Below are 72,089 nucleotides of genomic sequence, written 5' to 3' on the forward strand. Positions count from 1 at the left end.
TGTGGATGATAGGATGAAGTATAACCTGATGAATTTTGCCAATGATACCAAACTGAGTGGGCAAGTGGACACTTCAGAAGGGAGATTGATGCAGGAAGACCTGTGTAGGCTGGAAGGGTAGGCTAAGAAGAACCTTATGAAGTTCGTCAAGGACAAGTGTAAGTTTCTGCATCTGGGAAAACATAATCCAGGAGTGCAGCACAGCCTAGGATCTACCTGGCTGTGGAGTAGCTCTGTGGAAAGGGACTTTGGGGTACTAGTTGGCAGCAAGCTCAATATGAGTGAAGAGTGTGCTGCTGTGGCAAAGCAGGATGCTGGGTTGCATCAACAAGGGCATTGCCAGCAGAGATAAAGAAGTCATTATTCCACTCAGTGCTTGTCAAGCCACCCCTGGAATATTGTGTTCAGTTTTGGTCCCTGCTATGCAAAACAGATGTGGACAGGATGGAGAGGGTCCAGAGAAGGGCCACAAAGGTGATCAAAGGACTGGGAAGCCTGCCATATGCGGAAAGACTGAGAGAACTGGGTTTGTCAGCCTTGAGAAAAGAAGGCTTAGGGCACACCTTACCACCATGTTCTAGCATTTAAATAGTGGTTACAAAGACAAAAGAGACTCCCTTTTCACAAGGAGTCACATGGAAAAAAAGAGGGGTAGTGGGTAGAAGTTACTCCTGAGGAGATTCTGACTGGACATAAGAGGAAAATTTTTCACAATGAGAACAATCAGACATTGGAATAATCTCCTCAGTGAAGTGGTGGATTCCCCAGCATTGGACACTTTTAAGATGCAGCTGGACAGGGTGCTGGGCCATCTGGTCTAGACTGTGCTTTTACCCAGAAAGGTATGATTCTATGGTTCTAATCCAATGTCCTTTATAGCCAGTGAGAATCTTTCACTGATTTATTATGATTCTTATAGCACCCCTTGGCTTTCTCCCTGAGGATTTTGAGGGCTGAAAGCAAGAGATGCAATACATTGAACTGCATAGCATTGTGGTGGAGCTGGTGAGGTCTAAAAGTTCATATCCTCTAATTATGCATGCAGAAAGGAGGTGTAAGAAACTCCCGCTTGACTTACTCAAGAAAAGATACTTTTTCCATAGAAACAAATAATGGTTGCTTTTCTTTTGATGGACTTTCTTGTGAAAGATTGACTTTTGGTGACAATTCCTCTGTGTTGACCACTTCTAGAAATTAGTCAGGTTGACTGAGTGACAAAATATGAGTCTTCTACCTTAAAGTTAGTTGTTGTTTCTTGAAATAAAAAAAAAAAAGAAAACCAAACCAACCACAAAAACAAGCAAAAGAGCACCCTTCTCCACTACTTTCCCTTCCCGATCTGATTCCTGCTCCTGCTTCTGTTCACAAGCTCAAGGTAATGACGCACTGTTATGGCAACACGAAGAAGCTACAGTCTACCAGGAGATTTGAGCCTTGGTATTCATGTATTTAAGACGTGAAAAACCCTAATAGCAATGTGTATTTTTTCTTATAGAAAAGAAAAAAAAACCACCACACAATGCTCTTTAGTAACTTACATTGCTTTCTTAACTTGATTTAAATCAATGGGAGTTGTCACTGAATTTCAGGCTGAGTAGGACTTTAACATCCAATCTTAAATGCAATAACAATAATGTAGGGAATAAGTATTTGCATGTGAAGAGTATTTCTTCATGTAATATCTGTCCCGCACAGGGAAAAGTAATTATATTCACAGCACAGAAGTCTAACTGATAAGTGGTCTTTATACAAAGATGTCATTATTAAACTTTCTGTAAAGGATGCTACTTGTGGTGGGATACATCTCAACAACATCTATGGTAGTGAATTCATGTATCTGACCATAGCCAATAACAGAAAAAGGCATAGCTGTGGTATGTGATTTGGCTTACTTGTTTTAGACACCTAACTGTAGAATGAGATCCATTGCACATATTTCTCTTGAAATATTGTAGAAAGAGCCTGAGGTTATAGACAACTACATTTAGTCAGATTAATATTAATCTTTCTTGTAGATTAGTATCATCTAACTTCAGCACCTAAAACAGCGATATTTGGTCCTCTCTGTTCTAGGAAAGAAAAGGGATGTCTCAGAAAGGGATGAAACCCACTTTAGAGATGCCTAAATTTCATTTGACTGTAGCGGGAACCAATATTGCAGTCTAGACTAAGCATCAGACTTTCAGAAGCTTAAGGTTAGGTGATATTAATACTACCTTTAACGGATGTCTATTATTTTACAAAACAGCATATCCTGCATATAATAAAAGAGTCACATGCAAATATTAGTACATTTTACAAAGAACATGTTGTATTTGGGATAGCAGATGGGCATCAGGTAACAACTGATTAGGAAGTTACTCCCCTGTGTGTTCAAATATATCTGGACAGAAGGTGCACAAATAGTATTGCAGAACACATGTGAACTCAGTGAAAAATTCTTGTCACACTCAGTGTTGCTGCCCAGTCTCTGGTATTCCTCTCTCCACATTCCTTTATGCCCAACACTGAATTCATGATTACTAACATCTGCACATTATACCGGCAGTGTATCGTCGTATTCTGGCAGCTATGGAAAGTGAAAGACTGTAACACTTTGCTTAAGCCATGGGCAGTTGGGTGTAGTGAGGTCCATGCAGTTTATTCTGAGAATTTGCTGGGTTCTTGGCTAGTACAGATACAAATAACTTTAAAACCACCACCACCAACAACAACAAAAAAACAAGCTCTAGCCAGGTACCTTAAAATTATATTGTGTTTCACAGATTTTTCTTACAACTATTCAGAGAGCAGTATGCAGCACTGGAGAGTTTAAAAGCCAAACCAAATACTACCGGTAATAAAGAAACCAAGCAGCAAAATTTGTGCAAACTATAATTGCTAACCATTCTGTGCAGCTGCTTTTTCTGTAGCATTTTCTGCTTAGTTTCCAGGGGAGAGATCAAAAACAAGTTTTGGTGATACAATTCAGCTGCCTTCAACCTCACCAGCACAAAGGCAGCAATAAATCTGCCTTATTTGACTACAATCTCATGCTAATGCTTTATCATTAGGAGGACATAAAGAAGGCATTGTCTATCAGTAGACATAAAGCTTGATCTTCATACATTTAAGGTGCAATGAACCCCAGCACCAACAGGTAAAGCAAGGACGTTTAAGGAATCACTGATTTAAGAATGCTCAAATAACCCTTTGAATCAAATGTTAATGTAATGAACACAGCCTCCTGTCTTGTTGGGGAGTCTAAATGCTCTGAGTTATAAGAATACTCTGCAATGTTTCTTGGTATTTTCTATTGACTCAAAATTGAGTTTCGATTGATGAATGCTTCCGTAACAACAACAGCAACAACAAGAGTGTGTCTTATCAAACTGACTCACCAGGGGTTCTGGGGTTTTGTGTATTTTTAAGTAAAACTTGGGGGGGAGTTTCCACCAAAAAAAAAAAAAAATTAACACTGAAAATTTTAAAAAGATAATAAAAACCTTTTTTTCCATGAAAAGCAGGGAGAAAAATTTCTGAACAGAAACTGTATGTCTAATTTTGACTCTTCATTTGCAGTCTAGTATAGAATTTTCACTCAACAACACTGAGGTGGAGGCACTGCTGCAGTGTGAAGTTCTGGGGCTGCTAACTGCTGAGGTCATCTTCATTTCTGAGTGGAGACCACAGGGAGGGAACAAGGAAATGAGGAAGTCTTAGGAAATTCTCTGACCTGAATTTTCTGTGAAAGTGATTTATATGTCTATTGTTACCTTTATTTGTTGAAACAAGATTTGTGCCACTGACACTCCAGAAACTGGTATATCATTGATTTCTGCTTTCAGTTGAACACTGATTATTACAGCACAATGAGAGATGTTGTTATATTTTTAAATGGTCAACAGTGTATGTTATGTAGTTCAGGCATGACTAATTTTTTCTTGCAAGGATCTTGATACTGAAAAATCTTCCCATAGCCTAATGTCTCACATATGCTGTGTCAAGGAGTCAAGAGCAGTCCACAGACAGAAGATATCTGTGCTCCTTAGACAGTTATTTATGCAACATTTTATTGTGGACCAAGATTGGGATGAGCAGACAGCTGAGTCCTGAGAGACCTGCTGATGTTGGTTTAAACAGCCAGTGTTGGCTCATTTCCTCACTTCTGGTACAAATCCAGAAGGTTTTCCACCAGGAGAGCTTGCCTGCAGCCATTCGCATCACAGTTTCTGCAATGGATCCACAATTGAACAGTTCAGGTGCCACAGGTTTGCCCATCTGGTACAGTAAAACCTATGGCTGTCACTCCCACACTAAAACACAGCAATGACTTTCTCCACCCTTGATGTCTTGCTGAGCTGGCTGTATCTGATAATGTAATATCTGCTCATAGCAGGGGAATATGAGTTCTGGCGAAAATACTGGAACTCTTCATGAATCTGACTCTGCTTGAGTCTCATTATTCATCTTTATCTCAATGCTGATCGCTGGATTGCATTGCTACTGATGTTTATTTCCTAACCTGTCAGAACTAGTATCACTTGCCAATTCTGGTATTGCACACTTGCCATTGGTACCTCTGTCTTGTGGATCACAAAATCACAGGATAAACAGCCTCTTTGTGATTCAGCTGCATTAACAGAAAAGTTTAGTTACCAGTTTAGCTCTGCTGCCTCTTTTGTTTCTGCCTGAAATTATTCTCACCATTAGATCTCCTTACAGAAGTGCTGTTACAAGTACTCTGTAATTTGCATCAGTCAAAATGACCTGGAATAAAGACTTGCTATTCGCACATTTTAAAGTAACCCAATTTGCTTTGATTAAAGTGTCTTCAGAATCAGGGGCTGAGAGGAGGCAGCCTCTAACAACCGAATGATGGTGGTCAGCTACAAGTGAACTGTGGGTGGTAGCCTAGACACAAATTTTATGCAGACTGCCTGTTCACTGTTAGCTTTAAAGCAAACCCTGCATGTCATTTCATGCCCCCCAACACTTTTCCTTGCATAAGCCTCACAGATACATCTCCACTCATATACTTTTATTTAGGACATGTACTGATTCAGACAGTAGCTTGTTATCTATGGGAGATCAATGCTGCATCTGCACAAAACTACGTTGTCCACCTTGGAATCCATTTCTCATTGGCAGTTGACACATTTTTTGTCTCTGCTGTATAAAGCCTGGAATATGTTGACACACAGGATCCAGCAATATCTCCACATAGATTTGAATACAGATGCCATGAACACAAGTATAATTCTACAGGAGCATTCTCTGATTATCTGATTTGCTCACGGGAACAAATATTTATGTTACCTCTGCAACATGTTTACATCACGTGTCAGGTTGGCTATTCACAGTAAAGTTTTTTAATTGCTGTTTAAAAAACTTATGACTGCAGAACTCGCTTGCCAATACCAAGGGTACTCTGTCTCCCTCCTGTCAGGAATAACAGGAATGGCACAATTGACTCAGATGAAAGAAGACATAATTTCCTACCTTTATAACACAACAAAAAATATTTTTGCCTTTTTGACAATTTCTTTGTATAATAATAAGACATAAAATGTTTCTGGTACATGAATTTGTGGTAGTTTGATAGTTTGTATCCTCTTACTTGTAGTTTCTCTCATTTTTGTGGTTTAAAGGCAGCCAGGAACTAAGCACCACACAGCCGGTCACTCACTCCCCCCATAGAGGGATGGGGAAAGAATTGGAAAAGCAGAAGTGAGAAAACTCATGGGTTAAGATAAAGACAGTTTAATAGGTAAAGCAAAAGCTGCACATGCAAGCAGAGCAAAACAAGGAATTCTTTCACCTAGCAGGCAGGACTTCAGCCATCTCCAGGGAAGCAGGGCTCTATCATGTGTAATGGTTACTCAGGAAGACAAATGCCATCAATCTGAATGTTCTCTCCTTCTTTCTTCTTCACACAGCTTTATATGCTAAGCATGACATCTTACAGTATGGAATATCCCTTTGGTTAGTTGGGGTCAGCTGTACCAGCTGTGTCCCCTCCCAACTTCTCATGCACTCCCAGCCTACATGCTGGTAGGATCATGTGAGAAGCAGAAAAGGCCTTGACTCTATGTAAGCACTGCTCAGCAATAAGGAAAACGTGCCTGTATTATCTACCCTGTTTCCAGCACAAATCCAAAACATAGCCCCATACTAGCTACTATGAAGAAAATTAACTTTATCCATCCCAGCCAAAACCAGCACATTTTCCACTCCATATTCCATACCATTTACGTCATGCTGAGGTCCCACACTATCCAAAACATCCTCATTACCTACCAACCACCCTTCCATCCTTTGATATAATACACAGATATAACTCCCTTAGTCTATGGACCACCTCTGGGAAATGTTTTTAAAAAGCTTACAAATGTCCATTGAGTTAATTTAGTCCATGACTTTGGGCTTCATTTGTTATGGTGGTCACTCAGGACAGGTGAGGTGGTGTGCTGTGTGGAGTTACTGGGCACCAAATCCAGCTCAAGTCAGGTCACTGCTGCACTTGCACTGCTTGTAAGGCTTCTCCTCCGTTGGCTCAGGTCGTTCTTGCTGTAGTAATTCCTGTAACATGCAACTCAAATCATGCATTACAACATTTGAAAGATATTTCCATTACAGTCTCCACCCCTGACCCCTTTGGACCAGACAATCAGGTTTAACATTATAATGAACTCCTCCCCTTGTCCCTGCTCTGGCTTGGACTTATGCACAGACTGCAGTCCCTTAGGGGAGTACCTGCTCTAAGCGAGGCCTTATCTATGAGCCACAGTCTCTCCAGGCGTATACCTGCTGCAGCATAGGTTTATTTACAGCCACAGTTGCTTTGAGGTGTACCTTCTCCAGTGTGGACTTATCCTTGGGCCACAATCCCTTCAGAGGTATACCTGATGCAGCACAGACATAACCACAGCCACAGACACTTTGAGATGTACCTGCTCTGGCATGGGCTTATCCATGCCCATAGACGCCTCAGGGTGTCCTGCTCCTGCGCGCTGACTCACCCACAGGTCACAGTCCCTTCAACTCAAGTTGACACTGGAGTTCCAGCCTGTCCAGTACAGCAGCACAGAAAGAGCAGCGATGCCCTGCACATCTGCTACCCCAGGTGCAAGGCCATTGCTGTTAGCAAAATGTTCCCAGGTACAGAAGAATCAGATGATAAGCAGTACAGCAGCACAGCAAGCAGCAGAACCAAAAGCAGCCACTAATGGGCACTAGACTCTAATACATAGTAAGGAAAGGAAAGCAAACCCACGGCAAGCACAGGAGCCTGATGATTAACCGCTAAACAACAATAACAGCTATAAATTTTATCATCTAGAACATTCCAATCAAACCTGTTATCTCGAACCCTTTGAGCCCCATGTTAGGCACCAAAAAGGACTGTGGTTTAACCGCAACTGGCAACTAAACACCATGCAGCCACTGGCTTATTCCCCCCAAGGCGAGGTGGGGGAGAGAAACAGAAGATTAGAAGTGAAGAAACTTGTCGGTTGAGATAAAAACAGTTTAATAGATAAAGAAAAGCTGTGCATGCAAGCCAAGCAAAACAAGGAATTCATTCACCACTTCCTATTGGCAGGCAGGTATTCAGCCATCTTCAGGAAAGTAGGTCTCCATCACATGTAGTGGTCACTTGGGAAGACAAACACCATCACTCCAAACTTCCCCCCTTTCCTTCTTCTTCCTCCAGCTTTATATGCTGAGCATGACATCATATGGTATGGAATATCCCTTTGGTCAACTGGGGTCAGCTGTCCCAGATACTATGAAGATAATATCTATTCCATCCAAAACCAGCACAGTCATCTTCACCAACCCAAGAATTTAGCTGTCAGTCTCACACTGTTATTGTCATTATGCTAAGCTTTTCTGTATTTACCCAGATTAATGAATACTCTACTCACTGTTAGTGTAGGCAAACACTAACATACAGTTGTGTTTATTACAGAAATTTCCATATAATACTATTAGGTTGTTGAGATTACTGTAATATTAGGTTTTAGACACATATTTTTTGAATGAATAAAAATACTATTCAGCAAGTCTTTTCACTTCCCTAGATTACCAGTCAGTTTGAGAAACTACCAATGAAAACAAACCTTGATATCTTCTTAATAATAAAGAGTAATTTAAAGGTGCAACCAGCAATACAAAGGCCACTGACACTGAGCGGTTATTTGCTCAGTAAAATGAGTGTATGTGTTTCTTATTCAGTCTAAAAATAATTGGTTCATATATATTGTTAACGTGATCACATTGTTAAGGTCAAATGTAAAAACAGATAAGTTTTTTTGGTTTTATATTAGTTGTTGCATAGGTACGTGCACATTCACATTTAGCACTCTTGAGTATACAATGGGATTACACATTCTGCAGAAATCAGAAGACTTTAGAGGGTGAGCAGCGACAACAAAACCTGAGGACAGGACAACTGAAACAATTTTGTTTTCCCTATATTGGGGAATCTTAGTATTCATTAAAAATCAAATACCAATAGAAAGCTTAATAAATCCTGTGAGAAAGCTTTTATCACTGTGATTTGGCTGATTTGATCCTTTGTGAACTAGAAGTAAAACTATGGAGTTAAAATATTAGAGAAAACAATGTTTATGTTAGTAGATATTTAAGCAGTATTATTCTAGCCCTCCTCCATAACTCTTAAATACCACCAAATGTTTACTCTTGTTGAGGAGACACCAAGACAATAGTTGGAGAGAGCTTGCTCTATGGATTCATTTGAGTTACTCTGCCATGGAATAATCCAGATGGAAGAAATAAAGGAAATCCTTGTCTTCATAGGAGGAACTTTGATTGGGTGATTATTTTGGCTAGTCTATTCCCCAGCACTTGAGGGAGTATAAGTTCAATTAGAAACTTCTTTGGAAAAAGTTAGTGCCTTTCCTTGAGTAAGTAACACTGTGGCATGTTTTGCAGATAACCTTCATATAGATGAAACAGAGACAACTTTCCTAAGGGCAGGTTGAATTAGGACTCATAGACCCAGGATATTCCTCCCTTCAGTCTGTTTGTTCTTGTTCTCATTTCCAGGTCCAGCCAGTAGCAAGGTGGTACATGGGTCCCAAAAATACAAGCAGAACTGGCATGTGGCTGGCCACACATGCCAACATAGGCAGCATGGTCTTTTCCAGCACCCATGTAAACACCAGCAATGCTCACATTCACCTGAACACAGACAACCCAGGTTTCGTCCTCCCCTGTGTCTCATCAGGTTTGAAAACAATGAAACATGTACCTACCCTCACTGTCTTGATTCACAAACCCCCTCAAACACTAGCATGGACTGTAAGTCTGACACCCATGCCCAGACCTTGGGACGCTGACCCAATCATTGACTCATATCTCGGGTCCTGGCCAGATGCAAGTTACCTCCTACTCAATGGCTAGCCCAGCCTGAAGCTCACTAACCCACATGGAGAACAGTTGGCAAGACAACACAGAAAATAGTAAAGAATAGGATTTAAAAGTAAGACAAGTGATCAGATGCAGGGTTTGGCCAAGAGTAGCATTGATCACTGTTCCTCCTCTCCATCTTTCCATGCTTGTAGATATCACACTTTGATCCTTCCTTTTCCCCAACCTTAGCCCTTTTCCTAAACATCCTGGAATAATTTAGAATCATAGAATCATTTAGATTAGAAAAGATCCTTAAGGTCATTGAGTCCAACCCTTAACTTAGCACTGCCAAGTCCACCAGTAAACCATGACCTAAAGTGCCACATCTACACTTCTTTTAAATACCTCCAGGGATGGTGACTCAACCACTTCCCTGGGCAGCCTGTTCCAAAGCTTGACAACCCTTTCAGTGAAGAAATTTTTCCTAATATTCTGTTTAAACCTCCCCTGGTGCAACTTGAGGACATTTCCTCTTGTCCTATCAGTTGTTACTTGGGAAAAGAGACCAACACCCACCTCATGACAACCTCCTTTCAGGTAGTTGTAGAGAGCAATAAGGTCTCCTCAGCTTCCTCTTCTCCAGTCTAAACAACCCCAGTTCCCTGAGCTGTTCCTCATGAGACTTGTGCTCCAGAGCCTTCATCTGCTTTGTTGCTCTTCTTTGGATACATTCCAGGACCTCAATGTCTTCCTTGTAGTGAGGAGCCCAAAACCAAACACAGTATTTGAGGTGCAGCCTCACCAGTGCTGAGTACAAGGAAATAATCACTTCCCTACTCGTACTGGCCACACTATTTCTGATACAGGCCAGGATGCTGTTGGCCTTCTTGGCCACCTGGGCACACTGCTGGCTCATGTTCAGCCGGCTGTTAACCAGCACCACCAAGTCTTTTTCTGCCAGGCAGCTCTCCAGCCACTCCTCCCCAAGCCTGTAACATTGCATGGGGTTGTTATGACCCAAGAGTACTGGCACTTAACCTTGTTCAATCTACTCCCATGATCCTCTTAAAACATTCCATAAGTTTTACACAATCCCATAAACCCCATCAAATACACTTTGGTAGGTTTGTTCTTTCCCATGAGTCTCATGATGGTCCTGTTACCCTCCCACATTTCAGTTACAAAGTTCTAATTGAACAACTCAGTAGCCTGTCAATCAGTGGCTCAAGAATCCTAGTCCTCGTTATTTTCTCCATTATCGTTAGGGTTTGTGTATCTGGGTGGTTAATTCTTTACTGTTCCTGTCTTTTGGGTTTTTTTTGTATTTTTTTTAATGTTGAATAGCTGTTCATTGTATATCCTCACAAACCGAATGTTCTTACATTCCAGGTATCCATACATCCTTATGAGCCACATATACTTACAGACATCAAGCTTGAGTTTGTTCCCAAGTTTCTAAAAATTATTTCTGCAATCATGGAAATAAGAACTTGAAGAGACATTAAGGAATGCATGAAAATATCACCACAAATGGAAATGATTCTCTAGTTGCATCAGTGTAGGCTAACATCACTTGGTCTGCATTGGAAGAAGACAGGACTGCACAAACTTAGTAGCTGGTATGGCCCTCCAAGATATTTACAATAGAGAAACTGTCTATGGAATAATTCACATTGTGAATATGTGGCTTCCAGCAAGCCACAAATGCAACTGAATCAAGACAGTAAGGAAACATTTGCCATGGGTGAAGACCAAAAAAAATCCAAAAAACCCTGTCAAGCTATGGTGGGCCTGGGGAAACAGGAAGAAGGGTAGCCACTTTCATAATGACTTCTCCGTAGGGAGGCCATCTAGGGATTCATCCAGGCATCTAGAGGTTCAATTTAAGGAGGGCTTGCTAAAACACATCTTCTGGAGTGATGCCAGGAGAGAAGGTAGCTGTGAGAGGGAGCATTGCTTTCTTCTAATTTGATAGAAATCTGAATGGGAAGCAATTCTACCTGAAATATTCAGTTCTAGGAAACCTGCAGTGTAGATGTGTTGAAAGCTGAAAGCTGCAACTAGCCAGTTCTTCTCATAACTAGTTTGAAGACTGGTGCACAAGCTTTTTCATTTAATTTAAGACTCCAGGACTGACTGTCCTTTGTAGAGACTTCATGGCAGAACAAGGTGTCATTGGCTTCTCTGAAACAAATTTTATGTTAAATTACAAAAATGGCAGGTCACAGTCACTCTCAAATTCTGGTCAGTGTAACAGAAGTGTGAAGTTGGATGATGACTGGTGAATTAGTCTCCTCCAATCAGTGACTGATAAAATAACTGATCAGACATAACATAATGCAATTAATTAATTAATTAATTAATTAAAATAAAAATAATGTAATAGAATGTCTCCTTTTTACATTAAATCATTTTTGTGCACAGCTAACTATTATGCATGCAGCTTCTCTCTTCAACTTTGTTTTGAAGAGTAAGTTATTTAGAATAAAAGTCATAGAATCATAGAATCATAGAATCATAGAATGGTTTGGGTTGGAAGACAGTTTTAAAGATCATCTAGTCCAACCCCCCTGCAAGGACCAGGGACATCTTCAACACAATCAGGTTGCTCAGAGCCCCATCCAACCTGACCTGGAATGTTACCAGGGATGGGGCATCTACCACCTCTCTAGAAATCCTCTTCCAGTGTTTCACCACCCTTACTGTGAAAAATTTCTTCCTTCTATCTAGTCTAAATCTACCTTCTGTTAGTTTAAAACAATTACCCCTTGTCCTATTGCAACAGATCCTGCTAAAAAAGTCTGTCCCCATCTTCCTTATAAGCCCCCTTGAAGCACTGAAAGGCTACAATAAGGTGTCCCTAGAGCCTTCTCTTCTCCAGGTCGAACAACCGAAACCAGGACACAACTTCAACTCTTTCAGCATGTCCTCATAAAAGAGGTGTTCCACCCCTCAGATCATTTTGGTGGCCCTCCTCTGGACCCGCTCCAACAGGTCCATGCCTTTCTTGTGCTGAAGGCTGCAGAGCTGGATGCAGGACTCCAGGTGGGGTCTCACCAGAGCAGAGTAGAGGAGCAGAATCACCGCCCTTGACCTGCTGGCCACGCTTCTTTGGATGCTGCCCAGGATACGGTTGGCCTTCTGGGCTATGAGCACACATTGCTGGCTCATGTCCAGCTTTTCATTCATCAGGACCCCCAAGTCCTTCTTGGCAGGACTGCTCTCAGTCCCTTCATCCTCCAGTCTGTACTGATACTGGGGACTGCCATGACCCAGGTGCAGGACCCTGCACTTGGCCTTGTTGAACCTCTTGAGGTTCACACGGGCCTATTCCTTGAGTGTGTCCAGGTCCCTCTGGAAGGCATCCCATCCCTCAGGACTATCAACCACACCACTCAGCTTGGTGTCATCTGCAAATTTGCTGAGGGTGCACTCGATCCCACTGTCTATGTCACTGATGAAGATAATTAAAGAGTACTTGTCCCAGGACAGACCCCTGAGGAGGGACACCACTTGACACCTATCTCCATCTGGACATTGAGCCATTGACCACTAACCTCTGGATACAACCATCTCTTTATGAAAATTTTTAAAGGAAAGGTATATTTTAATATCATCTTTGCCTTGAAGCTGTGTATAAGGATGCCAGGAATAATTAAGAAGAAATACGTGGCAGAAATAACTGAGAGTGGCCTTTTTTGATCTTTCACAAGCATGGACAAGAAAAATCTATGTACAAAATGCACTACAAGGAATTTTGGAATCGGCATGGAAATCTTTTGTGAAGTATTTAATTTTTATACTTTCTTTGTATTCATTGGTAACTTGTCTAAAACTCTGATAAAATACCATAGTTTGTGCCAACATAAGAGAGTAAGACTTCTATGTAGTATCTGGTGCTGGTACTCTTTTTCCTATCAGCTAACTATCTCTGGATCTGTGTGCCAACAGCACTGGGATGTTTCTTGCCACAGTCTACATTTTCCTTTGCGCTTATTACAGTCAATATATTTTTTAATTTTTTTCTGTATCTTTTCTGAGACACTGAATCACTACATCTTATTCCAAACATGCCTTTACTAAAATATTTGTGTGTTCCCTATGTTATACCCTTTTTTATACCTTCGGGGTGGTGCGTTGGTGGAACATGTAAAGGTGAAGAAATGTTCTGTGAAGGTAAAAAAGAATTAATCGCAACACCATGAGGAGTCAAAAGCTTGAATAGACTTGAAGGAGGGAAGTGAGATGTGCAACATCTGTGTATCTTTATACATCTCTGCTGTGTATAAACTGCCTGAAAAACTGTCAGGCACTATGTACTGAATGTAAAAACTAGTATAGAAAACAGATGGGACACAAATATTTAAAATTCGTATTTCTAGCTTTCAAATCTCTTTTGATTATAATCTCCTTGGAAAGGGTAAGATTTATTCCACATTAGTTATTAAAAAAAAAACAAAACCACACAGCAGGAAAGCTGTAGACTTAGGTTCCTGAGTATACAACCCCCAGTTGTAGGTGATGAAATTGTGAAATTAACTTTCATTATTTAGTTCCGGTATTGAATCTTATGAACCTTCAAAGCCACATGGTGCAGAACAAAAGGTAAATTTGCATCAGTTAATTGTTCTATGAAAACCTGCTAAAGAAACACTCTCCTTGAACCACTTAGATTAATGAACCCAAATATAACACATGCATGTATCTGTGTGTATAGTTCAATGTTAGAGGATACTAATGGCTGCCATCAATCACAAACCTGGTTACAGTTAATATGTGAACTACCTTCACTGAGTTTAAATGAAAGAACAATATAATGTTTCTTTTGTGTAGGAATAGCTAAAAACATAGAAGCCTGAGATAAAAATTAATTTACAGATAACATCATTGCAACGTCTAGCAGCTGAGCATCTTGCCTAAACTAGTTGTTCAGATTTTTCTATAAATAAGAATATAAAATAGATAGCTCATCCCAGCTTTCTCACATAAGCTAGATAAGAAAAGCTTCATTCTGGAAGTACCTGTTTATCGTCTACAAAGTTGGGGTTCCCAGCCACGGGTAGGATTCATTTACCCCAACTTATAGATGTCTAGAAGCTGTCTAATTTAAGACACTTTTATGAATAGTTAGGTCAGTTAAGTCACTGTGAGCTAGGAGATTTCAGCAGAGATAACAATGATATAATGAACTATCTTTTTAATTAAAATAATCTTACAATGACATAGTACTACTACTTCTGTGATGGTTACTAGGATAACCCAGGAACTAATAGTCTTTGTCTATTGCATGAGCCAATATATGTAAAATTTTTTGAAACTGGTTTTCCTCCCCAATACTCCTCTTTCTCCTCCTCATTTCCCAATAAAAACTGAAGAAGGCTTCATCAGAAGGGGATACAGTGAAGCAGGTGCTACCTAGTCACCTTGTAATAAGTACTGCCTTCTCCCCTTTCCTTCAGTCCTGCAGTACAAGACTCATGGCTTAAGTTTAGATGGTATCAGGAAACGTTTGGCCAAATCCCACTTTTTTGTTACCTGCTCTAAAAATAGCTACTAGAGGAAGATCTCTACTTTAAAAAATATTCATGTGTGTATATATGTGCATGTATGTGTATACATGTCTGACATTATCATACACATGCACATGTGTATATACACATATATTTGTGTTAAAACAATCTTTTACTTTCTTTACAGCAAAGCACAAGCAGTGTGGTAAATGAAGTGGTCAGGGCACTAAAGCAGGACACTAAATTCCTGACTTCAGAGACTTCTGTCATACTCTTGACTCCAAGATTAAGTTGTTTACACTGTTTCACCCCTCATAGTGCTGTTTATTCTGTTTATTCATAACATAACTCTTTGGGTACCAAGGACTAAATCTTACTCTAAGTTTAGAAGTCCAAGTACCTACACCTCTGCCTGAGTTAGTCATTCTGACAGGGAGAAAGAAGCAGCTCAAAGGTAGATGTTCACTTAGCAAACAGCTACATCTGATTATATGACCTTGATTTCAGTTGGTAATTCTCGATCTTCAATTGTTTATCAAAATAGACAAACATGAGTTAACTGTCATTCTAGCAAACAGCCCTTTTAAGATGGGAATAAACAGAGAGTGCTGTTATGCACAGTACTCCTCAGATGTTGGAAAAAACCACGCACCAGAGCTGAGAGGCAACAGCAGAGAATCAGCAAAAGGTGCCCAGTGGTTTATCAATAAACAGATGTATATTTTGTTATGTGAAAGAATATTTGCTGGGATTTCAGAGAGAGTTTGTTAATGCTGTATGAATAATAACCTGGACATTCATAACGAAATATCAGAGACACAGTTATTCCTAAACCAGTGTCTTGAACTAACCAAATTGGGAACAATATCACAATAACTTTGTTCCAGGTATTCATTCTGTCTAGTTGATCATTTTCCAGAAACTGCAATAAAATACTGCTCTATTAGTCACACTGTCCAGGAGTCAGTCCCATCACCTGTCATTAGACATCTTTCTATGTTATTTTTCTCTCTTGCATGCAATAAAAGGAATTTTGGTTGGTCAGTGAATTAATGCAGATTTACAGTGGGAGTTATTTGCCTTATTTTTGCCTGTACCAGAAAAGTTGGTACACTTCTACAGAATCTTATACAATCATCTCCTGGTAAATTATTAGTTTCTTACTTTTTTTTTTTTTTTTACACATTTAAGAATTAGATTGTTATTGAAGTGATAGAGCTCCTATATGACTGTCAATATTTATTCTTTATTCTAGGTAAATTAATATTTTCTTGGAGTTTCCTGTATGTTTGCAGATGTCTTCTTTTTCAGAGAGCAATTATTCTATGTAAAAATGCATGAGATATATCAGTAGTTGTGACCTCTCTGTCATTGGCTCTTCTTGATAAATTTCTTGAAGGAACTCTGTCAACGGATTGGGACTAAGAGAGGCTAGACTTTGTGGAAGAAAATCTATCACACAGTGAACTGAGCTTAGAGCTTGCTTATTACAAGACATGAAAAATAAATGGTTTGAGTATGAAGCATATTTTTTCACCCAGAGAATGACTTGGGGCATAATGGACTGCATTCAGGAATCTTCAGTTATTTTAGTCAATGTTTTATGTACTTGCTTTCATTTTCTGCCAAAATATAGTCCCATTTTTTCAGGCATTTGTTTTTACTTTTAGTCAGAAAATAACATTTAGAAATGCAGTATATTTCACACCTTCTAACTTAAGCTCTAGAACTTGTATTGCATCTTTGTCCACAATAGAAACTAAATTTTAAACTACAAAGAAGCCCACTTGATGTATTGGCAAAGCATCCCATCATAGTTCAGTATAATATTCATTGGGCTCAGCCTCAGAAGATTCAGTGATTGAAATACTAAGAGAATGGAATTATTACTTACGAAGAGTAGAAATAATGAATAAGTACAGGAAACACTGGAACCGATATTCTTCATCTCTGCACAGTCCAAAATGTATTGCAGAGGAGAATAAAGGGGATACAACAGTCTTTTAATACCCAAAAAATCCCCCAAAATAAATAAAATAGTATCCATGGTAAAACTAAGTAAAGTGATATATTGCCTCTACCTAATCAGACCACTAAAGTGAGTTTATACTGGCACTGAAGACTCAAAATGAAGATTAAAATATAATATAGCTTTTCCATACATAAATTAAGAATACCAACAACTGGGTATTGGGAAACTGAAATACCAACCATTTCAGATCAGAATTTTTATTGGGGGAAAAGGAACAAAAATAAAAAGCAGTAAAACATTCTACAGTTAATCAGAACAGCAATTTTAGTCATCCTGTTTCAAACAACTTTTGCCATTTATTGAAAATTCATTAATCATTCCATATAATTTTTACCAGGACCTGTAGTGATAGGACAAGGAGTAATGGTTTTAAACTGAAAGGAGGTAGATTTAGATTACATATAAGAAAGAAATTACTATGAGTGTGGTGAGACACTGGAACAGGTTGCCCAGAGAAGTTGCAGTTGCCCCATCACCGGAAGTGCCCAAGGTCAGGTTGGATGGGGCTTTGAGCAACCTGACCTAGTGAAGGATGTCCCTGCCCATGGAGGGGTGAGTTGAACTGGATGATCATTAAAAACCCTTTCCAACCCAAACCATCCTGTGATTCTGTGATTCTACAGTACCTGACTGCAGTAAAAGTTTGTATAAATCTTGTAGTATCACTAAAATACGTTTCATTAGTGTACACGTATGTGCACGTCTATGTGTGTATACACTCACAGAATTCCTTCAAAAATATGAGAATGTAGGTCTGCAATGTAACATTTTGAGTTAAACTGCATCTGATGTCTGTAGGAGTCTTATTATTTAACAGAATCACAGAATCACAGAATCACAGAATCACTAGGTTGGAAAGGACCTTTAAGATCATCAAGTCCAACCATTAATCCAGAACCACCATGTCCCCTAAACCATGTCCTGAAGCGCCACATCCACACGTTTTTTGAACACTTCCAGGGATGGCGACTCCACCACCTCCCTGGGCAGCCTGTTCCAATGCCTGACCACCCTCTCAGTGAAGAAATTTTTCCTAATATCCAATCTAAACCTCCCCTGGCGCAACTTGAGGCCATTTCCTCTTGTCCTATCACTAGTTACTTGGGAGAAGAGACCAACACCCTCATCGCCACAACCCCCTTTCAGGTAGTTGTAGAGAGTGATAAGGTCTCCCCTCAGCCTCCTCTTCTCCAGACTAAACAACCCCAGTTCCCTCAGCCGCTCCTCATAAGACATGTGCTCCAGACCCCTCACCAGCTTCGTTGCCCTTCTCTGGACACGCTCCAGCACCTCAACATCCTTCTTGTAGTGAGGGGCCCAAAACTGAACACAGTATTCAAGGTGCGGCCTCACCAGTGCCGAGTACAGGGGCACAATCACTTCCCTACTCCTGCTGGCCACACTATTCCTGATACAGGCCAGGACGCTGTTGGCCTTCTTGGCCACCTGGGCACACTGCCGGCTCATATTCAGCCGGCTGTCAACCAGCACCCCCAGGTCCCTTTCCGCCGGGCTGCTCTCCAGCCACTCCTCCTCAAGCCTGTAGCATTGCATGGGGTTGTTGTGGCCAAAGTGCAGGACCCGGCACTTGGCCTTATTAAACCTCATACAGTTGGCCTCTGCCCATCGATCCAGCCTGTCCAGATCCCTCTGCAGAGCCCTCCTACCCTCCAGCAGATCAACACTCCCACCCAGCTTGGTGTCATCTGCAAACTTACTGAGGGAGCACTCGATTCCCTCATCCAGATCATCTATAAAGATATTGAACAAGACTGGTCCCAGAACCGAGCCCTGGGGAACACCACTCGTGACCGGCCGCCAGCCGGATTTAACGCCATTCACCACAACTCTCTGGGCTCGGCCATCCAGCCAGTTCCTCACCCAGCGAAGAGTAAACCCGTCTAAGCCACGAGCCGCCAGTTTCTCCAGGAGAATGCTGTCACTGTTCAAGTGAGAGCTTACTTGGTTCAGTTTTAAAGGTGTGCCAAAATGATAATTTTCTTTTTAAATTGCCCTGGGTGACTACTGAGGATAGGAATATTTCTTTTTTTTTAAATACTATGTCTATCTGATTAAAGAGTATAATAAATGTATTAACAATATTTGACATTAAAATGCATAAATATTTGTTGAAAACAAATTTTAATCTGTATCTGATACCTTATCCAAAATGCACAGTACAAAAATTAATTGCAGAAGCAGTCAACTAGTAAATAAAAATTTTCTTCACAGAAGCTAGTGTGAGGCTGTGTTTTGGATTTGGGATGAGAAAATGTTGATAACGTGCTGATGTTTTGGGTTGTTGCTAAGCAGTCAAGGACTGTATGGTTTTTCATGCTGGCCTGCCAGCAAAAAGGCTGGGAGTGCACGGGAAGCTGGGAGAAGGCACAGCCAGGACAGTTGACCCAGGCTGGCCAAAGAGATATTCCATACCATATGACATCATGCTCGGTATATAAAGTGTGAACAAAGAAGGAAGGGAAGTGGGGACATTCAGAGTTATAGCGTCTGTCTTCCCGAGAAACCATTATGCACGATGGAGCCCTGCTTCCCTGGAAATGGCTGAACACCTGCCTGCTGATGGGAAATAGTGAATGTATTCCCTGTTTTGTTCTGCTTGTGTGTGCGACTTTTGCTTTCCCTATTACACTGTCTTTATCTCAACCTATGAGTTTTTTTCACTTTTACCCTTCCAATTCTTTCCCCCGTCCTACCATGGGGGAGTGAGCGAGTGGCTCCATGGTGTTTAGTTGCCGGCTGGGGCTAAACCACGACACTCAGTAAAATCTTTCTGAGACTTATTTACCCCTCATTCTAATGGTTGATGGCATGCATCAAGTCTGACACCACAACATACAGGAACACTGGGTTTGCTTCTCAACAGAATGTATACTGTGCAAAGTAGCCCTTGTTGGGGATTTCCCTGGCTGCCAGCCAGAACTGGGCATCAGGGATTCAAGATGAACAAGCCCAGAGGAGCTGGGGCCTTGAGCAGTGTCAGTGTGAAATGTGTCTGTATGTGTGCATGAATGTCTCAGAATACAAATCTTAGAATACAAGATTGCTATCCACTCCCTATACCCATCCTGCTGAGCAAATACATTTTTGCTCACATATCACTGAATGGTGCAGTTTTGTTCTTGCAGCCACCCCACTGAAATTTCCTTGTGGCAAGCAATGTACAAGACTAATGGCCCTTTTTTCTGTCTTCCAGTCTCTAGCAGCTAAATATTCTTGTTCGTATTATATTAATAATGAATAACCAATACATTTCTTGCTTTGTGTAATATTGTTCTCCTAGACCTCCTCTGTGTTATATGCATACATATCCACACGTACATACACACACAGAGAAAAATCTACTGCAAAATTTTCTGTTGAAATCCCCATCTAGAAAACATTAGAATTGCCACAGGTAATAGAATTCAATATATCACTGGCTCTGTTAATTCCTTTATGTTTAATAACGTGAAATTGAAGACATATCTCTTCTACACCCCTTTCTCTCACCTCCTTAGTGCCTTTGCTTGGTGCCTCTGGTGATACTTCTAAAACTTTTGCTTTTATTATTGTTCTACACTTCAAGTAAGATACATCATGTAGTGCAGAAACTTTACAATGGAAAAAATGCAACCAAAAACTTAAAAACAAACAAAATAATCTAATTGCTCTCGTAATTATATTTGCATGAAACTCGTGTACAAAGAAAGAAGAAATTGTAAATTATCTCTACTAAAAGTTTTACAAAGTGTTACAGAAATGGAACAGCACTTGAGTTTTGTTGTGTCACAATAGCCTAATACTGTAAGTACTAAATGACATGCTAATGTTAATGAATCAGCAATTTTCTGGGTTTCATTGTGGGTTTTTTTAAATGAAGTTATTAACCTGAGTATACATCAGTCTTTGTCTGAGTTCCAGCAGATACAGTTGCTTTTTTATGAAGGTTGAGCAAATATTTGTGCAAAAGTATGGGCCTTTTAACCTTTTGTTTTGCTAGCATGTATGATCACTTGATTTTGCTTAAAATTCTGCATGGAAATTTTGAACACTACTTGGCCTTTACTGTAGCTTTGGACGTTCACTACCACCTCCTTAGTAATCATGACAGGCCAGTTATGTAGTATCAGTGTTCCTAATATACTGAAGAGAGTAGCTGTCACCTTAAAATTCATGGCTACTGTAAGAACATAAGAGGAGTATGTCATTAGATCAAAGATCCATCTGTATATGATGGATGTTAGTATCCTGTTTCTGGCATTGTCCAAGAATAGATTTATAGGCAAGAATACCATTACAGGGGAAACAGCCACATGACTGAAGTGATGCAAATATACAGCTTGCTTTTGTTTTGTAGTTTCTCTAACTCCTTGACACGTAAAAAAAACCCCAAAAAACAAAAAACAAAAAACGAGGCAGGGGGGAGGGGGGAGGAAAGTATATTTAGAGATTCAGATGAGAAAAAGTTGGTCTTTTTTTTTTTCTTTCTAAGTATGCATTTTATACACTCATGTAATCATCACAGACATGTGGAGGTTGCATTATTTTCTAAAAGTTTTGTATAAAAATTGCTTCTAGCTATGCCTCAGGTTTTCATGTTTTTTTAAACAAGCTATTTCTTTAATGCAAAAATACCCAATTTGAAAGATAGGATATATTTTCATTTTTATTTTTCCCATATTTTCTCTCTGTTTCAGAAAAAAATACTAAAATCTTATGTTTCAGATAGGTAAAAAACTCCTTTATTTTTTCCACTCTCAACTGTAATTTTTCACAGAAACTACTCGTGAGTATAAAGTGTTTGGGAATAACCTGACATCCTGTGAAAATATTAACTCTACATCAGAATGAAATCTTATTGAAACTCTCTTCTTCCTTCATGTTGTACAACATCTAGAATGTACATATGCAGTTTGGCATCGAAATGCCACAGCACTCCCTTGTTTAGCAAAGTTATCAATAGAGAAAATATTATGCCAGTTCTTTAAAGCCAGAAGTGCTTCCCTCTCCACTTACACATGCAGTTCAAGTTGCAGTCACATAATTGGGTCTCAGGTACCTGAGAAATTGCCTCTCTCTCTCTCTTTCTCGAATCCCCGTGCCCAAGTTAAGAACTACTATTAAAGGTCTCACTTTCATTCCCCAATTGCTTTTCTCTCAGAAAGCCTCACTGCAGCACCCTAGCAATTTGCTTCCTTTTATCTGTTGATTTTCAAGTGTTCTAAGTCGAAGTTAGAGAGTAGAAAGCTAACCTCTTTCTCAGGTTTTCTTACGGATGAGTTTGGGGTATCTTACGGTATTTTAAAAATACGGTATTTTAAAAATACAATTCAGTATGTCATATTTAGCTCAATGTTGTATAACCACCAATTATAGAGTCTTACACAATTATTATTTTTCACCATGTGTGCATACGAGAGGATTCTCACTTGATGTATTTATTGCTCACAGCACTGAAAAGATTGTGAGAGAACCTGAAGAGATTTGAGGGTCACAGTCTTCTTGGGTTCTCTGGATTTCATCTCAGCGGCAGCTCTGCTCTTTTCAGCAGGGTAAATGTGAGTGACATCTGAGTTACAAAAGAGATATATAGACAGACAGATTAACCCCTTGCCTCATAAAGATTAAGACTACATGTAGTTTGGAAGGAAATCTTTCTCATCCATCGTTGTTGGCATCAATAGTTATATTCATCACACATGTCTACACGTATGTGCTTGTATGTGCTCTGTGGTGAAAAGACTTTTCCAACATCAGTTCACATTTCATATATGAACATAGTAGTCTCTTTTTCAGAAGTAAGCAAACTTATATCATTCAACCTAAATAAGTGGATTTTAGGGAAGCTGTACATTCAGCATTCTGAAAATAAGGTGCTGGAGAAAAATAAAAAAGCATCTAAAAGTAACAGTGGGTTTCATCTCCAAAAACAGATATCTAAAAATTAGGCATAACTTCTGTGCTGCCTCTATAGTCAACAGAGAAAAATGGGTGCCCCCACATCTGAGCTGTTGCTTTAGCTGCCCACCACGTCTCAGTTACCTTAATGATGTTATAGCTTTGTGAATACATGGACACCTCCGCTTCCTAATAGTTGTTTTCCAGGCTGCATGTGCCTGAGATAAATTTTCTTTAGCCCTGTTTTATAATTTCTGAGATGTCTCTTGTTGCCATCATCCTGCACCTTTGCTTTCTAGGACTATGGACCCCTACTGCACTTTACTGTGAGTTGTGTTGTTCCTAATTTAAAGCTCTCCTCATCAGTCTGACCAGCTTTTTGCAAAGATTGCCTTGGCTCCGCTTTGTCAGGAGCATCCTCTCTCTCCCTACCAGTCCTCCATCCTCAAAGTGGGTCCCATGGTTGTAAAAGCCAGATTCCTGTAAACATCACCAGCTGCAACAAACAGACTGTTGACCTGCAGGTGCTAAAATTAATATAATTTTATGACTTTGATGTGACAGGACTCAAAATCAACCAGGGTTTTGAGGTACATCTATTTAGATTTTCTCCAGTCCAAAGACAGAATGATATTTATACCTAGTTTTAATTTTGGTTTTAGTAGACTAAAACCTAGAATATGTAACTCTCTGAATAAAGAAAACTTACAGCTTTCTTACAGTATTAAAATAAACACTGCCAGAGAGATCTCCTGGTCACTGGAATGTCATTGCCTGTGCTATTAAATTTTTAAAGAGGTCCCCTGCATGCTTTTGTCTTAGGAGAATAAGCAGATGCCCTGCCAGGGCCCTAGCAAGGTTTGGATTTGGCACAAGTCAGACACCTTTTATCAATGAGGCAGCATGCATTCAGCCACCCTGTTTTGGAAGCTAGGAGAGTATAATAGTATCGTCATGGGCCATTCCATGCTGAAGAACAGTTTAGGGAGCATTTTGTTTGCCTGTTTAAATGTAGTAAACATGATTAGGTAAAGCAGAATAAAAGGGAAAAAAAAAAGCATTAGAAACTACTTTTCTTCTGCCAGCTGTGCCCTTGCAAACAGGCTCTGGCTTTTAGTCCAGCCACTGAAACTCAGGTTTTTCAATTACAAGAAACTTCATTCACTTCTTTCTAGTTCCTAGGAAATTCTCTCCATCCTCTGGCTGACCACTTCTCCAAAGCAGTTTCTCAGCCCATGCACAAAATGTAAACTTCCAAATTTACAACTACATGTCTTTCAATCCTTTTCTGTTTGGGCATGCTCAGGTCATCTAACCCACATATTTCCAACTCCCTTTTGAAAATTTTATTTTCCTGTTTCATTTCTTGTGTTTGTTTGGGGCTTTTTTATTTTATTTCTGGAAGCTTCCATGTGTCCCAGTGCCTTCTAAAGGATTATAACCCAAGAACATACACACATACAACACCTTTCCTTAAATAGGGAATTATGCCCAAGCTAATTAACTGAATTCTCAGCAGGGATGTTGTGCTGGTTTTGACTGGGATAGAGTTAATTTTCTTCATAGTAGCTAGCAGGAGTCTGTGTTTTGGATTTGTGCTGGAAACAGTGTTGATAATATAGAGATGTTTTTGTTATTGCTGAGCAGTTCTTACAGAGTCATGGCCTTTTCTGCTTCTCACAACACCTCACAAGTGAGTAGGCTGGGGGTGCATGAGAAGCTGGAAGGGGACACAGCTGGGACAGCTGACCCCAGTTGACCAAAGGGATATTCCATACCATATGATGTCATGCTCAGCATATAAAGTTGGGTGAAGAAGAAGGAAGGGGAGAACATTCAGAGTGATGGCATTTGTCTTCCCAAGTAACTGTCACATGTGATGGCGCTCTACTTTCCTGGAGATGGCTGAACACTTGTCTGCCGATGGAAAGTGGTGAATGAATTCCTTGTCTTGCTCTGCTTGTGCATGTGGCTTTTGCTTTATCTATTAAACTGTCTTTATCTCAACCCACATATTTTCTCACTTTTACTCTTCCAATTCTCTCCCTCATCTCACTGTTGGGGGTGTGAGCAAGTGGCCCTGTGGTGCTGAGTTGCCAGCTAAGGCTAAATCATGACAAGGGCTAATTAGCTTGGGTGGAGCTCCGTGGTGAGGGGTATGTTGTGTTTGGTTTCAAAGCAACAGTGTTTGGACCAACAAATGCTCTGCACAGTCCTGTGTTTAGTGCGATAAAATCCTCCATCAGCAATCTGAGTTACAGCAACTACCTTGCAAAACTTGGCAGGTTTGTATCTTCTAACCTAGTTAAAATATGTAACTTCTGCTGCTGCTTTTTCCTTGAGACATGGTGTTTCCCAGTCTAATTCCATTAGTCATTTTAGAAACCAGTTTATGTTCATTTTAGAAACCAGTTTGCAGTACAAAACTTGCTGGCAGGGCATTGCAGCAGGTGCATAGTCACAGTGCTCTATGATGTGTAACTTTACAGAGACTAGAGACACTAAAAACTTTGTTAAAATTATTATCTGTAATCCTAAACATTAAAAGGGGGTAGTAGGCCAAAATTTTTCTCTCTTTTGAAGAATAATCTTGTTAGAAACTAATCCAAATTATTGATGGGTCATTTGTGGCTCATTCCCATAACTGTGGGTCTGGATTTTCATGACAGATGGATGAGTTGACATTCTTGGTAGGAACTGTGCTACCTGCAAATACATTAGTATATGTACATGGTATTTTGCCTCTCTGAAGTTGTGTACGTCTGTTTGGATGGCATCTTGCCTACTCACAATTCAGCACAGAAGTCAAGCAATGGTAGGTTCATGCGGACAGTTGGCATTACCCTGGAAATGTCACTTTTTTTAGGAATTTTTCGTTCTGTGCCAGTATTACATATTGACACCACATGTGTCTTTACACCTAATTACATGAGTTGACACATGACAGAAGTGGTTGATCTGAGGATGGAAAGAAAGGTTGAAATTTACAGTTGCTTTTACAAATACAAGTAATATGTTTTCATACTTCTTGGAATATCAATATACAGGAGAAGTCACAACCTTTCACTCTCTTATGTTCAAGTAATTTTCTTAAAAAGTAATGATCGTCAGTGTCCCCTGTTTTGGCACAGATGAATGTCTGATAAAGCTAAGTCCTTTTACCAGGAAGTTTGTATTATACATGCACTGTACTTTTAAGGGGGAAAATTGAAAGAGAGAATTGTTCTGTTTCTTGCAAAACCAGGATAGGAAATGGATTTTATTTTTTTTAAAGATATCAGAAATAAAAAGTAGAGGCAATATACCTAAATATAGCACACAGATAACTGGTTTGGAACTCCTAGAGTTATGCTTGTTCTTTTCAAGAACTCTTTTCCATCTCAACCATGTAGAGTCCAAGAGATAACAAGAGAGGGCTTAAAAGCAATTCTGTACAGTTACCTTTACACTTACTGGCAAGTAGCAGTTCAGCATCATTAACATGTCACATTCTTCCTCTTTTTCTTCCTTTTCTTGTTTCTTCCCTTCCCTTCCCTTCCCTTCCCTTCCCTTCCCTTCCCTTCCCTTCCCTTCCCTTCCCTTCCCAGTATTGTCAGGGTTACATCTACTATTTGCATTGCCCTGGCTGAAAGACCATGATCCAATTCATCTGGTTAATTTTGCAGAAAACTAACAAAACAAAACAAAAACAGTAAAAGTGGATAACTTTCTTTTGGGTTGGTGAATGGTGGATCCAACAGGCACGCAGACTGCAGCAAGGAAAGGTGGAGAAGTAAGGTTCTTTATACATTTAATCATCAATGAGCTGTTAGATTTGCTCAGCAGCTCATAGAAACACAACTTTAGGTGCTTCCCTGCAGACTAATGATACCTTTGGCTTTTCATTTTGGCAGGTAGCTGACTTTGTGGATTAAGCCTGACTAGGACTGTTGGTCAAACCAGCAAGATGACCATCTTTTACTGAGGATATCTGCTAAACAGCTTTACAGCCTCCTCATAATCAGGTCATTTGCTTCCGTCAAATCTATAAGGACAAGTAAACTCTTCCATATTCACTAGAAGAAGACTAGAGAATGTCAGGTGTTGCAACAGAAAACTGCTAGGACATAATTTGCTTGCAACAGAGACAGTAAAGACTTAAATAAGGTGCATGTGTCTGCTTAAATACAGTTAAACTGTAGCTTGGATTCTCATACCCACAACACTTCAGCTAATCCTGCAATGAAGACATCATCATCTTAATCTATCTGAAATAAAAATTAATAATAATATAAATATAAATACAAATAAATATCTTCATGATCTAGTTGCTCAAACTTGTTCTCCTTCAACTTTGTTAAATTATTTAACCCTTCCACTCCTCTCAAAGTCATCAAATTAAAGTAAATAGGAGTGAGGAACCTGTGTCTTTTCCCTTTTACTAGTTTGTGGGATGGATTGACCACACAGAAGAAAAGAACAGCATCCTACAAAATGGGAGCACAACAAATGCATTATCCTGTTTCATATAACCTCTCCCAAAAGCTTACTATTATATCTGGATATTCTTTGCAAAAGGTATGTGAAGGTATAACTGTATTTTGAAAACAAGCATTTGAGTTGCAAGCAGTGATGATATGACTTTGTCTTAGAGATCTATGGAAAAGTTGGTATCTCAGTTAAATAAACCCCAAACTTTCTTGCAAAATAGCTGCTGTTTTTTAAGAAGGAATTAGTCCTCATCCACTAAATACCTTACATATCACCCACATATGTGAAGCAGTCTTGGAGACTTTGATTTGTCCTATCTAACTATAGGCATCAACTTGTATGCCCTAATGGGGAGTTTAATGTAAATTAGTAGCTCAGACTTTCTTGCTAATTGATAAAGAAAATGAAGTACTTCCAGGCAGTGATTCAGATGGAAAGAATCACCTTCTAGAGGTGCCTCTCTTTCTCTTCAATGCCTGTATAAGAGTCCTGGGCTTTTTCTTTTGGCACTGTGGTGGAATTAGATGCAATAAACGTGGATATGTTTCTGGGTTCATTCTTAGTTCAGTTCAGTATAAGTAAATTGAGTTTGCCTAAATGACTTGCACTGCTTCCTTAAAACAATCTGGTTTATTTGGCCTGAAATGGGCCAGCAGTAGTCATGCATCCAGTTATCACATCTCAAGTGAGGAGTGATAACTAACAGCTATGGAGCTGTCATCTGCTGAATAGCTCCAGCTGTTCTGTAAGCCAGCATCTGGCTACATCCCAAATATATTAAAAAAAAAAAAAAAAAAATCAAGAAACATTCTAAGTTCTTCCCTTAAGCAGTTATTTTAGGGCATTATTTTTGTTAGGTGTAATAATGTAAAATGGTATTATTTTTGTAAGATGTTTAATAATGTTTACTACATAAGTTCAAAAATCTAAGAAAACAAAATTAAATATGTATGATTTTGGTACAGCCTTACGTACCTCTCTGAGTAAGAATAGACCACAACTGTTTATGCTTACAAAATATTTTCTTTGCAATATATTTCTTTGCAATAAAAATTTATTTTAAAATAACAGTTTATAAATTATTTTAGTAATAATTTTGCCTAAAACTTCTGTAAAAGTAGCAAAAAAGGGGGAAACACCCTTGAACAACCCATGTTAAATATTTCTGCAGATAGGTATGCATGAAGTTTCTGAGGATTTTGCACTTTTGTGAGAAATATAATTGTTAGAAATACGACTCTCTAAATTGAGGATTTAGAGAAATCTAAAGACTGGGGGGTAAAACTCTTTTTGGTGGGAGAAAGATGGATATTATATCTCTAAAACTGCATGGGAGGCCAGATCAGAGAGCTGTATAGGTTGTGGAAAAATAGTGTAACAAGGTGCACTGATGAAATATAAGCTACATATCGCACTGGTTCCTATTGGTTCCTATGGCTCCTCTGTGGTTCCTATGAACTTCTAGGGAGCTCACTAGCATTTGCATATAAGGCAGTAAGGATGAGAAAGTATAATAATTCCCAATATCAAACCCAGAGAATCAGTTTCTAAGTGGTGTTATCCTTCCTAGATACAATAGTGGTTTCAGTGGATTTACTTATATCCTGTCCTGCTCTGCCTTCAGAGCATCAGGCTGGCATTTTTTAACAAATGTCACTTGGAAATATGTTCCTCTTGTGACCTCCCACTTGGTATTAAAAGTGGCCCAGAAAAATTCTAAAGTGAAGCAAGTGAGCTACTGCAAGGCCTTGAGGGGAGTGAGAGGAATGAGATTTTAAGGGGCAAGCAATTTTTAACAACAGATTCTGAAGGTGAAAAAAGCTTCTGGACCAGAATTAAGGAGGGTGTTTTGACAAGTCCAGCTCCACTTTTTCTAGGACTTACAGCTGATCAATGGCGGGTTAAGAGAGAAGAGAAAAAAGTATTCAAAGCTATTGAAATACCACCACCTAAATATTCATTGGAACATTTGCTGTTTCTTGGTATGATAATATATTGAAGCAATTCATACCTAACCTTTCTCCAAAAAAGGCCATGCTCTTTAAAATCTAAAGCTGAAAATGCACTAAAAAAGTTGTACTGTTTCACTATTCTCCCCTGAAAGCTATGCCAAATCTGTATGCGAAAAGAAACTGTATGACAAAACATCACAGTGTTTTGAAGGTACCTGGTACTGATACAAAACCCACACAGAGACATGCTTTCCTCATTGGAAGAGGAAGGGAATATTAGAGCATATTCAAGATTTTCTCAGCAGTACTGTCAACACTTACTGATTTCCAACTAGCATTTTTGCCTTTGGATTTCACGATGTCAGTCTGTTTGAGAATTACCAGGGCTTAGAAGACTGTTGAAATTGCAAAATTCACTCATAAATTCATTAACATATGAGTAAGCTTTAGAAACACATGGGGAGGTTTCAGAAGTACACTAGGCTTTCAGAAATAGCTGTGTTCTGCAATTCATTCAAATGCAGGCAGTCTTCCTCAAGACAGGTCTCAGATGACCTCTCTCACGCTCCATGGTTAGTCTGGAGGATGCCATTTACAGCTCTTTGATGTCATGGCTGAGCATGCTGCCCCCACCAGCAAGGTGGTAGGTATTAGCCCCAGAGCAGGGTAATAGCTGGAGCAATGGACATTCATTTATGAACTTTATAACTTTTTTAACTATCAAATTTCTCTATATTTTTTTTTAAATACTACAAGTAGCCCAAGCCTTTGTAACGTTCTTGTTTCCTGTCTCAGAAGCCTTGTGTGAATGTTATCAGTCCCCCAAATGAGAACTGTAACAACCTTGTTTTTCTTACCAGCCTGCCAAGCTAAGGAAGAATGGAACATTCAGCAATATAGAAAATCCATATCAATATTACCCCAGATAATATCACTTCATAAGAAGCTATTATATCTCAGTATGGCCTCAATATGCTGTGAAATCCACAGCTAATATATATGTACAATAGCAAATACAAGTGTGAGATTCCTCTTATCTAATTTCAACCATTAAACACTTAAACACTAGAATTTGATCTCCCTTTTTAGAGAATACAGAGATAGAAGCATCACTGCTGAAAATCATGTGACCACAGGTACTTTCTACAAAGTGTGCATGTTCAAAAGTACCTGTAAGCAATTTTAATTTGGAGAGATGAAGATCTTTCCTTTCAGGTAGTCATGTATCCTTCTAAACAGGAGAGAAGAAGCTGGCAGTCTAAAGCACTCATACGACTTGCTTGAGGAAGAAGTAGCCTAGGGTAACTAGCTTATAGTAGTTGACATACCCGACACAGTATGGCCTAGAGATCTTTTCTGCAATGTTTCCAGAATCACAGAAAGGTTTGGATTGGAAGGCAGCTTTAAAGGTCATCTAGTTCAACCCCCTGCAAGGACCAAGGACATCTTCAACTATGTCAGGTTGCTCAGAGCCCCATCTAACCTGACCTTGAATGTTGCCAGGGATGTAAGGGGCATCTACCACCTCTCTAGAAAACCTCTTCCAGTGTTTTACCACCCGCATTGTGAAAATTTTCTTTCTTATGTCTAGTCTAAATCTACCCTCTGTTACTTTAAAACGTCAACAGACCCTGCTAAAAAGTCTGTCATCATCTTTCCTAGAGGCCTCCTTTAAGTACCGGAAGGCTGCCAGAAGGTCTCCCCCAGAGCCTTCTCTTCTCCAGGCTAAACAATCCCAACTCTCTCAGCCCGTCCTCATAGCAGAGATATTCCATCACTTGGACGATTTTTCTGGCCCTCCTCTGGAGCCGCTCCATGTCTCTCCTGTGCTGAGGGCCTCCAGAGCTGGATGCAGGACTCCAGGTGGGGTCTCACTAGAGTGGAGTAGAGGGGGGAGAATCACCTCCCTCGACCTGCTGATCACACTTCTTTGGATGCAGCCCAGGATACGGTTGGCCTTCTGGGCTATGAGCACACACTGCTGGCTCGTGTCCAGCTTCTCATCCATCAGGACCCCCAAGTCCCTCTTGGCTGGGCTGCTCTCAATCCCTTCATCCCCCAGCCTGTACTGATATCGGGAGTTGCCCCGATCCAGGTGCAGGACCCTGCGCTTGGCCCTGTTGAACCTCATGAGGTTCACACAGGCCCATGCCTCAGGCTTGTCCAGGTCCCTCTGGAAGGCATCCCATCCCTCAGGAGTGTCGACCACACCACTCAGCTTGGTGTCATCTGCAAGTTTGCTGAGGGTGCACCTGATCCCATTATCTATGTCACTGATAGTGACATAGTAGATAGACCATAGTACTGGTCCCAAGACGGACCCCTGAGGAGGGACACCACTCATCACCTATCTCCATCTGGACATTGAGTCATTGACCACTACCTTCTGGGTGCAACCACCCAATCAATTCCTCATTCAACCAACAGTCAACCCATGAAATCCATACCTCTCAAATTTGGAGAGAAGACTCTTGTGGGGGACCATGTCAAAGGCCTTACAGAAGCCCAGATAGACAATGTCCATAACTCTTCCCTTGTCCACTGATGTAGGCACTCCATCCTAGAAGGACACTAGGTTGGTCAGGTAGGACTTGCCCTCGGTGAAGCCATGCTAGCTGTCTCAAATCATGTCCCTGTCCTCCATGTGCCTTAGCATAGCTTCTGGGAAGATCTGTTCCATGATCTTCCAAGACACAGAGCTGTGGCTAACAAGTTCCCAGGGTCCTCCTTGCTACCCTTTTGAAACATGGTTGCAATGTTTCCCTTTTTCCAATCTCCAGGGACTTCACCTGACTACCAGGGCTTTTCAAATATCATGGAGAGTGGCTTGGCATCTACATCAACCAATTCCCTCAGAACTCTGTGATGCATCTCATCAGGTCCCATAGACTTGTGCATGTTCAGGTTCCTCAGGTGGTCACGAACCTGATCTTCTCTTCCAGTGGGAGGGACTTTGCCCCTCCAGTCCCCATCTTGCAGGCCATCCCCTTGAGAGGTGTGGGAAGAGACACTCAGTGGAGACTGAGGCAAAGAATTTGTTGAGTACCTCAGCCTTCTCCTCATCTGTTGTTATCAGTTTTCCAGTCTTGCTCATCAATGGGATACACTTTCTTTGACCTTACGTTTCTGTCTGACATACCTGTAGACGCCCTTCTTATTATTCTTTGCATCCCTTTGCCAAGTAGAACTCCAGCCACGCCTTGGCCTTCCTGATCCCATCCCTACAGAACTGGGCAGCATCCCTGTACTCTTCCCAGGATACCTGTCCCTGTGTCCACTGCCTGTGCATTTCCTTCTTGCCCCTTAGTTTGTCCATCAGGTCTCCACTCAGCCATGCTGGTCTCTTGCCTTCTTTTCCTAATATTTTACACCTGGGGATCAAGAGTTCTGGTGCTCTATGGAAAGCATCCTTAAAGATCTGCTAGATCTATTCTGCTCCTTTGTCCCTGAGGGCAGTTTCCCAGGGTGTCCTACTGACTAACTCCCTGAAGAGCTGCAAGTTTTCTTTCCCAAAATTCAGGGTCCTGACTTTACTCTTTGCCTGCCCCACATCTGTCAGGACTGCAGACTACACCAGTGCACAATCACTGCAGCCCAGGCTGCCTCCAGTCTTGACATCACCAATTAACTCACTTGTCTTGGTGACAAACAGGCCCAGAATTGCATCTCCTCTGGTAGGTCTGTCTGTTATCTGGCTTAAGAAGTTGTCTTCAGCGTACTGCAGAACTGTCCTAGATTGCCTGCAGCTTGCTGTGCTACAGAAAGTTTAGATGTTCCTCAGGGCGGACAAAGTCATTCAGGTAATATCATAGTTTTGCCTGCAATATAAACTTTCAAACAGATCTTCTATTGAATTTGCAAATCATTTTGCGTTTTGCATTGTCTCACAATGCTGCTTTTCTGATGGTTGAAAAACCCATCTTCATCAGCTCTGTAACTGAAAAAGATGAAGTACCTTTTTACAAAACAACACTCATTTTCCTCATTTTAAAATTCCTTTTCAATCCTACCAGATGCTCTTTCCAGGTTTCATCGAAACAAATGGAGTCATCTAAGTTTTGAAGCTATTGTCACATCTCAAAATTTGTAATAGATCATTTGCTACCTACTGAAATATCCCTGGGACATTCATGGATCTGAAACCCCTGTGGGTGCCGCAAAAGGAGTTCTTTCTTCATCTGCAAGTATTAGTTTAATTTGATGACGTCCAAATGCCAGAACTAGTGAAATATTTTTCTCCTGACACTTTAGTTAGTTGATCAGCTAAGTGTGGACATGGGTAGCTGCCTTCAATCGACTGAAGTTTTCTGTAGTCAGCATAATCATTTACTTACCATTAGGTTTTTTTGGTTTTTTTAATTGCGATTAAGATGTTGAACTGTTATGTAGATTGCTTAGCTGGGCCAGCTTTCAGAATATGATTAATTACTTTTTACCATCATCTTCAGTACTGAGATGATGCTTCTTGGAAACACTCCAGGAGCACAGTCCAGCCTTGCATTTGACAACATTTTTCTCAAACTTATTTTGGGGGAACATAATAGTAATCAGGGGCTAAATCAACTGCTCTAATTTCTGCTTTTTGCTACCCATAGGTCCTTTTCTCTAATACTGCCTTCAAGAGCCTCACATATGAGTTTCTTAAAGGAATCAAGAATGTTGAACACTCTTCTATGATCTTATTTCTAATTACTTATACACTCTGTGCAGTCATAATGGTTGCCTTTACCCAGAAATCCATTTTTAGTCTAGACTGAAACAGGAAGTTCCAAATGGGTCTTTCTGGCTTTAAACTATTTGGCAAGTTCATTGTGACTGTGCCTTTCCTATACATTACGCTTAGCTGAAAGAACAGTAATTAATCTCATTCACATAGTAGCTATAGGAAATATCTTTATCACTGCAAGAATGCAAATTTCCTCGTACACATTCACTAGAAGTATATGAATATTCTTCAAGATCAAGTCTATTTCTTTACCATAACATGTTTTTTTTTTAAAACCTTCCAATTAAATTATTAAAATTAAAACACATTAAAACATCATTTATCATAATAAATATTCATTAAAATGCAAATACTCTGACTCTGTGTGAGATGGATTTTTTCTGTTGCCTATACTACCTGGCTGATGATTAGCAGTAGCCTATATAACCTGTCCAGTACATACTTTCTTCCATTCAGCACTGCTTATTTTCCATAGACCAAGCTTGGCTGAGATCATGAATTCAGCATCACTAGGCTTTTCAAGTGTCAGTGTCCCAAATCACACAAATGAATACTGGGCAGTTCTGTTAGTTGCCAATTGTATTAGCGACTTCTAATTTCTTTCTGACTTCTGGCTTCCATATGATTGGACAATTGGCTCTTCAGTGGCCTTTGCCTCCACTTCATTTGCAAATGCCATCTAACTTAGTAACCATTTGGAAAAATGTCTCTTTCATCAGACTTTGTCTGTCTAAATAAGCTAGTTTAGGCACCAAAAATAGTCTAACCCCACCAGTGTAGGACTCCACATGCTAATTTCTTTTTATTTCCTTCTCACTGAGAAGCTTGTTTACAGCTAGTCCTTGTATGTCTGTATCATGTCTCAGCATAGACATACTCTTTGCCCTATTCCTTTAATAGTCTGTTAGGGTAGAAGACAAGGAAACTAAGGGGTATGGAATTAGTGTTACCATGAAGTAGAGAATGAGAATGAAAATACAACTTTGGGGATAATATTGTTTCCCCTTTTCCAGTAAATTTCTTAGACCAGTAAGTTCCTTGTTAGATGAAAACTATTCTTAGCATCCCTCTGCCGCTTTTATATCATGTGTGGCTTACCTGGAGGGGACAGAATGAAATGCAAGTGCTTCCTTTATTTACTTTGTCTTAGGGAAAAACAGAGACCTGATTAAAGAGGAGTAGGAGAACAAAAATCTCTCTGGGCTCAGTTCTGCAACATAAAGTCTCAGTGGTGGCTGGAATCACAAGCTCTTCAGGTCCCTTACACTATTAGTTATAAATCTTCTTTAGACCCAGGAGCCTGTTTTAAAATCCTAGCAGCTTAGAAATGCTACCTTAATGCTGTTCCCTCAACAGTGCTGAGAGGAATATGATCTTTCTTACCCTGCTTATTGCAAGCCATATTTTGAAGCCTTCATTTACCTCTGGCAATGATGCAATTGAGCCAATTGCTGTGAATGTGTTAAATGTTCATTATATAGTCCTACATTCAGAGCTGGTGAGAGACAATATTTAAAATATTTCAGATGCTCAACAGCCATGAAATACTCCATTAAATGAATATCCTAGTCCATACTAGAAGTTCTGAGGTTGAGTCTAGTAATTGCAATTCACACTGATTATAGCACATGGAAAGGACACTGAAGTGCAAGTTATCTCTGTTTCATATAGAAAATACCTGGTTTTTGTAATGAGCATGATAGTGTGAAGGAGCATGGTATTTTTACCTTTACATTATGAACATAATGGGAAACATGCTTGTGCAACAGGATGGCTGTATATTCATCCTGTTATATATTACAGTTGGAAGTATTAATAAATGGCATAAATCCTTCCCCAGGAACTGGAATCTCATCTGTGGTTGCATAAAACCACAGCTTCATGCACCGGAATTCTCCATCTGCCTAAAAGGGGAAAAAAAAAAAAAAGAAAAAAGAAAAAAAAATAGAAGCAGTTTGTATACTGAGAGATTTGTACTTTCTTGATACATTGGCTGATAGGCGATGCCAATTTAAACGTTGGAAAATATTTAATCTCAAATAGATTTTTAACAGAACAGTAGAACAAAAATCTCTGTCTTTTTAAGAAAAGATCTCCACATATACCATTGATTCTTTTTGGAAAATATATTGTTTCATTTAATCTGCTAAAGGATCTGATATATTACTAATATTCTAAATTTTAAGTTTTAATAGAAGAACACATATATCTTATTTTCGTGCTATCTCTTTAACTTTTTAATCTCTTTAACTAAAGCACCAGGCTAAAAATGCTTGTAAAGCTACTAAGAAATATAAGGTTTATTTTGTCATTCAAAAATTTGGGATCTAGTTTACATGACACATAACAGGAAATGTTCTGTTTCTTCAAGTCTGTCCAGACTTCAAGGGGGGAAAGTGGAAAGAAACCCCTAATAGTCAATACTAACAGACAAGAAGGTAGTAACATGGTAATCTCTGCTGTTGTCCTGGTTTCAGCCAGGACAGAGTTCATTTTCTTCACAGAAGCTAGTGTAAGGCTGTGTTTTGCATTTGGGATGAGAAAATGTTGGTAACGTGCTGATGTTTTGGGTTGTTGCTGAGCAGTCAAGGACAGTCCAGCTTCTCGTGCTGGCCTGCCAGCAAGAAGGCTGGGGGTGCACGGAAAGTTGGGAGGGGACACAGCTGGGACAGCTGACCCAGACTGGCCAAGGAGATATCCCATATCATATGAGATCATGCTCAGAATATAAAGCTGGGACGAAGAAGAAGGAAGGTGTTGAGGGACGTTCGGAGTGATGGCGTCTGTCTTCCCAAGAAACCATTATGCGTGATGGAGCCCTGCTTCCCTGGAGATGGCTGAACACCTGCCTGCCCATGGGGAGTGGTGAATGAATTCCTTGTTTTGCTTTGCTTGTGTGCGTGGCTCTTGCTTTCCCTCTTAAACTCTCTGAAATTCAAACCATGAATTTCCTCACTTTTACTGTTCTGATTCTCTCCCCCATCCCACCGTGGGGGAGTGAGCAAGTGGCTGCGTGGGGCTTAGTTGCCGGCTGGGGCTAAACCACGACAGCTGTTAATACCACTTTCATACAGATTATATTTTTAGGATAAGAAAATGGTAGCATTAATCTTCTGGTAGTGATCAGGTAACAAATGCTAGTCTGACGTTCATAAGAACAGATAACAAGCAGGATTCTTTTTTCTTTATATCCCTTGCACTTGGCAATTGTTTAGTTCTCTGCTCATAATGAGAATTTACATGTTTCAAAAGAGTTTAGCTTTAGTTTAAGAAACTGAGACAGAGGAGCTGGCTCATCAGTGGCTGTAACCACTGGTAAGTGCACTAATAAAGTCAGAATGCAAGATATCACCGAACCAGAGTTCTTGTTCACTCACATTAGTCATTAGATTAGTAATAGCAATAATAGTACAACCTGATTGAGGGTAGTTCAGTAAGCAGCTATGGCTTCAGGGCCAGCATCAGAATGTGAATCCTGTGCTCATGCATCCTCCTTTGTAAAGGTGTTATAAACTAGTCGCTGTATATACAACATATTACCGTGAAGAATCACATAACCATGTAGTGGAATGATTGTTTTTTGACTCTCAGGATTCTACAGGAAACAAGAGACAACTTGCTGCAGTGCTAAAGCATGAGCTGATATTTGTGATTCAGCACTGGCCCTGTTCATGAGTACAACACTTAAATCCCACCAAAAAAGTTTTTCTTTCTGCTGGATAGAATCTATCAACAACAAATGTCTGGAAACTAAGTTTTCCGGTATCTCACACTTTTACACAGTATTTTCAATGTGTATAGACACGCACAAGCCAGAATGATTTAGCCATTCCGATTGACAACAGTATACACACTATTTGCAAGGAAGTAGGTGATTGTAACAAGGTGCAAAACATCAGAAGATCTTGCCCAGGTGTATTATTTCTATCTCTTTTTCACTGTGTGCACTCTTATATGTTTGGCATTTAAGTGATTAGAAAGTTCCATTTCAATAAGGCATTTGAAAACCCCAAGATGTGTTCTGTGAAATTTTCATGAGTTAGAGCTCTGTGGATAGTTTTTTGCCTAGCAAGAAACTGTTTTGCTTATACAACTGCAATCTATGTCACTAATAAGCTGTTATTACAATTACTTCCAAAATACTAATTAATTTTTAACTTCACCCCACTTTTATTTTGCTGTAACAATACTGTCTCAATATACCACAAAAGTAGAACCTTTACTTATTTTCAATAAAGACTTACGAAATGTATGTAGTAGAGAAACTAACTTTCCTCTTAGGAGAAAAATTCATAATCAAATGAAATTCCTCCTCATTCACCATTTACAACTACTAAGCAGCTTAACTTTAAACAATAGAAGGAAAAGATTAAATCCATTCTGAATGTGTGAGATACTGTTTGTTGCATTTGAACAGAAGAAGACATAGACAGCCGGTGACAGAGAGATGGAGAACACTAACAGAGACAGTGAGATTTAAAAGAATATTTAGGAATTTCCATAGTAATATAAAATACAAAGAAATTTTATGCTTTACATTTTAGTCTCAACTTCAATATTAATGATGTATGGAAAACATTTATTTTGCTTATGCATGATAAATTTTCTGATGGTTAAAATCCATTTCTGGATACCTCTATGATGGAAACCAAAACACCTGAATGGGGAAGGAAGTGACCAAAGAAATATTTAAACCTTGAATTTCCACCTGAATTAAACTGGAGCTCATTATAGCAGTCACAGGCATTCTCACTCAGAGAATGAGAATGTGATATCAATGAATACTGAGAGACATGTAGGAAAAAAATGAATTAAAACAAGATAAATGTATCTCATTTTAGCTTTGTTATATAGCACATGAAATCCAACAGTGTTGTGTTTTTATCTGAAAAACTCAGAATATAAACTACTAACCAAGACTGTCCATTCTAGGTACATTTCTGGAGGACAAAATACAAATCCAGTGACAGTACTAATGTCAGCTGAGGATAAAGCAGAATAACTCCCATAAGTGGGGCATTCAATACTGGCTATTTTTATGTAAAGAAAAATAATTTACAGAAAGAAAACATATTTGCTCTCCAACTGGACAAGGTCATACCTTCTCATGATGGATCTATGAACAATCACTTTAGACTCAAGAAGTTGTTATTTTTTCAGGACTGCAGAAATCAGACTCAGATTTTGCCAAAAACTTGATAGCTGAGTATGTACACAATTTAATGAAGGTAGATTTATAAAAGACAAAAAAACCTTGATAATTTTACAACCTCACCAAGGTGTTATTTGTGACCTAATTCCTATAAAGATGGACTTCTCTAAGTATTAGATGCTTACAAATAGATTTTAATATTTAACTGCTGCATGAATTTTCAATCTTTTGTATCCTATAACAAATGAATAATTGCTTGTTAATAACAGGCTAGAAGAACAAAATGTAACTGAGAAGTCCTTTTGTTATGCAATGTCTAAAAATTATATTTACCATAGAAATTGTTCTGTTGGCAGCTAAAAAGAGACATTATCTCTAAGTGCCTGAAGGCTCTAATCATGACAGGAGACCAGGTGAGTACGTTATAAGAAGGAAAAAAGATGATCCCTGACAATAAAACTTCAAATATAAGTTTGAGGTAGGAAGCAGAAACAACAAATGGAGGATAAGGAGTCTTAAAAAAAAAAAAAAAAGAGTGAAACAATAAATGTTCTTAGGAAAGACTCTTGAAGAAAGAGGTCCTGATACAGGAGGAAAATGTTTTGTTCACAGTTAGCCACAAGAGTTTATCCTTTCTATCAAAAGATGTGAACCAACACAGCAAGTGGTCCATATTAAGGAAAACTTCGTATAAGTAGACCTAAACCTCCCTTGACTATACTAGTTATAGGCATAAATAAAGGATATGATTCAGAAGACTGACATATAAGCAGTTACAACACAAATGTAAGCTAAGTCATATGTATCTTCAACTATTATTTAAGCTTTAGCTATTTTAGGATAACATAAGATAAAGCTAGCAGAAAATTTCTTGATATGAATGAAATATCATAGTAACACCATTGTAATTTATTGATATTAAGTTTTAATGGCAACAACATAAACTAAGTGAATCACCAACCGAAAATAAGCCTAAAATCAAGAGAGGTGCAAGGCTAAATAAATTTAAATTATTCTGATATTAATGAACATGAGGCTGAGAGAATGTTCAAATAAATCTTAAAGTAGGACTCTCAGTATAACAAGAATCTAAACTCTCATTATTTTCATTGTGAGATTCTCATGATCTTCATTGTGAAAAGAAACCCTACAAAAGCATCGGTAAATTACCCATCCTGTCTTTTTTTGCATGTCTTCCACAAATATAACAGTAAGTAATGCCCATGATGGTAATTTGTTTTTTGTTTTTTGGGGTTTTTTTGTCTTTTTTGAGCCTATATTTTATTTCTGTTTGGAGCAAACAACAATACTGATATGTATTAAAAAGCGTGTTGTTGGACTGTCATGACTCAGATTCCTCAATCTAATTTCAGAATTTAATATAAGTTTGAACTACTTTCCTACACTGGAACATAAATCAGAAACTAAATTAAAGCATATAAATTTCAAGAAATTGTCCACTTAATAATATAGATTAAAACTCAAAAATGGAAAATTAACTTGAATGAGGATAATATAGTATTTGGAGAGGTCATCTCTGAAACAACATTCAGCATAAAATTAAGCACAGTGGTGAAAACTTTGCTTGCAACTGATGAAGGCTATAATTTTCAACAGACTGGAGTTTGTAACTAACGTAAGTTTTAAGCCACATATGGTTTATTTATTTGATTTTGGGGCAGAAATTGTATTCAGTTCTGATCTGGGAATCCTGTTACACCAGTGTTGTTGAATGCTAGGTACTGCAGTTTTCAACAAGATTCTAATTAGGTTCTTTTTTTGGCTTATATAAATCTTAACCATATGTGAACAAAATAGGGAAAGTGGGCAGACTTTACATATGGAAAAGGTTGACATTTCATGTACCTATGCAATCAATTTGGCTAGATTAAAATTCAACACAGAAGCAACCATGGGTTTTGCACTTAACAACATAAAGTCTGTTTCTGTTTAGATATTTCTAATTAAAAATATAATCCTTAAGACTCATACATCTGTGACTTATAAAAATAATTGCAACTGAGATGAGATTCAGGCAGGTAAGTTCTCAAAAGAAGGATAGTCTACCTAAAAAACCACATAAATAAGCAGATCTGTTCTCCTTCACTGGTATATATAACAGGAATAATTTCTAAGGCATTTTGGAACAGAGGTAATTCCTTGTTGAATCCTAAGCATATGTCCTACACCTATTTGCTATCGACAGAAGGGAAAGAGGGAGAGAAAGAAAGTGGGTATAATTAGTGTTGTCTAGACTTCACGTAGTAGCCTCCGTTGAGAAGGTTTGTCTCTGCCTCAACTAGCTTAGAAGCTTGACTTCTGTTGATATAACTACGTTCAGTTTTCCTTTACGTATTCCTCATTACATGATGCACAAAAGTAAAATTACAGAATAATATACATAATAGTGGAACACACCTCTTCCAGACCTGTTTTCATATACCAAGATTGTAGTGGTCGATTAGAAATAGTGATTTCAAAGTTGGATGACCATATTTCTGTTTCATATTGCAATAACTGTAGAAAGGTTAAATTTTATATAGATGAAGACTTTTTATAGAAGTTCACATTTTTACTTTGGACGTAAATTTCTCTCTTATCTCTCAGGTGGGATTCACTTCACCTAACACTTGCCGTCTATCGTATAGCCATCCACACAGGAGGTAGTTACTGAGGCCTTTTTTGTAATCACCATAGAGAGATAAATGCCCGTAGATGCAATTCATTCCACCGTGAGACAGAAAATAAGTGTCTGTTTCTCTTCATTAGAGGTCTTTACATAGCTAGCATAGATGCAGAATGTGTAAAAATTGTACAAATTCCCTATATACTTTTTCATCTGAAGATGTCCACGCTAGAGTGGAAGATTTGGTTTACTGTATTCCTTACATGACGGGCAGGGTAGCTGAGATCCTGAGCATATTGCTGGCAGGGAAGGAAAAAACCAGCTGTACTGAAACCCATATTTTTTCCCTGACAGAAGAAAAAAGAAAAGTTGTATTTCCTTCATCTATTTGATTTAAATAAACCCATTTAGATGTTCAGATTATAACTTAAACATTACAATAAATACCGGTTTTGTGTCCTGAAATTACAGTGTTCCTTGGTGTTACTGACCCTAAGAATTTTGATGTTTGGTTGAGAATAGGGGACCTGATTCTGTGAAGACATATATTCATCTTGGTATTTGTCAGCTGTTAACAGCCTTATTTGCTTAACACGATTTGTAATACCTGATAATAAATAGGATGACAGTAAATATTTCCAAGACAGGGGAGAAAGGAGGAGGAAAAATAAAATCTTTATTAAATGTTTTAAGTCAGATGAAATAACATTCTTGCTGACTAAGTGAATTTCCATCATGATATGTATTTATTTGAAGATTAATGCATAAATATATAAAGCTAAAAACTTTAGGCAGATGGAGTATGCTTAAACAAAATGAAACAAAGCAAACAGTATATCTTAGAGTAAGTTTAACATATGAGGTGAAACTGTTGTGAAATCTAGGGATCAAGTTCTCCTCACCTGGGGCAATGCAGATCTCTTTCCCATGGGCTCATGTGGGCACTAGCTGGAATCTAGCTTAAGGTGAGGAGCATACCTTAGAAAGTAATCTTTAAAGTTATATTATGAAATATTGCCAGTTTTCTTCTTTAAAGGTTACTGATAAAGTAGTCTTTTCCATTATGTTGAAACATGATGCTTGTCTGTATTTTCACTTTTCAAATTTTGTTACATAGATCCAGAATTATCTGTTTACTGTATATTTATATATCTTAGTCATATTCTGAAGAAGCAAAGGCTGAGGAAATGTGCAACTGTTGGCTGTAATTTTTTTTAATTACTTTGTTTTTTCTCTCTTCTAAGGGAACCAGTCAATATTGCAGAAATAGGACTGATTTAGCACCTATGTTTTTTACTACTTCTACTGAATACTACAAAATTTATTTTTCCAAACTTGGAAAGTTCAGCTAACCTGTTACCTATTTACTTATGCCACTGTCTCTTTGTAAGAGTGCCCTGATGCTCTTTCAGTGACTGGCTCTGAGCACGCTTGAGAATAATTAATTGCAAACAGAACAGATGAACAAAGATATCTAATTAAGTCTCTGAAATATCAAAAAAGAAGTGTCTGGATGTCCCAGGAGGTTGATTCAGAGGTTAATAATCAACTAAACAGTGCTATGTATGGTTCTTCAACACTAAATCCTACTGATATAGTCTGGTTAGACATGTCAAACTTTTGAAATCTTTTTGCTTCCAAAACAGGGAATGGGATAGAGAGGTGGAAGAGCCACATCCCTTTCCGTGGGAACCAGCCAGCCATCCTGTGAATAATCTGGGAGAGGATGAAATATCCAAAGTCAAAACAATTCCAAACACAGATCTAACACATAAATGGTACAGATGATCAACTATCTCTACATCCCAAGTGTCTGTGACTTAATTTAGTAATACAGATCTATACAGAGAAACCCATCCTGTTCCATTAATGGAGATGACTTAGTGCCACTGGAGGAATCAAAAAAAAAAAAAAAATTTACATTTCCTATCGACTACATAAGAAGTTCTAGTGATTCAGTGCTTCCACGCATCAAACTAAAGAGCTGCTTATGATCTGCTGATAGGCAAAATGTAATGAGTTGTTATGTCTATACAGGTTGCTTGGGTTTGTTTTTACAGGATTGAAAACTCATGCTGGAGCAAAGCACAATAAACAGTGCATTGCAAAGTAGTCCTTTTGTCCACCCTGCTGCAGTGGGGCACAGTGTAAGCTAGAATGAAAGTTTTATGAGCTTGGAGAGGGAAAAATTAATCAAGAGAAAAGCAAATTCGGTAGTGAGAGAGGGACATCCCTGAGGAGAGGTGATTGCATGGTTTGATCTCCATTTCCAGTGCTGTCCTTGATATACAGGGAAACAAATACAAGCTGTTGGGAAATACTAGACATGGTGGATTTTTTTTTTTTTTACTGAGTAGCTTTCTGTCAAAAAAGCAATTTAGATGAAATTTTAGCATCTACAAAAATGTGTCAGTTTCAGCAAAACTTTCTGACAGTGTAGAAAGAATCTAAATATTTTGCTTTGAGAAACAGAAACATTTTGATAGATTTTTACACTGAAAGGAAAATAGCAAGAGACGAAATGTATGTAAGTACTTGACATAAAAGAAAAGAGAAGAATGGGTTTGAGCAAATATGCATTTTTTTTGCATTTGCGGAAAAATGAGGAAATTATGGGAGAAATTAAAAAAGAAGCAAATAAATTATAAAAGAAATATTGTGGTAAGGCTGTAAAATAAAGGACAAGAACATTCATGCCCACAGACTATTTTAGGCCTTAATTTTAAGGGGATGTCAATCAGGTTTTCCAATATGTGTGACAATATGTATGTAAAAAGCCTTTGCATTATTTGTATGTTTTCTGTATTGAATTTTCAGCACAGCCAGATGTCAAAATGCTTGAGCATCATTAGTATCCATCTGAATGAATGTATCTTAATGCTGAACTACAAATACCTAACTGAAAATTTAATTTTCCTTAGATCTACTTGGCAAGAACTGAGCATATGGGCTCCTAAACAAAATTACTATGTTTGTGTTTATTAAACGTGAAAAGTTGTCTTATGGCATTATTGATAAGATTCACAGTTTGTAACTGCACATTATAGCATTGTAAAGGATTTTGCCTTTTGGTGGGGCCTTACTGATTTTAAAGCAAATAGTACATGCCGGTTTCTCTTCTCTACAGGCATGCTTTACAGCAGACTGTGGGAAAATAACGGAAGATTGTTGCACAGGATTGTAAACATGATTAAGTGACCTGCAGCTGGAGTGTTGTGCTGGTTTTGGCTGGGATAGAGTTAAATGTCTTCATAGTATCTAGGATGGGACTATGTTTGGGATTTGTGCTGAAAACAAGTGTTATTGCTAATACAGGGATGTTTTTGTTATTGCTGAGCAGTGCTTACACAGAGTCAAGGCCTTTTCTGCTTCTCTCACGACCCCGCCAGCAAATAGACTGGGGGTGTGCAAGAAGTTGGGAGGGGACACAGCTGGGACAGATGACCCTAACTCATCAAAGGGGTGTTCCATACCATATGGCGTCATGCTCAGCATCTAAACCTGGGGGAAGAAGAAGGAAGGTGGGGGGGGACATTCGAAGTGATGGCATTTGTCTTTCCAAGTAACCGTTGCATGTGATGAAGCCCTGCTTTCCTGGAGATGGCTGAACACCTGCCTGCCCATGGGAAGTAGTGAATTAATTCCTTTTTCGGCTTTGTTTACATGCACGGCTTTTCCTTTACCTATTAAGCTGTCTTTATCTCAGACCACGAGATTTCTCACTTTTATCCTTCTGCTGCTCTTCCCCCATCCCATTGTGGGGGCACTGAGCGGGCAGGCTGCATGGTGCTTAGTTTCTGGCTGAGGTTGAACCACAACAGGTGTAGAAAAACACATATATCATAGTAATCGTTGTTTAGTCTTGTGTGCTTGACAAGTAGAACATCTGTGTTTAGATAACATAGACCTGTGATAGACTCAGAGGCACCCTATTGAACATGCTTGAGATTACTGTCCTTCTGTGGGAAAGATCAAAACACAGCAGTAAACTGCACCTGCATGAATCCCTGATACACAGGCAAAACCAGAAAGTTCGGCAATCCTCTGGCAAGGACCTTGCTCCATGGCGCCTGTGTTTCCACTTCTGCGTCTCTGCATGGATGCTGCTTCAGGAATCCCCCAGTTCACAAGGTAATGAAAATAAATTTACTTTTTGCTTTTCATCCATGATTTTGTGCTTGTTTCTGCATCCTGCCTGTGTTGGCTCACACAGACCATTCAAATTAAACATCACAGCAAACAGAAGCCATTCTATGGAGAGCCAGCCAACGACTAGCTTTACGAATCTTACTTCTCCTGGGGAATATCATTATAAAGCACCACGCTTCCACACTTATCTCTTTTAGAGAACACCCAGAATTTTGAAACCATTACTTTTATCCCATGGACATCTATTGAAATCCTCACACTTCTTCCAGGATGAAGAATGTCTCATCTTTAGGATGTTCATCCACTTTAGAACATGGCTACACAAATATCCCACTTACTAAGACATTAGACAAGCATAAAGAATGGATAAGAAGTGACTAAATACATTCAGCAACAAAAACTTTGATGTGCACAATACTTGTGCTAGAAGGTGAAATCTATGTAGATAAATACAAATCTCAATGCAATTATAATTATAATATAAAATATTTTATATATGTATTTACATATGTTTTACTAAAGACACAGAATATGAACTTTTAATTGCTATAACAGATCTTAAGCCACTTTATCACTGGACTGGCAGATGCTAAATTGCATTAGCACAAACAGGAGCAGAGCCATTCTTCCAGAGGTACTTCGCATGTTGAATGAGGAATTTGTGTTTGAATTTCAGTTGAAATACAAACAGATGTTATTTTGAGGTTTTGGGACAAAATTCCACCATTTACTGAAATATTTACATTTAAGTTTTGAGTCTTTAGTCCAGTGTTTAGGTTTATTTACGTGTGTGACTGGTACTTGATATTAAAGCCAATGAAATATATTAATAATCCCATAGCCTTTTGTGTGTTTAGAGTTAAGTTCTTCAAGTTTTTGGACAGAACTAAACTTCATTCACTTTCCTTTTGATTGTGTAATTTTAAATTTTTCTGTGATTAAAATATCTGATTGCCTTCTCTTGAAATCATATTATGTCATTGAAATCTAGAAACAAGAATTCAGTTAAGTTAAATGTTGAAGTTCATGTCCTGGGAGTAAAGAAAGGACATCACTGTAGAATTAACAGCCGTTTTATTCTTTCATTTGGACAGTAATGAAAAGTAAATATGTTAGAAAGAGCTGATGAATATCAGCATAGAAAGACAAATAACTGCGGGATGAAGGCACAGAAGTCTTTCTGTAAATTAATGATGTTTGGAGGTCCAATGTACGTATCTGACCAGGTACCTTAACTCTGCCACTGAAAATCCTTCCTTGCAGCAGTAGTCTTAATGCTAGATGTTTCTCTATTTCTGGTTGAAAACACTGCTTTCCAGTTGTCCAAAGCCATCCTGTGAAGTAAATGTCAGTGTGTTCACCTTAGGCTGAAATTATTTCAAATGTCACCAGCTTAGTAGAGCTAAGTAAGTAACTTCTGTTTGTCATTTTGTTTGAGAGATCTCTTCTCCCACTGTTGCAGGAGGGGATTAATTTGTAAGGCAGCATTTTTTCTTTCTCTTTGACTAGTGAACCCCTAGGATTAAGTCATTTATAAACCCCATTTTTGAAGATGGTGCATGGCCTGGAAGGATAACTATTCTGTTAGAATCCAAAGATACAGTGGCTAAGCCTGTAAACTGATCTTTTGATGCATAACAAATACACAAAGTAAAAACAGGTGGTGTTCTTATAAATACAGCATGGTAATGAGCTCATTACAAAGATCTTAAGTTTTGATGTCAACACTCAAAAGATACTGGTCAATAATAAAGGCTTATTTTGTATGAGTTCAAATCTGATCTGAATAATGGTGCAGATGTTTCTGAAACATCTTAGGATTTCCAGTAATCAATTTTTAATTGTCTTATTAATCTTTATTCTTTTAAAAGTTAGGTATCTGGCCTAGAGACTATTTAGTGAAAATGTCACTTCCTTTGACACTGATTTTAGGATGGGACAAAATACCTTCATGGCATATTTACCTCTTTCCTTTGATCATAGAGAAAACCTAAGTATCTGTTTCATCAAAAGTCAGGTGAAGTGAAATCCATTGTCTTGATAATTTATCAAAGGAAAAATTAGATGAATTTACTCACTAATTGTTTACATAATAAATTTTCAGAAAGTAGTAACATTAAATCTCATTCAGGTATGAGGTCAGGTGGCTGGAAGCTAAAGCCAGACATACTCAAACTAGAATGATGAACATGACTATTGAAAAACTCAGTTAAACTAGAGAGAAATTTGTTCCATTGCTGTTCATTATTTCTGTATTAAGCTCAGATGTTTGCAGTCTTCCTAAGTGGTAGTCTACCTAAATGAGAAGTACAGACTTGATGGAAAGACCACATGTAAAAACCTATTACTTTTTTTATGCAGGAAGTCTGATGACATTATTTGAATAGTTAGTTCTGGCCTTAAGAGTCTATAAACTAATTTGAAAAACAGGGTTTTGTTTTTGACAAGAAGTGCAGTCAAATTGTCACAGTGACCTGTATTCTATATCCAAAATTTTCTGACATTTCACAGAGCTTGCATTCCTTACATCCTCTACTAAACTTCTCTGTGAGATTATAGTCTGCAAAAAGTGTCTAAGTTCTACTCTGTAAGTGGACACATTTTACCATATTTAAATTCTTTTTTTTTCTATTTAGAAAACAAAGGTAGTTTATGAGATTGAATAGTGATTTCAATCACTACTAAAGGTCTTTTTCATATAAGATATATAAAAAGACAACTGTAGTGGCCTGACCGTAGATGAATGCTAGGTGCCCACCAAAGCTGCTCTATCACTCCCCTTCTCAGCAGCACAGGGGAGAGGAAAAATAACAAAAGCTCCTGGGTCAAGATAAGGAGATCTGTAAGATCTCTGTAAGACTGGCATGTCTTCAAACAGAGCAAATTTTACTTTTTCCAGCATTTCAGTTCTTATCCCCTTTCTAGAAATAATAACTTCTTCATAGTTGTGGTGCATTGAGCCCAGCTGGATGCCAGGTATGCACCAAAGTCACTCTGGACAGGGAAGAGAAAACGTAACGAAAAGCTTGCGCGTAGAAATAAGGACAGGGAGAGATCATTCAGCAATTACTGTCATGGGCAAAACAGACTTGACTTGGGGTGATTAGTTTAATTTATTACCAATTAAATCAGAGTAGGGTAAAGAGAAATAAAACCAAATCTTAAAACACCTTCCCACCACCCCTCCCTTCTTTCCAGGCTCAACTTTGCTCCTGATTTTCTCTCCCTCCTCCCCCTGAGCAGCACAGGGCGTTGGGGAATGGGGGTTGTGGTCAGTTCATCACATGTTGTTTCTGCTGCTCCTTCTTCTTCAGGGGAAGGACTCCTCACACTCTTTCCCTGCTCCAGTGTGGGGTCCCTCCCACGGGACACCATCCTCCATGAACTTCTCCAGTGTGATCCTTCCCACAGGATACAGTTCTTCAAAAACTGCTCCAGCCTGTGTCCCTTCTATGGGGTTCAGTCCTTCAGGAACAGACTGCCCCAGCCTAGGTCCCCCCAAGGGGTCACAAGTCCTGCCAGCAAACCTGATCCAATGTGGGCTCCTCTCTCACAGGTCCTGCCAGGAGCCTGCTCCAGCATGGGCTCTCCATGGGGTCACAGCCTCCTTTGCGGGCATCCACTTGCTCCAACGTAGGGTCCTCTGTGGGCTGCTGGTGGAGATCTGCTCCAGCATGGATCTCCATGGGCTGCAGGGAGATAGCCTACCTCACCATGATGGGCTGCAGGGGAATCTCTACTCCAGCGCCTGGAGCACCTCTTGCCCCTCCTTCTTCCCTGACCTTGGTGTCGACAGAGTTGTTTTTCTCACATATTCTCATTCCTCTCTCTGGCTGCAATTGCTGCATGCCATTTTTTTCCCCTTCTTAAATATGTGATCCCAGAGTCGCTATCATCATCACTGATTGGCTTGGCCGTGGCCAGCAGTGGGTCCATACTGGGGAGAGCTGGCATTGGCTCTGTTGAACACCAGGGAAGCTTCTAGCAACTTCTCACAGAAGCCACCCCTGCAGCCCTGCCCTGCTACCAAAACCTTGCCACACAAACACAATACAGCAATACAAATTATTATATACCATTGCAATGACCCAGGTAGTGAGGAAAGTATTAGTTATTGTACTGGGTCTGTCTGAGATGGAGTTATTTTTCCCTATAGCAACCCTCATAGTGCTGCACCTTGTATTGGTAGCTAGAAAGGTGTTGATAAAACACCAGTAATTTCTCCTCCTGCTGCCCTGCTGAGAAGGGGAGTGGTGGTGTGTCTTGGTGGCACCTGGCATCCAGCCAAGGTCAACCCACCACAGTTATATTTGGTCTGATCTATCTGATTTTTATTGTCTGATTATGCAGTTTGGAAGCTTATTCTAGAGCATTCAGACCAGGGACTCATCCATAATCTCCTTTAAGCTAGAGGTATAGATACAGCCTTTCAAATTCTGGCCAGCTCCGCAAATTTGCTAGTGATGTCTTCTCCAGATAAATCAAGGGCCCAGAGACAAACTGAAAAGTGATCATTGTAGGCCACTATCAAAACATCTTTCAATAAAATGATGGATGAAATGTGAAATGGTACTGATGATATCACCAGTGACATGAAAATTAAAATTTAGGTCTATTTTCTTGAGACATACTTCAAATCTCTTCTTAGGGATATCTGTCATGATATCTAAAAAATCTGGAGAACAGTTAAGCTGTTGATTCTACTACTTGTAATTACGAAGAGTGTTTCCTCAATGTTTCTCCAAGTGTTTTCCAATTTCTAACTGCCTTGAGTTGGATAGGATAGGATAGGATAGGATAGGATAGGATAGGATAGGGTAGGGTAGGGTAGGGTAGGGTAGGGTAGGGTAGGGTAGGGGTAGGGTAGGGTAGGGTAGGATAGGGTAGGATAGGATAAGGGCTAAAATGTTTGGCCTTTAACACAGAAATATTTCTGTTCTTAGCAACTCTTCTGAAAATATTCAGTTATTGAATTTCAAATTGCAATTTAATTCATTACTCTCATTGAGACCATCTAAATGAAAATCATAAATCAAGGCCATGATGATCTTTCTGATAGAGATATTCTGGTTCTGTGACATCAGTCATAACTATCAAATGACTTCTGGAATTCCGTTTCTCTTTCTCACTGCAATATTAACCAGAAAGATTGAAATAAAACTGAACTTAGTCGGAATATTAGTCTGAGTCTGATTTCTTCTTGAATAGAACTTACAAAATTTGGCAACACCTTCAAAGTCGGAGCCTGCCATTCAGTTTGCAAGGAATGCAAATAAAACTAAAAGAGCCTTCTCGCATGTAAAATTTGTTTCAGCTCAGCTAGAACAAGGAACACCCACTTCATGTTTATGCAAAATACAAAACATGATATTGTTACCCTAGTGAGATCAGCAATCAAAAAAATCCCATGAAATTCAAAGCAGCTTGAATTTCAGCTAAAAATAATGTAAGTTTCCAGGTAAGCACTAAGAATTTCCAGCTTTCTGTACAGTTTTTGATATATCATTCTTATTCCTTTTATTTGCAGCTGAACCATCCTCCATAGGATTCATGAGTGGCTTTGACAATATTATGAGTACAAGTTATTTTCCAGCTATGTTCATTGGAACATATCAGAGGTTGATATCCAACATCAATAGTTTACTCATGTCTATTTGTATCTAATAAAAAGTCACTGTCATTTCATCTAATATTTCCTCCGTAATAGCAAATATCTGAACAATTTTGTCAAAAAAACCTTTCACATATGCAGAAACAGGATTTTTGTAAAAAAGTTCTTTTCCCTTTCAACTCTATCATAAAAGACTATTTTTAAGGAACTGTCATTATTGTTTAAAACAGAGAACCAAAAGTAACAGCTGTTAAGTGCAGTTCCACATAACATCTGCAAAATTTCTTTTTGCAGATGTGGAAAATCTACCATGTATGTTGTTTGGAGCTCACCTGACCAAATACAGGTGGTGATATCTGAGGTAGTTACCCCAATACCCTTTTATAACCAATAGAAAAAAAAAAAGAAGCACTTTAAGAGATTGTACCAAACACCTGGGCCCTAAAATTGGCCCCTTCTTCTGGCAGTACGAAGTAGGATTTGTAGTTCAGATACAGATAGATTATAGTGTATATAACTTAAATTTAGGTGACACTAATTACATTCTCTGTCACAAAAAGGCTGAAATGGTGGCCCAGATTTTCACTGCATGCATCACTTACAAGAGAAACCAGCCCTACTGGTGTGCTTGAGCAGTAAAAAAATGAGATACCTATGAAAGACCTGAAGTAATTGGAAAACTCTGGTTTGAGGTAGGAGGATGCTATCTTGGTTTTTGCTTGGCTTGCATACTTTTCCATTAAATTCTAACCAACTCTGAACACTAAAAGGGGAAATAAGAGGCCAGAATTCCTGGAGAAGTCTTAGATTTTTATAGGATCAGCATAAGATTCTGCTCGTTCTTAACTTCTGGATTTGAGTCTTCCTTCCCTGTAATACACGACATAAATTCATTCTTATGATATGGAACAGAAGGTGTCCATTGACCTTCCCATCTCCTAATGTGGGAACCCAGGATACAATCCAATCTGCTTCCACCTCCAATTGCAGCATCTACTAATTCTGCTGCTGTCCTTAATTTTTTTACAGACAAAACAAGCAAATAAAAGGATATGACTCCTGTCAATTTTACTGGTTCCTTTAGTAGAATTCACAAAAATTTTCATGCCGAAGAAGTTCTGATATATTTTTCAAAGTTTATTTGTAGCAAATCCATTTATGAATAAATTTTCTTATGCTCAGAAAATTAATTTGCAAATAAAGTTTCAATTGGTTTTGAATAAGAGTCAAAGACATCAAAAGTATCTGTTTAAATAATCAGAAAAACAATATTTTCCCTGTTTAAATAATCAGAAAAACAATATTTTCCTGCTTATTTTCTGAACAACTAGGTGGGCTAAGATTTTTTTTTTTAGATGAAAATACAATCTGTGACGTAAGGTCTGTGGCCTTACCTTGAGTGCAAGAGAGGATTTTTAATTCTCTAAAGATATATTAGCACTTAAAAATACTTTTGCTTTGTGTTTTATGTTTTATTGAGAAGTACTTGAAGTTAATTGAAAACACTAAATCAAATAGTAAGAACTCCAGTCAACTTTTTTACATCTGGGGCTTACAATTATTTAAGCATCTAAGTAAATCTATAGATTATGAGCTGTAGGCCCTTAGATTTGAATATTCTGGCCTTACATTTTTATCATTAATGCTAAATAATTTCTTAAAAACATGTCGTGTATAATTATTTAAAAGTTCTTATCTCAGAAAAATGTGGATTCCACCTTTTGGGTGAAGTGACCATTTGGGATTTACAGCATTTGTTTCCCATTTTCAGAAGCCATTTACATATAGAATTAATTTGCATTTACCATTAACATAAAGAGTGCTTTTTAGGCTTCATATCATGGGACTAAGAAGATAAGACTTGCTGTAAACTTAGAGTTGTCAGCAACCAGCAATACAAGGTTTCTTTCTGACCTTGTTTGTGCATGCAGACACAAAAGTCTGTGTGATTGATACTGAAACATGTTTGTGGCTCCCTGACGTGTGCTAGGAGCACTGTAGGTCAAATAGCTATATATGTTCACTCTTCTGAGGAGTTTATGATGTACAGTAGGGCCTACATACCTCCAGGGAATTTGTAGAGGCAGATGTTCGCACTAGTACATACTTCATTGGTTAAAGATATCTGCAAAAGTTTCAGTACCTGCCATGGCTGACTTCATGACCACATTTACTTGCTTTCCAAGTTGTACTACAGAATCTCATCAGCTTTTCTGTAAGAATCCTGTATGGATTGAAGGTATGTATGACACAGGACATCTCATAATAACACCTTCTAGAGAAACTATACTTTCTTTGCTTCATAGCTATAGCTGTTGACTGGAATATGACACTAATATTAAAATGTGAAATAGTTTATTTTGCCAGAGCAAATGCAGTGCTCATTTGGATACCTAGAGTTTATCTGGGATCAAGTAAAGAGCTGAGAAATCTATGGAAAAAAGATTCTGTAAGAACCATTAAATGCATAAGCTAAGTACTTTAACAACTATTATAATAATCCATGGGGTAGGACGAACAGGGTGAAATGATTAGTTTTAAGAATCCACGTTGATACTATATGCCCTAAGACTTAATTTAGACTAGCTCATATCGAGTCTTGTGGACTGAAGGACTATTAATGTCAAATACTCTCTAACCAGGTTCCTTTAGATATTCTGAGCATTGAGGGTGCAATGATTAATGTAAAATGTACTTATTTAAAGAGTGGAAGTTATATGTGATTTCTGATTTAGAACCATAGAATCATAGAATCATTAAGGTTGGAAAAGACCTTTGAGATCATCAAGTCCAACCGTCAACCCAACACCATCATGCCCACTAAACGATGTCCCAAAGTGCCACGTCTACATGTTTTTGGAACACTTCCAGTGATGGTGACTCTACCACCTCCCTGGGCAGCCTGTTCCAATGCTTGATCACCCTCTCGGTGAAGAAATTTTTCCTAATATCCAATCTAAACCTCCCCTGGCGCAATTTGAGGCAATTTCCTATAGTCCTACCACTAGTTACTTCGGAGAAGAGACCAACACCCACGTCAACACAACCCCCTCTCAGGTAATTGTAGAGAGTGATAAGGTCTCCCCTCAGCCTCCTCTTCTCCAGACTAAACAACACCAGTTCCCTCAGCCACTCCTTGTAAGACTTGTGTTCCAGACCCTTCACCAGGTTCATTGCCCTTCTTTTGACATGCTCCAGCACCTCAATGTCCTTCTTGTAGTGAGGGGCCCAAAACTGAATGTAGTACAGTCTCACCAGTGCCAAGTACAGGGGCATGACCGCTGCCCTACTCCTGCTGGCCACACTCTTTCTGGTACAGGCCAGGATGCTGTTTTTCTTCTTGGCCACCTGGGCACACTGCCGGCTCATATTCAGCCGGCTGTCAAACAGCATCCTCAGGTCCTTTTCTGCCAGGCAGCTCTCCAGCCACTCTTCCTCAAGCCTGTAGCGTTGCATGGGGTTCTTGTGGCCGAAGTGCAGGACCTGCCACTTGGCCTTATTAAACCTCATACAGTTGGCCTCTGCCCATCGATCCAGCCTGTCCAGATTCCTCTGCAGAGCCCTCCTACCCTCCAGCAGATCAACACTCCCACCCAACTTGGTGTCATCTACAAACTTACTTGAGGGAGCACTCGATCCCCTCATCCAGATCATCGATAAAGATACTGAACAAGACCAGCCCCAGAACAAGCCCTGGGGAACACCGCTTGTGACCGGCCACCAGCCAGATTTAACGCCATTCACCACAGCTCTCTGGGCTTGGCTGTCCAGCCAGTTCTTTACCCAGTGAAGAGTAAACCTGTCTAAGCCACGACCCACCAGTTTCTCCAGGAGAATGTTGTAGGAGACGTTGTCAAAGGTTTTACTGAAATCCAGGTAGACAACATCCACAGCCTTTCCCTCATCCACTAGGTGGGTCATGTTGTCATAGAAGGAGATCGGGTTGGTCAAGCAGGACTTGCCTTTCATGAACCTGGGACTGATCCCTTGGTTGTCCTGCACATGCCCTGTGAGCACCCTGAAGATGAATCTCTCTATAATCTTCCCGATATGCAGGTCAGGCTGACAGGCCTGTAGTTCCCTGGATCCTCCTTCCTTGTAGATGGGTGTCACATTGGCAAGCCTCCAGTTGCCTGGGACTAAGACAGCCTCCGACCACCACATCTCCCACCAGTCCTTCTCTGTTTGTAAACAGCAGGTCAAGCAAGGCACCTCCCCTGGGAGGCTCACTTACCAGCTGTGTCAGGAAGTTATCCTCCACACACTCCAGGGTCCTCCTAGACTGTTTTCTCTCTGCTGTGTTATACTTCCAGCAGATGTCTGTTAATTTGAAGTCCCTGACAGGAACAAGACCTAGCAATTGTGAGACTTCTGCCAGTCACTTACAGAATGTTTTGTCTGCCTCTTCATCCTAGCTGGGTTGTCTATAACAGTCTCCTAGCAGGATATCTGCCTTGTTGACCTTCCCCCTCATCCTTACCCATAAGCACTTGACCTTGTCATCATAATCGTTGAGCTCTATACAGTCAAAACACTCCCTAACATACAGAGCCACTCCACCGCCTCTCCTTCTATGCCTGTCCCTTCTGAAGAACTTATAGCCAGCCATTGTAACACTCCAGTCATGGAAGTCATCCCACCATGTTTCTGTGATTGTGACTAAGTCATAGCTGTCCCGCTGTACAATGGCTTCCAGCTCCTCGTGTTTGCTGCCAATGCTGCATGCATTGGTATAGATGCACTTGAGCTGGGCTATTGATTTTGCCCCCAACATTGGCATGCCACCTTTAGGCTCATTTCTAGTGAGCCTGGTTTTATCCCCTTCCCCCTTCGAACCTAGTTTAAAGCCCTCTCAATGAGGCCTGCCAGCTCATAAGCAAGAATCTTTCTGCCCCTTGGAGACAGCTGAATTCTTATTTGCTGCCAGGAGGCCCGGTCCCATGTAAATCTCTCCATGGTTAAAAAAAACAAAACTCCACTAATGCCACCAGCCTCTGAGCCATGTCTTTAGCAGGGTGATACAAAATACGTTTCATAACACAACACAAATGTAAGTTACACTTAGCAACATACATATATATATATAGCAATTACAATACACAATTGAATCACACCACCAATGTGATTCCCATTACAGATGTCTGTAATATGCTTATTGTCACTATATTGTGTGTCCCTGTTCTCCAGGAAGGATTACGTATGTTGAAGCCAGCTCAAGCTTGTTGCTCAGTTTTTATGCTCTATATTGGGCTGACCCATGCATTCACTACCCCTATGCTAACTCAGGGATACGTTTACAGACTTGGCTTCACAAAGGGCACGTCCTGCCTGACCAACTTAGTGGCCTTCTAGGATGGAGTGACTACATCAGTGGACAAGGGAAGAGTTACATATGTCATCTATCTGGACTTCTGTAAGGCCTTTGACATGGTCCCCCACAAGAGTCTTCTCTCTAAATTCGAGAGGTATGGATTTCATGGGTTGACTGTTGGGTGAATGAGGAATTGCCCCAGAGGGCAGTGGTCAATGGCTCAATGTCCAGATGGAGATTGGTGACAAGCAGTGTCTCTCCTCAGGGGTCCGTCTTGGGATCAGTACTCTTTAATACCTCCATCAGTGACATAGGCAGTGGGATCGAGTGCACCCTCAGCAAGTTTGCAGATGACACCAAGCTGAGTGGTGTGGTTGATATGCCTGAGGGACAGGTCCCCAGAGGGACCTGGACAAGCTGGAGGAATGGGCCTGTGTGTACATCATGAGGTTCAAACAAGGCCTAGTGCATGGTCCCGCACCTGGGTCAGGGTAAACCCCAGTACCAATACAGGCTGTGGGATGAAAGGATTGAGAGCAGCTCTGCTGAGAAGGACTTGGGGGTCCTGGTGGATGAAAAGCTGGACATGAACTGGCAATGTGCACTTGCAACCCAGAAGGCCAACCATATCTTGGACTGCATCCAAAGAAATGTGGCCAGCAGGTGGAGGGAGGGGATTCTGCCCCTCTGCTCTGGTGAGACCCCAGCTGGAGTCCACTGTCCAGTTCTAGAGCCCTTCAGCACAAAAAAGGCATAGACCTGTTGGAGCGGGTCCAGAGGAGGGCCACAAAAATGATCAGAGTGATGGAACACTTCTCCTATCAGGACAGGCTGAGAGAGTTAGGGTTATTCAGCCTGCAGAAGAGAAGGCTCCAAGGGACATCCTATTCCAGCATTTCAGTACTTCAAGGGGGCTTATAAGAAAGATGGGGACAGACTTTTTAGCAAGGCCTATTGTGATAGGACAGGGAGTAATGGTTTTAAAACTAACAGAGGCCAGATTTAGACTAGGTAGAAGGAAGCAATTATTCACAGTGAGGGTGGTGAAACACTGGAAAAGTTTTCCTAGAGAGGTGGTAGATGTCCGATCCCTGGAAACATTCAAGGTCAGGTTGGACGGGGCTGTGAGCAAGCTGATCTAGTTGAAGATGTCCCCAGTCCTTGCAGAGGGGTTGGACTAGATGACCTTAAAAGGTCCCTTCCACAAACTATTGTATTATTTTATGATTCTATGATTCTACATTTTCAGTTGTTGCTAAGTAGTTGCAGTGCTTATACTTAGTCAAGGATGTTTCAGATTCCCATGCGCTGCCAGTGGGGAGGTGCACAGGAAGCTGGGAGGGGGCATAAACAGGACAGGTAGCCCAGACTGGACAAAAGGATACTCCCTACCATATAACATCATGCTCAGTATATAAAACTGGATTTAGCCAGGTGGTGGGAATCACTGCTTGGGAACAGGCTATTGATCACCGGGTGGTGAGCAATTGTTCCATTGTGCATCACTTGGTGTTGTATATTTCTTTATTGTTATTCTTCTTCTTGTTGTTGTTCTTGTTGTTGTTATTATTATTTCCTCTTCCTTTGCTGTCCTATTAAATTGCTTTTATCTCAAACCACAAATGTTTTTTTGATTCTCTTCCCTAACCTATCTGGGGGCAGGAGGCGAAAGGGCAGCTGCGTGGTGTTTAGTTGCTGGCTGTGGCTAAACCATGACAAGTATTAAATATTTACTATTCCAGTACTGTCTGAAATAAGGAGCTATCATGTAGATGTAAGTTATATATCTGACTGGATCTGATCCCAGACACCTGAAGTGGGCAGCTGGGCATCTTAGAGAAAAGCATTTGTTCTCTTCCTTGAACATGACATTAAATAATGAAGCCTGCAACACTACACTGTGCCAATGTAGTGGACCAGAGAAATAAAAGATATTTTCCTTTAAGTGCATGAGCACTTTTTGTTTTGTTTTGTTCTAATTTTTTAAAACTTACACTGTTACATGATGACGGATATGAGGTAATTTGCAAATAGCAATAATTATCAAGAGTAAGGAAAAACTATTGATGCAGACAGTGTTCTTAGTTAAGCAGAAGTGTGGACAAATGATCTCTCATTATAAAAGCAGGAGAGCACAACAGCCTACACTTTCCAATCTTAAGTAATTCTGGAACTTACTGGGGAAAAAAAAAGTTTATTGTTAAAAAAAAAAAAGAAAGCATCCCAACCCATTATCGGATCAAAGATTGAACATTTTCTTGATATTGATCCTGGGATGTATTCTGAAAGGTAGGAGAAGTGCTCAGGACAGCCAAGCTCTTACTACTTATTCAAAATGAAATATTCTCATTTTGGAAGACATTCTTGGAAATAATTCTGAAAAAGAAAGCAAGACTGGGGATCAAATTGCATCTCTCACAAAAGAAGAAACCTGTATGAGTGAAGGGTTCTGTCCTGGGGCACAGATGACATGGAAAAGGACTTTGATTAAAAAGGACACTTTGGTTTATTTCATGGACAACGATTTTGACCTAAAGTTTTGATTGTTGTTTGATATCACTAAAGAGTTGATGTTCTTCTGTTTGTTTTATGGTTTATATTTAATAAGCTGCTTAATAGACCTGCTGATTATGCCTGTATGGAACACATGAGGTTATTTTATGTGTACTAAAGTGCATTATGGCCACTTACTAGCACTTAGCAATATTTGCTGCCTCACCATTATTAATACTGACTTTTAACTTCCTATTGTGAAGAACTGAGCAACTGCCAAGACTATTTTTTTTTCCTCAGAAAATGGAGAACAATCTTTTTTAATAGTTTCACTTCCAAGCACAAATTTAACTTGGGTGGCCTCTGTTATCCCCTTTGCTGACAATCAGGATTGCAAACAGGTTTGGCTTGCAGATGTAGTCCAAGAGGAGAGTCCAAGAGGAGAATTAAAACTAACTCTTCTGAGGTGTGTTTGGTTGTTTTTTCAATTTCCCAACCTCTATGGAAAGAAAGGGCTTACTTTTTTTTTCTTTTTTTTTTTAATTAATAGCTCTTATCTGGGCCTCCTAAGTCTTCAAGGCCAGTCTGGTGTTGGGTTATTTGACTTATATCACAACCTGAAACATTTAGAGTTGGACCATCTAGATGCAAATCCCTAAACTTATTCTGGAGGAATGTTTTTGCAAAACAGTGGCAGAATTTGGATTTTACCAAATATTTTACCCTGGATTTATCTCTCTCTCTCTCTCTTTAAAAAGCACTGTCAAGTATCAATGCTACAAATAGCTTCAGGTTATATGTCCTAAGAGAATTGAAATATGATAACATAAAAGATTATATAGTATATTGCACTAGTGAAAGGATAGTGAGGGGAGGAGAAGTCTATCCTTTTGCTTGACATACCTCTCATAAAGTATATTTTTATTGTAAAAGCTAATTGAAATTTCATTATTTTTTGCTCACACTACAGTGTCTTCTTTTATCACAGCCCATCTTTTTAGATGGTTATGGATTTCATTCAATTGACTACCCGTAGTCATCTATTGCCATTTGAGACACACTTGATATCTTGTACTGGTTTTGAATGGCATAGAGTTAAATTACTTCATAGTAGTTAGGATGGGATTATGTTTGGGATTTGTGCTGAAAACACAGTGTATTGATAATACAGGGATGTTTTTGCTATTGTTGACAAAGGAGGGGGACACATTCAGAGTTACGGTGCTTGTCTTCCCAAGTAACCATTACGCATGACGGAGCCCTGCTTCCCTGGAGATGGCTGAACACCTGCCTGCCCATGGGGAGTGGTGAATGAATTCCTTGTTTTTCTTTGCTTGCTTGCACAGCTTTTCCTTTACATATTAAACTGTCTTTATCTCAACCCACGAGTTTTCTCACTGTTACTCTTCCAATTCTCTCCTCCATCCCACTGCAGGGCGGGAGGAGTGAGCAGCTTCATGGCGCTGAGCGACCAGTCCAGAGTTAAACTACAGCATGTCTGCATATGGCTCACAGATGTGACTGAGGACACATGCCCTTTCGTAGTGGCACCTGGATGCTGAACAGAATAGATTTGGGCATCTCAAGTAGAAATACCATGTGTCAGAAATTGAACACCCTATGTGCCTGTCCAGTATTTGGTGAAAGAAAAAATTCTGTCTTCCTTAAAACACATAGTCTGACAATTCTGTCTTTTCAGATGCTTCACAGAAGACTTCATGTAAAAATAAAAGCAAACAAAAAACCTGTAGCAAATTAAAAAAAAGCCCTAAGTGTAATTCCATAAGATATCTGCCTGGACATTTGAAGTGTATATGCTTTCAGGAAAGAATACATCAGTATACCCATTTGGATCAGAAAATATATATATTAAAAAAAAAAAACATATTGAGACTTTAGCAACATATATATAATCAAAAAACTCTTCGAGCCTTGTTTTCAAAATGAGTTTAACTACAACCAAGTCTTGTTTTTTGAGGGAAAGGGGAGCGGGGGCTGGTTATGCTTGTATGCATTCAATTTGCAAATGTACACTTCTAATTGGTTTTATACAGCTCCTAGGTTAGGCAAAGGTCTCAGATAGTAGGATGCTCATTAAAGTGTTATTTGACATTGCTTCCTCTGAAGAAAATAAGGAGGGGGCAAGACAAATTTGTAACCTTTTTTATTAAATAGCTATGAAAATACTGGAAAAGAGCTTTTAAAATAATTGGTACAGTATGTTGATAGAAGAAGAAGGAAGTAAAAACTACTAAACAAAAATCTTAAATGCTAAAAACCACTTTCCTTTTACTTGTGGATGCTCTTGGACACCAAGAATCCTGTTAGCTGGTCATTTGCAATTGCATAACACTTTTTCATCTGTGTATTTCTATTTTGGAAATAGAGGTCCAGGGACAAGCTCACATAGTAAACCTAGGAGAACCAAACCCTACTAAATACCATCAAGACTCAGGTTTGATGTTTGCCTCTTATTAAATAAGAATTCTTTGTGGAAGAATACTGCTGGATTGTATTCTCACTTTTTCAGTTATGTCTGTGTGTTTAGAGCTAAAACATCTCTGCTGTTAGTTTGATACTTTCCATAATTTGACACCAACTGGTCATGAAGCAAAGACTGATCCAAATATATTTATTCATATTCTCTTGACCTACACACCCTGAAGGAATCCTGATGCATTATCAGCCAGAGCACTAGAGAATCACAGGTCACAGACAATACACTCCTTCTGTTCATTCTTTCTATATGCACAGTATTCTAAGGCAGACTTATGCTATTTGAACTATCAGATTTAATTGGAATACCATGATTCTATAGTCAGTAGCTGAAAAACAAATGCAGCTAGAACAGGCTGATAGTTGTTATCCCTGGTTGCCCTAAAGAAACAAATGTAAAGCTGCAATTGACCAGTCTGAACTTAAAAAAATAAAGGCAGCCAGAATGTTTCAGAATTCCAAAATAGTCTGTAATGCCTCCATCTTTCCTTCGGTTCACATTTCTTCTTTGTAACTTGTGGGGGTCTTCCTCTGAAGTAACATCAGAGATAGTTATGTACACCAAAGGATGAAATATTCAGCAAAGAACCCTTTTAGTTATACATTCCTTTAATCTGGAGGCTGCAGAATTTCATTTATGTTCCATATGTTTAATACTAAACTAATCAAAGATATATCTCACCTGTCATAAACTTTCCTTTGGTGTTCTCCTCCTGGTGTTCAAAATCTAGATTATCTATTGACAGAATTTCTTTATCAGAAGTGCAGCTGTTCATGAAATTTTGCATGGAAAAGCATATAAATATAAAATTAGCTACCATTTTAGGTCTATTACTGGAGCCCTAAGACTTTGGCAGGCACAATAGATATCTAGGGTAGATTTTACTTAGAGAAATGTACAACACTTCTCTGGGATAGCCACCGCCTGTATGAATATACCTAATGGCAGCAATAGTTGAAAATGTATTAAATACATAACTGAATTCATTGTACCAGTAAATTCATATTTAATCTTAGTCTTATGTTATGTGTGCAATCAAGGGAACTGGACAGCCACTCTTATAAGTCTGATTTTTTTTTCTTTGTTTCTAAAGGCAGAAATTGCTACTCTTTTGTTGTAAAGCCAGCTGGCATGTATCTTGGATACACTGAACATTTATTTGCTATTTCTTCCATCGTCTACACTAGAAAGTAACAGAAAATTATGATTTTATTTTCGCAGTGTTCCTCTGGCTCTGAAATGTCTTCATGTGTATTCCAGAGAGTTACTATGTTGCTTCCAGACATTATTGTCTAAGACACTGTGCCGGGGCATTAAAAAACCTGACTCAAGTATTACCTTTAGTATTCAGAAGCAGAAATAGTTTCTCTTTGTCTTTTTGACAGGAAGTCCTGAACCAAGGCTACCTGTTTTTTAAAGCTTAGTCTCAGTTTATGAGATATCTAGATAACTGTAGGTACGATTAATGATTCTCAAATAAAGTAATCTGTGCATTCAAAATGTTGCCTATGCTTACAAAGAGTAGAGTAGCAAAAGCTCGATTACTACTATTGTTTGAAAGCTGCTTTTGAAAAAGAAGGGAGACAGTCCCACCTGAAATTTATGCCTGACTATCTCTCTGTGAACTGTGCATATTATCAGACACAGATTAGCTAAATAGTTTTAATTATTCAATGAACTGTATAAGGATGTTTATTGAATTTCAGATAGTTTAGGCTATAGTACATACTGAAAATCTACACCTTATTAGATTTAATTAATAGAAATTTAATTAAAAGGTAAAAAATCTAGAAAGCTAAATGAAGACAACTCTAAAAATTTCATTTTCTAATGTTGAAACATACAATAAAATAGCCTATGAGCATTCATATTATGACATTGTCTAACCGCTGTCAAGTCAAGGATGTATCATTATAAGAACATGCAAGCATTAAGAAAAAACAATGTAAAGATTTTTATATCCTGCATTCATACATTCTTAATTTTATAAATTTATTCACAAATTAAGAAACCTCACATCCCTGGTTTTTTTCTGAAAATAATTTCTCTGAGTCTTCCTGTCAATGTCCTACAAGAGTGACCTATGGCCATAAAGTGTGTCCTTGGTTCTTTTGGGAAATCAGTTTATTTATTCAGTTTCACAAAGCCGGATTTATCAAAGATACTGATCTGGTAAAGTCCCTATACTCAGAAAATGTAAGGTTCAACTCACCTTCAGAAATTAGGTTAAACTAGTTGTCTGGGCTCCCTTAAAGTCAACCAACAGATATAAGTTACAACGGTATCACCTGCTTGTAGAGCACTCCCATTTTTCTGCAGCTAGATACACCCCTGGGACACAGTACTGCACTCTCTTGGATCAGGATCTCACCATTCAGCTCTTTCACACCCTGACATCCCAGCAAGTGAATCTAGTTATAGCCACAGCTACTTCCAGACAGTGATTCACCTAGCCTGTGAACGAGCAGATTGAATCACTCACAAGATTTGGTTTTCTCTCGCCATTCTCTGTTAGGGGAGTTTAGAGGATTAACTTAAGCTAGGAATCTACTTTCAAGCTGGCTAAAGCTAAGTCATCATTTAACAAACTACAGAAGTATGGATTGTAAGGGCCTCAAACATTCATCTGATCATGTCTTTAACAACTGAATGAGAAGTGTTTGACTGGATTAAAAAACACCTCAAATACCTGTTTATTAGGGGGTTTTTTTAGTACTATACTTTAAAATGTCCAGTGAAAGAGATCCCATTACCTTTCTTCAGAGGCCATTTTTGTGCACAAATTCTTACTATTTCAAAAGTCATACATTCTAATTTAAAACTTCTTCACTAAAAATTAAGCCAATTTATCTTCATTCCAGTGACCATGAAGCACAATGGAATCTATGGGAAAAAAAATGTTTTAGTGAGAAGTTACTTTTATGTATTTCTACTAATTTTATTTTTTTCTTCACAAAACTTGCCTTTTATAAAAATTTCCCATGGACTACAGCATTCTTGTGGCTGTCTGCTGGGATCTGTTCAGTTTTCCTTTATTCTTAAAGTATCTTGCCTGAAACTGGAAAGAGTACTCTGGCTGAGGCCCTTGTCAGTGCTGAAAAAAGCAGAAAAGTTTACTTCATATATCTCATTTACAATTTTATTTCTTTAAGTGTAGAGGAAAAAAATTATTTAATACATATCAGGAGAGAGCATACAGCATGGTAATAGCTATGTACTAGATCAACTCAGATGGATTTCATTCAAGGCTTAAATGAGAGGATCTTTGAAAGTTGCCTAAACATAGGTGTCTAGTTTCCTCTCGGATGCTCAAGAGTACCTCTGGATACTTTCACAAGACCTTTGGTTCTTTGCCTACAGTCAGACCTTTCCTGTAAATACCATGTCATATTTGCCAGCCCCACAGGAGTATAGCTCATAGTATCCTGAATACCTACATGTGGCATTTGAACTGAGCTTAGGCTGCATTTACATTGACCATCTGCAGAAGTAAAATCTAGGGTGAGAGGGATCACTCACTGGGCTTAATCACTTAGCTCACTTGGGGCTTAATAAGGGCTTAACCACTTAAATCAGATGCAGACCCCTACATTAAAGACCCCAGCAATTTAGGTAAGAAATCATTCCCCTTAGGAAAATTCTTTCTTAATAATTAAGTAGACAGCTACTGCTTGGAGGGGCTGTTTATTTGTATTAGTGAATTTTTTTAAAGAACTGGTTAAATAAACTCCAGAATAAATGACCCTTGAAACAACTTTTTTTTTTCCAGATCAATTTTTCAGAGTTATAATATATTATACTGACGAATTCTGGTCTATCAAAAAATAAAAAGAAAACATTATCCCTGATAGACAGCCAATTTTACTAAAGAACTTTTTTTATTCTCTATACTTCAAATATAAATTTTAAACTTTTTAATTTCCTTTAATAATGCAGGTTCATTTGTATTTTGTTCTCTGCTGCTGCAAAAGCAACAGAGAGCAAACCACCCAGATAAAGAGAGAGATTTCATCTAGCAACATGGAAACATGAAAAATTCTTTATATTCTCAATGGATAATTTTCTAAAACTTTTTCCAAATTTTACTGCATATCAGATAAGTATTTTTAGTTTTTAAATTCTGCACAGCTTGTTCTGCAAATGTCAATAGAAAATATATGATTTTACTCATCCCAAAGTCTTCTTTATATGGACAGTGCCAATTTTTTAAAATACATTTCTCAGTGTATTTCTTGTCCACTTTTTACCTTCTAAAATTCTGAGTGCTTTTCTAAAGGTAATGGGTACGCTACATAGAGGACCAAGGTTGTGTCTGTCAGAGCAAAAAACAATTACCATAAAATCTAATGATTAAGGAATAGCACAAACATATCTAACAAAAAACCTCAGATGCCAATGAGACTGTGAAATTCTGCATCTTGGAGACTAGGTGAAACTTTTTCTGAAAGATAGATGTGGGGGGGGTGCAGACATAGAGAGCTACTTATTGCCCAAAGGTTTGGCAAATATGGAATCAGTTATTTTACAGATGTTGATACTTCCTTGCTCTGAATGAAGATAAATATTTCTGCTTGGTACTACAGATTCAAAGGGAGAATATTCACTCTATTCAGATACCAGAGATATGCATCCAGCCTGCCTGAGCTCAAGGTATACATTTGGTGAGCACAAGGCAAGCCGCTGCATTTGGATCTCTGCTGGAAGATGAGAGTGGCCATTTCTTATCACCTCTGCAGAAGCTCTTGGGCATAAATTATTCTACCTCAGACAAGAAAATTATATTAAAGAGTACTCAGACAGCATGATCCTTGGATACTGAAGAGATAAGAACTATATGGATTCTGAATGCACAGTTATAAAAAATAATTTAATTCTGGTCACCACTTTAAAGGTTTCTTCATAGCTAGGGAAGACATTTATATCCTTTTCTCAGATAATAAGAGTAAACCAGTTATTTCCAATTAAGTACTGAGACTGAAACTGCTCAATCAAATCAAATGAAATTTTGAAAGCTGGGGGTGTAAGTTTTCCAGCAGGCACTAAGTTAATGTAGGGTTCTAAAACTGTTAGGTGTACTGATAAGACTCATCTGCCCACTCACAAAGGAGCTCAGAAAGACAATGGCAGGAGGGGGAGCCCAAATAATACCTCGTTGGACTACTTCCAAGGTAGATCACAAGGGGCCATCGGCTCATCAAAACCCCATCTGCGGAGATCAGAGAAGCACTGGGATGCACAATGGCAAGTGGGAAACCAAATTAAGGACTCCTGAGGAACAGACATCCTGTCCAGGCCCCTGGCAGGGTTGACCCAGCAGAACCTCAGCCCCATTGGTCAGGCCTGGAATCCATCGTGAAGAGTCATCAGGATCTGCTCTCTGGATAACCATTCAGACTAATGGGCTTGTTGCCTAGGGTTGTGGCACACATTATGGGATGCAGGGAAGAGAATTTTGACACTGCACAGGACCTATTATGGAATGTTTAGAGGAGGAAAGAGAGGTAGTGGGGGGACAAAGTATTCAAAAGGTGTGTAGATGTGGCATTTCAGGATATGGATTAGTGAGCATGGTGGTGTTGGGTTGATGGTTGGACTTGATCTTAAGTTTTTTCCAACATTAATGATTCTGTGATTCTGTGACACAAGGGAGGGATTTAGGTGATTTTGGAAGGAACAAGTGTGGGAAATAGAGGATTAAGGGGATAAAAAGGGCTGTTCACATGTAAATAACTGGCTACTCAGTATACTTGTCTATGTCCTGCGCCTGAGCAGCGCAGTATAACCTATATTCTTTTCAAATTCCTTTCTAACTCTTTTCTGGGTTATATGTCTCTACTTGATAAGTGTGTATGGGAGTGTGTGTGAAGGGGCGGGTGTGTATGGGAGTGTGATTGCAGCAACTGGAGTCAGACCAAGGGTCACAGATGCCCATACATCTGTGGTGCAGCAACTGGAGTGAGTATGGATGTGCGAGGGAGCATGGGATGGCTACTGAGGATCAAGCCAAGCTAGCCAGTGGGTAGGTGAAGTGACTGGGAGCAAGGGGGTGGATAGGTCTCTGAGGGCCAGCTTGTGTGTCTAGGGTTGAGAGTACAGGGGGATCGGCTATTGGGAACAGGAAAGTCCTTGCCAACTCTGTGTGTGTGAGTGCAATGGTTTGCACCAGCAACCAGCGTGTGGCTGCAGCCTTGGGGATTCAAATGTCCAGATGCCAGCAACTGGAGAGACTGGGATCCAGGGGCAGCTTCTAGACAGAGTGAGTGCCTGAGACCAGCTGCTGGAGGGATCCACACTGAACGTGTGCATATATATATGTTCTCACTAGTGGACGTCTATCATGCTCAGCCAGAGAGAGGAACAGGATGAGGTTGTCGGTGCTGCCTGTGTTTATGTGGGTGTGTGTGAGTGTCTCTCTCTGATCTGTGTGGCTGGTCATATGTATGTGGATACATGCGGTGTATATCTGTGCTTGGTGTGTGTGTCTCCTGAGAACACATCTGCAGCCTCACTACCAGACCTGAGGACATGGAGCAGCATCCACCTTGCCTCTCTCAGGCTGCTGTATATATTTTCCTCTAACAGAAACTACCCTCCACAACTTAATATGAATTTCCTGTACTAGCAGCCATTTCACAGCCACTGGTGGTCTGTATTGTTTTTTTAGAAGAGAATGTAAATTTACATCCAAGGAAAACTCAGAATAAGAAATACACTATGCAGAGAAATTGGAGAAAAACAACAGAGGTAAAGAAAAAGAGTCTGAACCAGAGTCTTTGATGTCCTTTCATTCAACCCTGACTCATAGGTTCTTATTTTCTACCTAGGATTTTATTCTTGCATTACCATTTGTCACAAATGACAGATGACACAGTATGTCAGGTCTCCATAATCCCCTTTGTTGTAGTATCTCTTGTAGCTTACACAAAATTGTTTTGTGGACAAATGCTAGGACAGAAATGCTCCACACACATCTATGGAAAAACTGACAAACAACATTTCAGCTTTCTGCTACTAACTTACTAAAGAAACTCCAAACAGAGAGAGGTAAACAACAATTATGGTTCTAAATAAAGATGCATTAAATTTTTCCAAAGCTCCAAAGGACTTGTCTGTACTAGGAAAAAAAGTGTGTTTCAATATTATAGATTTCCTGCTCCCTCCAGCAATCCAGACATTGTCTAAATTCCCTACAAGCTTAACTTCGCTGATTTTTTATGAGAATAAGGAAAGTCTTATTTTGGTAGATAAGAGTTACAGAGATAAAGCTTGGACACTAGAATCTGATTTTCTTTTCTCCTTGATTGTTCTCTTCTTTGCCATGTTCTGGGATATTGCAACACACTGTCTCCAACATAACACTCGAACAACTCATAAGAGACCTTATGACATATTACATATAAATTTGAACTGAAAATTCACAAAAATAGCAATTACACATCGTGTTCATAGGGGAAACACACAGATCCTTGAGAGATGCGGGGCAAAGAGCTATGTCATGTGGACACAGGGAGCATGCTGGAGAGTAAGCTTGCTTTTAGCAGCATGGATGCAAGCCAGTTCATGCCTCTCAACCTCAGAACCTGTGTATGGTCCCCTATCCCTCTGTCATCTAGCAACTACACTGATACTAGTAATCACTGTCAGGGCACAGATTCTTAGTTTCCTATGCACAGACATCGCACACAGGAAGCACAGTCCTAGACAGGTATGGGCGGTAAACCCATGCTAAACTTCATGCAGACAGCTAAATCCTCTTTTACCTTTTCTCCCTCCTCAATAACAAAGTTAAAAAATTATCTTTTGGGGAAATGTTTCACTGAATTCCTACTCTAGGAATTAACAGGAAAGTATTACAAAGAGAAACCGAATGGTCTGTTGTCAGCTGTTTCAGAAAATATAGCTTTTTTTCTGTGGCGTTAGAAAGAATTTATATTAATCTAAATGAAAAAAGAAATGAATGAACTGAAGAGGTCATGCAGCTGCAGGGCTGCTGAAGATTGTTTCAGTTATAATAAAATGATGAAGTCCGTGCCTTTTGGTTTACTTGCAAACTTTTTCTGAGCATAAGAAGAATAAGAGGTAGTAAAGTCAGTTGTCAGTTCCCTGACTGCAGAACTAAGTCTACTAAAATATGCAGCCTCAGTGTACTGCCTTTCTTTATTGGAGCTATAGAAATAAACCTCTTGCTTTCAATACGAAATAGTACTTACCTAAGTGAACTTAGCATCTGAAGAGGCAAGATAGGCATGGAAAAAAATATTAGCCCTGTTTTATAGGTAGACAATCCAGAATAAGTGATTTTTCCCTATCTGTATACCATGCATGAGACAGAAGTTTCATTTGCTTCAGCCTGCAGATTCATACATTGTCTCCTGAGGCAGAAATATACAGGGTTTTTTCTACACGTCATTTTATTCAATTCTTCTGATTTGTCCCAGAGATGGCAAGAACTGTGTGAATATAGGCCTTTTTACCATTCCACAGTACTTCCAGGAACTCCTTCTGGAAGAGTACATGTCCAGCATATGTCTCATGCACCAGACAGAACCTGAAAGATACTGTTTAGCCAGGGTAATCTCTGAGCAATTTAATAGATTGGAAAATACGCATTGGAGTGTATTTAGGATTTTGAAGAATGACACCGCAATCCCAACTAAAACTCCACAAAATAAAGACCAATATACTATTCTGGAGAATAATGACTCTGTATCAACTAGAGCTAAGAGTATAATTTATCAATATTAGCCTTGATGGGGCATCCAGTGCAGTGTGATTGATTTAAACGTGTAGATTTTTAACATTTTGAACAGGTGGCTAACTTATAGCAACAGTTTAAACTTTTATAGCATCTTATCATGCTGCGGCAGCTCATGGTGTTTTACAATGACATTAAAATTAAAATTTAATCTATCCTGCAGAGTTAATAATTAGCTAATGTCAGTTAAAAGTCAATGAGAACAAATCAGTCTTAAATGTAGGCTTAAAAAAGAAGAAAATAGGGATCTATTGATGTCAAGAGGCAATGAGTTCCACCAAGCAGATGCATAGCAGTGGAAAGAGCAAGCACCCTAAGTAACATTTTGGTGGGGGTTAAAATTTGAAAAGACAAATTTTGATCTTGGCTGCTAGGCCTGCTTTTGGCTTCATTCACTTTTTGATTTATAAAGTAGTATAACAGTCCTTGCAGATGGGGTCAAGAGGTAGCGTCCTCTTCTTTAGCAGACTGCTGCAGTCACTGGGACTCCTCTTTTCTCTCTAGCCCAATGAATTCGGCATTCATTTCTGCAAAGTAGCACAGTGCCAAAATGAAAAGATTCCTCAGCACCTTGCAGCGACACAGTTATGTGGATTTGAATGCCTTCAGTCTGAATCTCATTTAAATAGTAGGAACACCATCCCCTGACCTCTGTGTTTTACAAGGAAGAGGTGCCTGTTATTTTGAAAGGAGGGACACAGGTGCATTAGTGCAGGGGAGGTGTCTGAGTTGTAAGCCTGGTCTGACATAAGTGCAGGATTTAAGTCTTGACCTTCTCTATTACATAAACCTCGCACAGCATGCTGTCTGCTGTGAATCCCATTTAATCCTCCTCGTGTATTGTATAGAGAGTAAAGGTATTTAACTAAGAGCTATGGATTGTACTTGAGCAATGAGTTTTGTTTCTGCTCCGAACTATTCATTGGTGATGCTCATCATTCTCCGTGAACTACTGAGAGATCCTAGGAAACTAGTTTACTTTAGAACCTCACATCTGACATGGCTAAAGAATGTGTGTGCTCTGAGACTCAGTGTTGCAAGGTCTCCTTGCAAACTAGCCTTCAAGTCAACTATGTTTTTATTTTCCACCTGAAAAAAAGGTAATTATAGTGTTTTCATTCCTTATTGGTCTGATTCTTACTCTCATCAGAACAACTATGTAGTACTTGCATGAAGCCAGTAAATTACCTTTAGGCTTGGTCAAAACTGCAAGGAAGAGGATACTGCATGTTATCCTACATTTGGTATCTTAATCCAACTAACAGCTGTAATGAAAAATGACAGTACGAGTACTCACATGTATATTCCCAGAACATCTGGAGAGCTTGCTTTCATTACTTGTTGTTAGCTGTGCTAACCAAATTAAGCCATCACAGGTATTCTACAGATCTGTCAAATCTCATGCATTGTGGATGAAACTTGTGTGGTTGACTCACACTCTCACATTCTTCTGTGGCTTTGGCTGTAACTTCGCCTGGATAGCATTTTAGCATATGTCCCACTACCAGATGCTGCTGTTCACTGAGCAGAATAGAGCTAGCCAGATAAAC

This window comes from Phaethon aethereus, assembly GCF_964289735.1.
Source record: "Phaethon aethereus genome assembly, chromosome: 1".
Lineage (NCBI taxonomy): Eukaryota > Metazoa > Chordata > Aves > Phaethontiformes > Phaethontidae > Phaethon > Phaethon aethereus.